The 72,089-nt window shown below is 35.4% G+C and overlaps 2 protein-coding genes and 9 non-coding genes across 11 annotated transcripts; 2 read left to right on the forward strand and 9 right to left on the reverse strand.

Annotated features, from left to right (window-relative positions):
* Nucleotides 1-1,824: 1,824 nt before the first annotated feature.
* Nucleotides 1,825-1,897, reverse strand: TRNAV-UAC (transfer RNA valine (anticodon UAC)). Its single transcript has one exon. It is a non-coding gene; the product is annotated as a tRNA-Val (tRNA).
* A 3,814-nt stretch (nt 1,898-5,711) lies between these two features.
* TRNAV-UAC (transfer RNA valine (anticodon UAC)) lies at nt 5,712-5,784 on the reverse strand. The gene has a single exon. It is a non-coding gene; the product is annotated as a tRNA-Val (tRNA).
* Nucleotides 5,785-11,795: 6,011 nt separating this feature from the next.
* Nucleotides 11,796-11,868, reverse strand: TRNAV-UAC (transfer RNA valine (anticodon UAC)). Its single transcript has one exon. It is a non-coding gene; the product is annotated as a tRNA-Val (tRNA).
* A 180-nt stretch (nt 11,869-12,048) lies between these two features.
* Nucleotides 12,049-12,121, reverse strand: TRNAV-UAC (transfer RNA valine (anticodon UAC)). Its single transcript has one exon. It is a non-coding gene; the product is annotated as a tRNA-Val (tRNA).
* A 188-nt stretch (nt 12,122-12,309) lies between these two features.
* Nucleotides 12,310-12,382, reverse strand: TRNAV-UAC (transfer RNA valine (anticodon UAC)). Its single transcript has one exon. It is a non-coding gene; the product is annotated as a tRNA-Val (tRNA).
* A 355-nt stretch (nt 12,383-12,737) lies between these two features.
* On the reverse strand, nt 12,738-12,810 carry TRNAV-UAC (transfer RNA valine (anticodon UAC)). The gene has a single exon. It is a non-coding gene; the product is annotated as a tRNA-Val (tRNA).
* A 673-nt stretch (nt 12,811-13,483) lies between these two features.
* TRNAV-UAC (transfer RNA valine (anticodon UAC)) lies at nt 13,484-13,556 on the reverse strand. The gene has a single exon. It is a non-coding gene; the product is annotated as a tRNA-Val (tRNA).
* Nucleotides 13,557-13,720: 164 nt separating this feature from the next.
* Nucleotides 13,721-13,802, forward strand: TRNAL-AAG (transfer RNA leucine (anticodon AAG)). Its single transcript has one exon. It is a non-coding gene; the product is annotated as a tRNA-Leu (tRNA).
* A 12,108-nt stretch (nt 13,803-25,910) lies between these two features.
* Nucleotides 25,911-25,992, forward strand: TRNAL-AAG (transfer RNA leucine (anticodon AAG)). Its single transcript has one exon. It is a non-coding gene; the product is annotated as a tRNA-Leu (tRNA).
* Nucleotides 25,993-38,288: 12,296 nt separating this feature from the next.
* LOC141386806 (uncharacterized) lies at nt 38,289-38,849 on the reverse strand. The gene is made up of 3 exons (XM_073955716.1): nt 38,835-38,849; nt 38,437-38,738; nt 38,289-38,349 (listed from the first exon to the last, which is right to left on the reverse strand). Exons 1-3 carry the CDS (start codon nt 38,847-38,849, stop codon nt 38,289-38,291), a joined length of 378 nt encoding a protein of 125 aa, XP_073811817.1.
* A 6,134-nt stretch (nt 38,850-44,983) lies between these two features.
* Nucleotides 44,984-47,929, reverse strand: LOC141386807 (uncharacterized). The gene is made up of 3 exons (XM_073955717.1): nt 47,891-47,929; nt 45,132-45,433; nt 44,984-45,044 (listed from the first exon to the last, which is right to left on the reverse strand). Exons 1-3 carry the CDS (start codon nt 47,927-47,929, stop codon nt 44,984-44,986), a joined length of 402 nt encoding a protein of 133 aa, XP_073811818.1.
* Between the last annotated feature and the right edge of the window lie 24,160 nt (nt 47,930-72,089).

A 72,089-nucleotide genomic window follows, 5' to 3' on the forward strand; every position in this document is an offset into this window, starting at 1 on the left:
AAACGTCGTATATAAAATAAAATGCAACGGGGACTCGTCCAACATATGCCCTCAGGTATATGTTGGCACAACAAAAAATAAGCTGAAGACTACAATAAGTGGTCACAAGTCGGACCAGAAGAATAAAGGCAAACCACCAGAACAAAAAACTGCCCTTGCAGCACACTGTGCAACCACAGGATACACGCCTAATTTTAAAGACGTTGAAATATTAGCACAGGAAAGAAACTATAAACGAAGATATATGCTAGAGATGCTTCACATCATAAATGTGCCAGTGGAAAATCGTATAAACTACAAAATGGATACGGAACACTGTGCACAAATTTATAGGAATGCAATAGGAAACATAAAAAAGCTTTAGTTTAGTTGTAAAATACTCGTGCATAATACAAGATGTGCATATTTGACAGTCACTAAGAAAACAAAATGTAATTATTGTTAAAAACATTTTTGTTTAATATTTATAAAATAATTGTTAATTGTTTCTTTTAAAGTCAATTTCCCTGATGATGACCTTCGGAGAGGGTCGAAATATTGGAATAATAAAACCAAAATAAAAAAAAACAAAATCTTATTGTTTTTCTTTCTGACCTAAAGCCAAACAAAATCAAAAGTTAATAAAGTCCAAAGGTCAACAATAATTCAACCAAAATTATTATAAAATGTTTTATAAAATCCTCTCTTTCGTTATAGGCTCAAGACCCCAGTATGTTTGCACGAATTCCGTTTCAGACAATTTGTAGTTGATTTAGCCATGTCCGTCCGTCTATCTGGCTGGCTGGGGCGCACTGTAACTCTCGAACCGAACTACAGATTACGTTCAAATTTCGGGTATCGTAATATTTTGTTAAAACTTATACTAAGTTCGAAGATAGACCATATCGGTTCACTCCTTCCGGTACCTCACCTAAAAGAGTTCAAAAATGTTCGCTAAAATGGTCATATCTTTGCATATGGTACATAAGATAACCCTCGAAGGGTTATTTTTGGTCCAAGCGTTGTACATCGTATTATTTCTTACGGACTCGGTTTATGTCCGAAAATTTACAACATTGGACCACTCTTTCGGGTACCTCCCACACAAAGTGTGGAAACAGTGCAGTTTAATGACTTGTCTGGGATAATTTTTAAATTTTTGGCAACACCCTAGTTACGACGTTACAATTTTTGTCCCTGAGAAATTCGGCCAAAAACTAAAAAAAGACCTATAGACGACAGAAGTATTTTATTTACGTCTTTTTTATGTCCGATGCTGAGGGTATATCTCTGTCGGTACAGCTGACTAATACTTTCTTACATCTTCACATGCTCCCAAATTTTCGGGCTTATATATTTATATGCTTCTTTCAACACTGAAATTATTATTAGTTCTGTCCAAATGTGCATGAAAATAGCAAACATTGAACTAGGCTATGCCTTTAAAAGCAAAGTCGTAGAAGTCCCAAAAAAATCCAAAAAAAAATGTACGAGAATGATTTTTATGAATTTTCTTCTTAAAATCTACCATTCTGGAGATATCAACTGATTTTTATGCTGATTCCGAGAATGTATTAATCTATTGGGGACGGACCTGGTTATTTGATCCGAAAGTCAGGATACAAAAACCGATTTGGACCCGGTTCTTCTGACCTGATTACTACGAAGTGGGTATCATTTCAAATCTAATGGGAATACCTAACACATGTTGTGGTTTTTTAACGGTTTCGCCTGAATGTGGCATATTTCTCAAAATACGCAATGGGAATTTTTAGGAGAATAATCTCACGCAACCTCCAACACCATCATTAACCTCAATTATTTAGCAAATAAAAAAACATTAACTGGTTCCATCCAGGATCGAACTGGAGACCTTCTGCGTGTAAAGCAGACGTGATAACCGCTACACTATGGAACCACATGGCAACTCTGTTTCCATATAAAAATTTGAACTCCATTTTTTATACCATTCTTGTTATTGCTATGCGAGATGTGCGAAACTTTGTCTTGACAAAAATTCGAACATTCCAAGGCCTGAAAATAACTTCGTAATAACTTCTACCTTTATATACGACACCACCCTATTACATCCATTAGCACAAAAACTTCAAAGCCCTGAGCTTCAGGTAAATACACCATTTATAATTTGTTTTGTACATGTAGGAATGTGTTTGCGAAGAGGGCTGTATCAAACCGTGAACCTATGCTGACAATTCTGTATAGGAATATTGTAAACTTAAAACCTGAAAAATAACAAAAAGGGACCCATGGAACTGCATCATGGGGGCTAAGTCAAGACGTAGACCGTTATAATCCAATGTCAATACCAAATATCCAAAGAGTAATAGAAACTACTGAATCAATTTATATGGTTCTATATTACATAGTGCGAGCTTTATATTGATTTCCACAGGCAGACGGACGGACAAGCATCGTTATATAAACATAGTATTTTATTTGGATCAAGAATATATGGGGATTTCTGAGTGAAATCGGTTACTTGTTCGAAATTAGGTTTTTGCTTTCCATTATTTTTGCTGTGCTGCTCATCAGCAAACCATTTCAGTATATGTATTTTCAGATTTTTTGTTTGTTTTTTGACTAACGGTTCCAGAGATATACACAGAAAAAACAAATTCATTCAATTTATGAGTAGTGTTCAAAATTTGTTTCCAATGTTCAGATTTTTATATTGTATGAACCTAATTCATAAAACAATAAATACTGGTTTCTTTTTTGAATGAAGCATAAACATGGGATATATGTATGTATGTCTATTCTCTTTTGAAAAATATGAACCAATTAATTCATTTCAAAATAATCTTCTTTAAAGCAAGAAAAGGTTACTTATATTCAAAACTCTGTTTATATTTTTTATAAATTTATTTTTTCTATACAAGTATTGTCTTTATATTTTATTTTGAAATTAGTTTCTTTTGTTTGTTTTGTTTATTGTTGAAGATTCAATCTCATTTCGATTGCTTGAGTGGAGTATTCCCCCATTGGCTCAACTTCATTTATTACCCTCTATTACAGAGAGTAATGTTTTTCAACACGAACTGACAGTGTTGCAAAATTTTACTGATCGCTACCAATATCATGATTTCATCCCGGCTAAGGGAACTATCAATTGGCTTCTCAGTTTTTGAAATGATGCCTTTTTAGTGAAAAACCGAACTCTTTAAGTGTCTAGTATTCCCAAATGAATGAGAATCACACTCACTTTTCGGCTTTTCCAAAGAACCACCAAAATCAAAATATTCTGCAACATGTCAGCACGTATCAATTAAGAATTCGTCGAATTCTGTGAGTTGAAAATGACATCACCACAGTTGCCTGTGAGGTTGTTATTGGAATTTTGTTTTTAACAAAGCTCCATTTGCCCGTGCCTCGGCTGTTTTTTGTTTGTTTTGTTTATTGTTGAAGATTCAATCTCATTTCGATTGCTTGAGTGTAGTATTCCCCCATTGGCTCAACTTCATTTATTATCCTCTGTTACAGAAGTTGAGCCAATGGGGCAATACTCCACTCAAGCAATCGAAATGAGATTGAATCTTCAACAATAAACAAAACAAACAAAAAACAGCCGAGGCACGGGCAAATGGAGCTTTGTTAAAAACAAAATTCCAATTACAACCTCACAGGTAACTGTGGTGATGTTATTTTCAACTCACAGAATTCGACGAATTCTTAGTTGATACGTGCTGACATGTTGCAGAATATTTTGATTTTGGTGTTTCTTTGGAAAAGCTGAAAAGTGAGTGTGATTCTCATTCATTTGGGAATACTAGACACTTAAAGAGTTCGGTTTTTGCCCGTGCCTCGGCTGTTTTTTGTTTGTTTTGTTTATTGTTGAAGATTCAATCTCATTTCGATTGCTTGAGTGGAGTATTCCCCCATTGGCTCAACTTCATTTATTACCCTCTGTTACAGAAGTTGAGCCAATGGGGGAATACTCCACTCCAATCGAAATGAGATTGAATCTTCAACAATAAACAAAACAAACAAAAAACAGCCGAGGCACGGGCAAATGGAGCTTTGTTAAAAACAAAATTCCAATTACAACCTCACAGGTAACTGTGGTGATGTTATTTTCAACTCACAGAATTCGACGAATTCTTAGTTGATACGTGCTGACATGTTGCAGAATATTTTGATTTTGGTGTTTCTTTGGAAAAGCTGAAAAGTGAGTGTGATTCTCATTCATTTGGGAATACTAGACACTTAAAGAGTTCGGTTTTTCACTAAAAAGGCATCATTTCAAAAACTGAGAAGCCAATTGATAATTCCCTTCGCCGGGATGAAATCATGATATTGGTAGCGATCAGTAAAAGTTTACAACACTGTTCGGTTCGTTTTGAAAAACATTACTCTCTGTAGTAGAGGGTAATAAATGAAGTTGAGCCAATGGGGGAATACTCCACTCAAGCAATCGAAATTAGTTTCTTTTATAAATATAATTAATTAATTTTGAAATTATTGTTCTTTAAACGTTTCTCTTCTACTTCATTTTTCCTAATGAATTATGTATCTTGTAAGTCAGAACAATGTAAACCATATGTACATGCATACATATTCAGTCCATCAGCATTACATTGAGTTATTAGATGTCGCATTTATATTAAAGAAATTCAAAAATTGTAACGGGTGGTTAAATTGTAAGGGCCGATGTTGATTTTGAATAAAACACAAACTATTTAGGAAATTATTGTAATTTTATTTTATTATGATATATTGGTATTACTCAATTATGTATGGAACAAAATATCGGCCAAATTGGCGCCGCGACCACGGCGGCACACCTCCATCCGATGGTCCAAATTTTCGATGACCCTGAGGCATAATGGAGATTCTATGCCGTTAATGTGCCGATTCACATAACCCTCGAAGGGTTATTTTTGGTCCAAGCGTTGTACATCGTATTATTTCTTACGGACTCGGTTTATGTCCGAAAATTTACAACATTGGACCACTCTTTCGGGTACCTCCCACACAAAGTGTGGAAACAGTGCAGTTTAATGACTTGTCTGGGATAATTTTTAAATTTTTGGCAACACCCTAGTTACGACGTTACAATTTTTGTCCCTGAGAAATTCGGCCAAAAACTAAAAAAAGACCTATAGACGACAGAAGTATTTTATTTACGTCTTTTTTATGTCCGATGCTGAGGGTATATCTCTGTCGGTACAGCTGACTAATACTTTCTTACATCTTCACATGCTCCCAAATTTTCGGGCTTATATATTTATATGCTTCTTTCAACACTGAAATTATTATTAGTTCTGTCCAAATGTGCATGAAAATAGCAAACATTGAACTAGGCTATGCCTTTAAAAGCAAAGTCGTAGAAGTCCCAAAAAAATCCAAAAAAAATGTACGAGAATGATTTTTATGAATTTTCTTCTTAAAATCTACCATTCTGAAGATATCAACTGATTTTTATGCTGATTCCGAGAATGTATTAATCTATTGGGGACGGACCTGGTTATTTGATCCGAAAGTCAGGATACAAAAACCGATTTGGACCCGGTTCTTCTGACCTGATTACTACGAAGTGGGTATCATTTCAAATCTAATGGGAATACCTAACACATGTTGTGGTTTTTTAACGGTTTCGCCTGAATGTGGCATATTTCTCAAAATACGCAATGGGAATTTTTAGGAGAATAATCTCACGCAACCTCCAACACCATCATTAACCTCAATTATTTAGCAAATAAAAAAACATTAACTGGTTCCATCCAGGATCGAACTGGAGACCTTCTGCGTGTAAAGCAGACGTGATAACCGCTACACTATGGAACCACATGGCAACTCTGTTTCCATATAAAAATTTGAACTCCATTTTTTATACCATTCTTGTTATTGCTATGCGAGATGTGCGAAACTTTGTCTTGACAAAAATTCGAACATTCCAAGGCCTGAAAATAACTTCGTAATAACTTCTACCTTTATATACGACACCACCCTATTACATCCATTAGCACAAAAACTTCAAAGCCCTGAGCTTCAGGTAAATACACCATTTATAATTTGTTTTGTACATGTAGGAATGTGTTTGCGAAGAGGGCTGTATCAAACCGTGAACCTATGCTGACAATTCTGTATAGGAATATTGTAAACCTAAAACCTGAAAAATAACAAAAAGGGACCCATGGAACTGCATCATGGGGGCTAAGTCAAGACGTAGACCGTTATAATCCAATGTCAATACCAAATATCCAAAGAGTAATAGAAACTACTGAATCAATTTATATGGTTCTATATTACATAGTGCGAGCTTTATATTGATTTCCACAGGCAGACGGACGGACAAGCATCGTTATATAAACATAGTATTTTATTTGGATCAAGAATATATGGGGATTTCTGAGTGAAATCGGTTACTTGTTCGAAATTAGGTTTTTGCTTTCCATTATTTTTGCTGTGCTGCTCATCAGCAAACCATTTCAGTATATGTATTTTCAGATTTTTTGTTTGTTTTTTGACTAACGGTTCCAGAGATATACACAGAAAAAACAAATTCATTCAATTTATGAGTAGTGTTCAAAATTTGTTTCCAATGTTCAGATTTTTATATTGTATGAACCTAATTCATAAAACAATAAATACTGGTTTCTTTTTTGAATGAAGCATAAACATGGGATATATGTATGTATGTCTATTCTCTTTTGAAAAATATGAACCAATTAATTCATTTCAAAATAATCTTCTTTAAAGCAAGAAAAGGTTACTTATATTCAAAACTCTGTTTATATTTTTTATAAATTTATTTTTTCTATACAAGTATTGTCTTTATATTTTATTTTGAAATTAGTTTCTTTTGTTTGTTTTGTTTATTGTTGAAGATTCAATCTCATTTCGATTGCTTGAGTGGAGTATTCCCCCATTGGCTCAACTTCATTTATTACCCTCTATTACAGAGAGTAATGCTTTTCAACACGAACTGACAGTGTTGCAAAATTTTACTGATCGCTACCAATATCATGATTTCATCCCGGCTAAGGGAACTATCAATTGGCTTCTCAGTTTTTGAAATGATGCCTTTTTAGTGAAAAACCGAACTCTTTAAGTGTCTAGTATTCCCAAATGAATGAGAATCACACTCACTTTTCGGCTTTTCCAAAGAACCACCAAAATCAAAATATTCTGCAACATGTCAGCACGTATCAATTAAGAATTCGTCGAATTCTGTGAGTTGAAAATGACATCACCACAGTTGCCTGTGAGGTTGTTATTGGAATTTTGTTTTTAACAAAGCTCCATTTGCCCGTGCCTCGGCTGTTTTTTGTTTGTTTTGTTTATTGTTGAAGATTCAATCTCATTTCGATTGCTTGAGTGTAGTATTCCCCCATTGGCTCAACTTCATTTATTATCCTCTGTTACAGAAGTTGAGCCAATGGGGCAATACTCCACTCAAGCAATCGAAATGAGATTGAATCTTCAACAATAAACAAAACAAACAAAAAACAGCCGAGGCACGGGCAAATGGAGCTTTGTTAAAAACAAAATTCCAATTACAACCTCACAGGTAACTGTGGTGATGTTATTTTCAACTCACAGAATTCGACGAATTCTTAGTTGATACGTGCTGACATGTTGCAGAATATTTTGATTTTGGTGTTTCTTTGGAAAAGCTGAAAAGTGAGTGTGATTCTCATTCATTTGGGAATACTAGACACTTAAAGAGTTCGGTTTTTGCCCGTGCCTCGGCTGTTTTTTGTTTGTTTTGTTTATTGTTGAAGATTCAATCTCATTTCGATTGCTTGAGTGGAGTATTCCCCCATTGGCTCAACTTCATTTATTACCCTCTGTTACAGAAGTTGAGCTAATGGGGGAATACTCCACTCCAATCGAAATGAGATTGAATCTTCAACAATAAACAAAACAAACAAAAAACAGCCGAGGCACGGGCAAATGGAGCTTTGTTAAAAACAAAATTCCAATTACAACCTCACAGGTAACTGTGGTGATGTTATTTTCAACTCACAGAATTCGACGAATTCTTAGTTGATACGTGCTGACATGTTGCAGAATATTTTGATTTTGGTGTTTCTTTGGAAAAGCTGAAAAGTGAGTGTGATTCTCATTCATTTGGGAATACTAGACACTTAAAGAGTTCGGTTTTTCACTAAAAAGGCATCATTTCAAAAACTGAGAAGCCAATTGATAATTCCCTTCGCCGGGATGAAATCATGATATTGGTAGCGATCAGTAAAAGTTTACAACACTGTTCGGTTCGTTTTGAAAAACATTACTCTCTGTAGTAGAGGGTAATAAATGAAGTTGAGCCAATGGGGGAATACTCCACTCAAGCAATCGAAATTAGTTTCTTTTATAAATATAATTAATTAATTTTGAAATTATTGTTCTTTAAACGTTTCTCTTCTACTTCATTTTTCCTAATGAATTATGTATCTTGTAAGTCAGAACAATGTAAACCATATGTACATGCATACATATTCAGTCCATCAGCATTACATTGAGTTATTAGATGTCGCATTTATATTAAAGAAATTCAAAAATTGTAACGGGTGGTTAAATTGTAAGGGCCGATGTTGATTTTGAATAAAACACAAACTATTTAGGAAATTATTGTAATTTTATTTTATTATGATATATTGGTATTACTCAATTATGTATGGAACAAAATATCGGCCAAATTGGCGCCGCGACCACGGCGGCACACCTCCATCCGATGGTCCAAATTTTCGATGACCCTGAGGCATAATGGAGATTCTATGCCGTTAATGTGCCGATTCACGACGTTTGGAATGGTCAAAAGGCTTTAGTTCTTGAGCCAATTGCACCTTGTAAGTCTTTATGCATAATGTTCATCAACGACGAGCGTGAGAGGTGCAATTGTTGGGCACGACGACGAGTTGAGGTGGACGGCTCTTCAGCCACACTATCGCGAACAGCAGCAATATTTTCTGCAGTACGAGCTGTATGAGCATGCACTGGTGTTCTCACTTCTTCTACAGACCCGGTTTGCTCGATTTTTTTCACGATTTTTGCGATTGTACGCACATTTGGACGATCAAATTGACCAAAAAAATCACGAAGTGCACGATATGCATTTTGATTTGAACGCTCATTTTCATAATAAGTCTGGATAACTTTAACACGTTGTTGGATTGTGTATCTCTCCATGGTTCAAATTGAGTAAGTCTGAAATAGAGAAATGTCAAATAAAACTCGGAAAAAAACTTGGCGTTTAGGTGTGGTTCACATTCAACATCGGCCCTTACAATTTAACCACCCTTTATATGCGAAATAATGGCATTGATATAGTGAGCGTTTTCGGAACGAAATCTATACGTGTGGTTTGTTAGTGTGCGTGGCGGTTGTTTAGGCTATTGGTGCTCGCGTCTATACGCTACCGTAAATGCAAGATTCCCTTAAATGTTGTTAATCCAACAACACATCGATGTTTGTTGTATTTTTTTTTTTTTTTTTTTTTTTTTTGAATTAATTCATCTTAGAAAATTGTTAGAATTACAATTATATTTAAAAATTGTAAATCATCTAATGAAAACTCAAGAAAAACGAAAATATAAATTTATCTTAAATACAGTTGTGAGCACCCCTGGTTTAGGCTGTTGTGCTTTGTTGGCACGGAGTCAATGTGCGTGTAGATACGATGGAGGAGAGGAAGGACAAAAACAGTAGAAGCAAAACCACAACATCTTTATAGGCAAAGCACAAAAACCGGGTTTTGCAAAAAAAAAAAAAAAATAACGGTTAATGTAGGGGAAACTAAAAAATTTATTTTTGTATTTAAGAAAAGCATTCATACTTTGGCAAAAATAGTATTGTGTTACTGAATACAAAAAAAATTGTCCATTCACTTTAAAAGAGGTGCGTTCAAATTATGAACGGAATTAGTAAAAAATTCATACTTTTGTTTTTTTCTGTGTAGCGCCTTGAAAAAATCGAATTATGTAAAAACTATACGCAGAGAAACCCTCACAACTTCTTTAATATTGGACCAATTTGAACAAATCTTTTTTTGTATGTTTTGTTGTTTTATCAGCTATTTAATAAAAAATAGTGGGCTTGGATGCAATTTTCGCGTGTTAATACTTAAAACATTGATGCTCAAAATATTTTGCTCATTAGCCTCTCTGAGAGTGTCTTTACCCGCTTGCAATGAAAATTCCAATTGCTGTAATTTAAGTAGTCCAGAACTAGTTCTAAGCGGTACTAGTACACAAATGACCACTTAGTAATGCAAAGGGACCCAATTGACCCAACTAAACGACGAGACGTCAGTTGCGATTAATCACTCTTAAATTAAATCCACCTTTTTCTTCGTAAACGACGATTTGTACAAATAATTCACATTTGCATTTTCTTAATAAATTACAACAAAACGGCCAAAAGTGAATTTAATAATTTACATATAAATGCAGCATGCAATAACAGAAGCTAGTGCTGATGGACTGAACATATTTGTAACTATTATTCATATTGTTCTGCTATAAAAAAGGAATACGAAGGAAATATACAATTTGCCATCTTCCCCTCTCTGTCCGCTACCAATGAAAATTCCAATTGTCAGAATTAGTTCAGAAATAATTCTAGGCCGAACTAGTACCAAATCGTCACAAAGTAATGCAAAGGGAACCAATTGTCCCCTTTTTATCCCCAAGTAAACGACGAGGCGTCAGTTGCGACTATTTGCTCTTATATTAAATCCACCACTTTTTTGAACAACAACAGAAGAGAGAAATGATAAACATACTGGTATATGTCCCCATGTTAAAGTTTACAGTTTATTGCACTGTGAGGGGTCTAAAGTGGAGCTACTTACTGTAACCCTAAGAATCGAAGAGTTACTGATGCCGAACTAGTTCATCTTGCCAGCGGGTTTCCTTTGCAAAACCACGACAGATGAGAAGAAAGCGTACGTACATATGTTGTTGTTGCAGTCACTTTAACGTATATGGGTGATCTTGGCTGATTTAAATCAATTTTGAATAATGATTCATGGATTTTGTTGAAATGATTTGTATTAAACTTCGATTTGTTATTGTTGAAGATTCAATCATGTGATTTCTTAAGTCTGGAGTATTCCCACATTGGCTTAACTTCATCATTATTTTCTTTACAGAGAGTAAAGTTTACAAAACGCACTGACATTGGTAGCGATCAGTAAATTTTGCCAATGGGGGAATACTCCAGGCAATCATGTGAGAAAACAGCGAAGGCAACAATAACAAAACAAACATTTTATAAAAATGAAATACAAAATTACTTTTTGAACATTTGTCTAGTTGTTCAATTTAGGATTTATCTTAAACATCTTAAAAATTGCGTCATTGTGCGATTTTTTGATTGCTAATCCAATTATTTAATACAAAATAGTTTAATATAAAAAATTAGGAAAATCGAAGAGTACAATCATTATTAAAAATTGATTTTAAATATTAAATGGAAAAAATTGCATCAAAGCCCACCGTGCAAAATATTCCTGAATAGCAATAAAACAATTTAAATTGTTTCAAATTGGACCAATATTAAAGAAGTTATGAGTATTTCTTTGCATATCGTTTTTACAGAATTCGACTTTTTCAAGGCGCGTTAGTAAAAAAAAAATCTGAAAATATACTGATATGTTTTGCTGACGAGCAGCATCAACTTAGCAAAAAATAATGGAAATCAAAAAACTCATTTCGAAAAAGTATCCGATTTCAGTCAGAAATCCCCATATGTTTCTACTTTATAGGGTCTCCAACGAATATTTCGATATGTTACAAACTTCTTGACATAGTATACTCTCCATGTTATGGTGAAGGGTATAAAAAGTCAACTGGTTCCATCCAGGATCGAACTGGAGACCTTCTGCGTGTAAAGCAGACGTGATAACCGCTACACTATGGAACCACGTGGCAACCCTGTTCTCAGTGACTTTAAAAAAGAGAAGACTTTGTGATAGGAAAAAATGAGTCTAAATCAATATATTCAAAGGCAAAAGAAAAATATGGAGTTCCACCCACTAGTCAGACTCAAAGTATCCAAATACCATAGATATCTGATATTCATCAAATAAAAATGGTGTATCCTTGGTTCCATCCAGGATCGAACTGGAGACCTTCTGCGTGTAAAGCAGACGTGATAACCGCTACACTATGGAACCACTTGGCAACTCTGCTTTGAAACTATAGTATGTTCATATGCTTACTGTAAAATATACATATGTAAATGTCGTAACATTGTACATCCAAATCCAGATTTGTCTTTTTTTCTTTCTTTACTATATGAAGCCGTAGGATATGAATCTCTTAAAATGTTCCTTTATTCAGTTTTGCAATAAAAAATTGCAATTGGTTCCATCCAGGATCGAACTGGAGACCTTCTGCGTGTAAAGCAGACGTGATAACCGCTACACTATGGAACCACTTGGCAACTCTGTTTTGAAACTATAATATGTTTATATGGTCACGGTCCACACTAGCGTGAATTTCATTAAAAAATTTCATGAAATTAGGTGTTCTTAAATCGAATTCCCCACTATAGCAATTTTATGATTTTACTCTATTATGGAGGTCAATCTAGAGACGCATAATTTCATGCAATTTTTTAAATGAAATCATTCTAGTGTGGACCGGGACATGCCTATTGTAAAATACACAATAAAATTTCGTAACATTGTACATTCAAATCTAGATTTAAGCCAATTTATTTCTTTATTTACCATATGAAGCCGTAGGATATGAATTTCCTTATTCAGTTTTGCAATAAAAAATTTCACTTGGTTCCATCCAGGATCGAACTGGAGACCTTCTGCGTGTAAAGCAGACGTGATAACCGCTACACTATGGAACCACATAACGGTACATGTACGCAATGGACGCTGAAACCAGGTTTCAACAAAGAAACTACTTGAGGAAAATCAGGCTTACGTTTTTCTTTGCAGACTTTCCCTCGCTTAAAAAGCTTAAATCCGCGGTCATACAATGATAGGTCTTGAAAAATGGAATTGACATTTGAAGTGACATTTGCAGCATTTAAGTAAGAGTAGACGGCGCTTATCTTCCTCACTGGGTTTTAAAAACTCTGAAGCCGATAGCCTGTGTTGCTAGTGCTTTATTACTATAATTTTATTATAATTTGTTATTATAATAAATATTTTAAATAAATAAATAAAAACTCATGAACATGTACATCTGTATGTATGTACCAGTAGGTGTTTAAATAATTGTCATCTAAATAGAGGACTGAACAGATTTTATTTTACTGGTTGTGTTCATCACTAATTTGAGCTTTTATAAATATTTATATAAACCACCTAAAGAACCAAAACACGTTTGTCATATCAGCAACTTAATTTCGCAAAAACTAACTGCATTTGGCCATTATTTCTGCTGCTTTCTAATTTGGGAAACAACTTACTCTTGTATACCCAACACAATTCACTTTCATCACACGCAATTCTAACTCCAAGTTTAAAATTCATTATAACTCCTAGTAAAATTTGATCGTATAAGTTTTACAAAAATGGTTCCATCCAGGATCGAACTGGAGACCTTCTGCGTGTAAAGCAGACGTGATAACCGCTACACTATGGAACCCCACAGGCTATAATAACGCTATCAAACATTTTCTCTTATTGTACACAAACACACATAGTAGTAAGCAAAAAGCTTTATAACCAACAAAATCATTCATTGCTACTTGTTGTGCTACGTGCTTGCTGTGTGGCTTTTAAAACTCATTTGACATCGCTGTGAACATCGGTAGCGTGGCCGAGCGGTCTAAGGCGCTGGTTTAAGGCACCAGTCTCTTCGGAGGCGTGGGTTCGAATCCCACCGCTGCCAAGTAGTTCTTTTATTTTTTTTTTAATTTAAATAATTGTATATGATTATTATAAAAAATCTAAAACAATATACGAGTGTTTAAAGTTATATACATATATATAAATATTTGTATAGAGATGATAATTTTGTAATAAGAATAAACTTGAGATAAACAAAGATACCCTGTAGGAAGTGTGGGGTCATGTGTTGACATGTCGCCACTTTGTCTACTAATATTGATACCTTTACCTTAATAAGAAGAAGCATTGTGTATATTGACCGATGATAGCCCACCGAAGCATCTTTTTTTTAATTTTCTTAATTTTTTGTCGTAAAATAATTTTTGCGGTTGGTGAAAAAAGTGTTTTTGTAAAAATCAATAAAATATCGTGAAAACTTAAAGCATATAATTTCAATAACAAGTATGAGCAAAAGAAAATATAAAAGACATGTGAAAATTAAACAATTCTATAGCACGAATTCTGAGGCGACTAACAACATTTGTGGTGAAATTTCGACAATTAGACATTATGTGGAACCTTTAGAGAAGATTGTGGAGCCTGATGTATATATTGTCCCGTCTCGCTGGAAATACTGAATGCAACTAAACATAATAATGAATTACAATGTTGAAGAATTATTTGGCAAAAATCTATTGTGAGATTTTGCCAATGTTATACAGCTGTAATAGGCAAGCAAATTTAAGGACATATTTTTTATTTATGTTTATTTATACATGTTTATTCTTTCCAATTCCTAGATGTTATATCAACATTCAGCGAATCGCCTGATAAAACGTTAAGTGCAACAGAAGAAGAACTATTTGAAGCAGACAAGTCATTGGTGCGACTTGGCCAAGAAAATAAAACGAAAACGTTTTTTATTATTTATATGTTAAAATGTTTAAGCAGCCTTGAAAACATTGTCTTTATTTACTAATTTTTACTTATGTGGAATCTTTGGCTTAGCCATTTAAAAACATAAAAATACTGTAATACGCAATTTGTACATTTTTAGCATTTTCAATATTATTAGTTTTATTCTTTAATGAAATATAGTATTTAAACAAATGTGTAGCTTCATATCCTTATTAAACGTACTATATAGCTGTTTTATCTATGAAAAGTTCCAAATAAGCTAAAAAATTTAGTATTGAAATCACTACCTCCAATGTCTATACTGACTCACTACCTCCATTGTCTATACTGACTTACTACCTCCAATGTCTATACTGACTTACTACCTCCAATGTCTATACTGACTTACTACCTCCAATGTCTATACTGACTCACTACCTCCAATGTCAACACATGGTTCCTCAGGAACTACTGACTTACTATTGACATACTAGTTCCATTGTCAGTACTGACTTTCGAATGACACGTTCATACAAAATGTCTATAGGAAATTACATTAGTTGTCTACAGTTTGTCAGTAGTACTGTTGACAATGCCAGTAGTAAGTCAGTATAGATTCACTATTGACATTTCCTACAGGGTACCTTACGATTTTAGGTGTTTATTTTTCTAATTTTGTAATTAGGATTCTGATTGGACAGGAAACTTGTTATTAAAACTTGTCGACATATCGTCGGTGTCATGCTTAAGTGTTCCATACGCCATTTGCCTGATTCGAGAAAAACTCAAGTTAATGTTTGAGTCCATACAGGCTAGATGTGGTGCAAAAATCCAATTCTTTAAGAGCTCCGTTCTATTTAACTAAACTCAAAGAATATATCAGGAGTTTATTTTAGTCAGATATCTGTTATAGTCTAGAAGTTATGGCCAATTTTCATAAATGCAAAAGTTGTTGATTTGTTCCATAGGATCTTTTTTCCATGTTTTTGGCAATTTGTGTTACATGGAACACATTATATCACATTTGAACAGACAAACTTTTGATCAATTGTGTTCCACCTCCGTTATGAGAAGTGCTGCTCTGAGCTGAAAAATCAGGGGCTTAAATGAAACAGTTGCAGTAGAAAATAAATGCTTTGGGGACCATTGTAATATGTTCCCTTTAAATTTATTTAAGGAGTGAACTTCCCCACTTGTTACCTTCGAATAATATAATTTGTATTACCTTATTTTTATTGTCTTATTTCATCGTTTGATTAGAATTAGTAAGTATATGATCGATCCATACGATTACAAAATTACCGAAAGTAGCTAAAAATTATTAGGAGTTTTCTTGGAAAAATTCATTAAAATTGGGTTTTAGGTCTGTACGACTGGGGTTAACTCCTTAATGCAAAATAAACAAATTTGGAGGCTTTAAAATAAAGATAAATTAAATGATAATGTTAAGAAGGCTATATATCTGATAAACAAATTTAATAATCGTTCTCTAAACTAATGGTAGTGGCTATGGAATTGTATTTTTATTCATTTTCTGACATTTTTATTATCTTACATATCATTTATTAAGCGGGAGGCGTTAATCTTAAGCAAAAATAAATTTTAGTTTCATATAACAATACAACATTTAAAAATATTTATATTTAAAAACTATTCTTCTCCAGTTTTTAAACCTACAGTTTGTTCCATACGCCAAATTGTTCGTAACTTGAAAAAATTGGCCAATTTTTTGATCCAAACGCCATCATTTTTCATGAGGAACAATTTGTTTTTGTCTTTTTTGTTACATACGCCAAACGGTATGGATATGGAACAAAAAAGTTCAAAGTTATTTTGTTCCATACGCCAGGCTTTATTGATATGTAGACAGCGGAATCCTATGCAAATGCATATATGGTTAGGATGGTCGTAGAGAAAATCTGATTAGACAGAAACTCGTTTCATTACAAAATAAAACAAATTAGGCCCAGAAATTTTTGCATATTTTGCATATTCTGCATATCGTGCATATTTTGACATATTTGTACATATCTGCATAAAATGAGCATATGCAAAACCATATGCAAAAATATATTCAAGGATTTGTGGTCTAAATATCCCACCGAAATGGCTGAAATTTGGTAGTAAGTCTTCGTTAGGGGTATGCAACTTTACAACTGAAATCTGTCCGCATAGGTCCACGTCTTCAAATAGCCTCCATAGAACGGTACCTACCGATATTCGGTATAGGTCCACGTTTTCATATAGCCCCCATAGAATTTTACCTCCCGATTTTCGGTATTTTGAAGGTTGTGGCCTCAATATCCCACAGAAATGACTGAAATTTGGCATTTTGTCTTCGATGTGGGTATAAAAATTTCCACATGAAATTTGTCGGTATAGGTCCACGTCTTCATATAGCCCCCATAGAACGGTACCTCCCGATTTTCGGTATTTTAAAGGTTGTGGCCTCAATATCCCTCCGAAATGGCTGAAATTTGGTATTAAGTCTTCCTTGGGGGTAAAAAACTTTCCACCTAAAATTTGTCGGTTTTAGTTCAGGCCTTGATATAGCCCCCATAGGCGATACCTCCCGATTTTCGCTTTTTTGAAGGTTGTGGTTGTGGTTATACATTTCTATATTTTATTGACTTGTCTGAAGAGAATTTTAAACAGAAAAATTTTACACACAAACATTTTTGTACCTATTATTGAAATATTTGTTGCATAATTTTGCATATGTCATATGTTTCGATTGCAATGTAATCAGAAGCCAAAAATATGCCCAGTCCCAAAATTTGACATAAATCTGACCAAAAATAGGGGTTGCATAACATTCCGCTGTCTATTGATATGGAACAAAAAAAAAAAAAAACAGATTTTTTGCGTCGAATGTGGATATGGAACATATTGACATTTGAGTATCTCGAAAACTATAAGAGATAGTAGAAAACCGTCTAGAAATTCGGAAAGAGCAGGGTTCAAAACCTTGAAAGGTACCTTTTACTCAAAATGTCAAAAATGGCGTATGGAACACTTAAGCATGATACCGACGATATCGCTTATTTACTCAAAGAGTGACACATCTCAAAAAATTCAGTTTCGAGAAATTTGATTTCCCAGCATAAAAAGATTATTACACAAAAACTAATATAACTGCTTGAACCATATTTTACAAAGAGCTGCCCAGTTCTTAATTTCTGTGCAAGATCACTCATGATTTGATGAGTTTTAGTGCTTCATAAATTCAAAAATTTTTTTTTGATTTCTTCCAAACTCGTCGTAAAAGTGGAAGTCGTAGAAAAAATAGAAATTGCTAACTCAGAAAACGCATTTTCTGAGTTATGCCACTCTTTGAGTAAATAAGCGATATGTATGTATGTATGTATATCGACCTTTTGTAGAAAATTATGTTGAAACTGAGGTATGGGGTATTGTAACTCGCATTTCGGTAAAATAAACTGTTTTAGCCCGATTCACCGATGGGTTTCTTAAAATAATAATTTGAGCGAAAGCTATGGTCGTATTAATGTAAAAAATAGGAAAAAAGCGTTGAAGGAAACGAGTTTTTTGTGTAAATTTCCATTGTGTAAATTTGCATTGTGGACGATTTTAGACAGCATTAATGTTTAAAAAATGTTGAAATAAGTAATGAAACATCAAGAAAAATTAAATAATAATTTTCCCTTAAATTTCCCTCTCTCTCGATTTTGCTCAGCCCTGCTTTACAACACAATGTAGAACTTAATGCTAAAAGAAGATGTTAAAGAATACACTTCAGAGATGAGGTTTCTAATGTATGATGTTTTAATATAACCACTGTATATAACTCAAACGGACGCTGACATTTTGAAGACTGAACAAGTAAAAAAGCATTAAGTTCGGCCGGGCCGAACTTTTCATACCCTCCACCATAAAATATTCATTCCTGTCCCCAACTTTAAGTAAAATGTCAGATAATGTACATAAAATGCTTCATTCGGGAGGCCCTTTTTTATGGTGCCTATATCTAACTGTTGACAATTTTTGGTGGGCTAGAAATTGGGAGGTACTGTTATATAGGGGTTATAATAAAACATGGGCCTATGTTGACAGTTTTTGAAGGGAGCCTTTAATGTCAAATAACTCCTAATTCGGTTAAAAATTGCAGCTAGAATCCTCAAAATACCGAATATTGGTACATAACATGGGAACTTCAAATATCATTAACAGCTATTTCGGAGATATGTGGGCTATACGAAAATATGAACTTAAATGAACAATTTTTGTTGCAGAATTTCTGTTGACTTTTAAATTTCAAATTACAGAAAGTTCGTCCAAAAAATAAAGCTAAGGTACGGAAAATCGGGAGGTTTGTTTTGGGGCTATATAAAAACATGGACCTACGTCCGGTTAAACATTTTAAGTAAAATTCTCAAAGTATCCGGGAAGTATCGTTATATTGAGGCTATGTTGAAAATTGTTGATGCAGATGCGTGGTGACCACTACAACCTTCAAATGTCAAATTACAGTTAGTTCTGTTAAAAATTGTAGCTAAAATTGCCAAATTACTGAAAATAGGGAGGTACCGTTACATGCGAGCTATATCCGAACATGGACCTATGTTGACAATTTTTGATGGAGATGTGTTGTGACCACTAAGAACTTCAAATGTCAAATTACTGCTAGTTCGGTTTAATATTGTAGCTAAAATCATAAAATTACTGAACATCGGGAGGTACTGTTATATGGGGGCTTTCTTGACAATTTTTGGTGGAGAGGTGTGGTGACCACTAAGAATTTCAAATGTCAAATGTTCAAATTACAGATAATTCGGTTAAAACTTGTTGGTAAAATTTTCAAAATACCTGAAATCGGGCGGTAACGTTATATGGGGGCTATTAAAAAAACAATGTCCACTAGTTATATAAGTTTATTGACATTTAAGAACCCTAAATGCCAATTGATAGCTAAATCGGTCTGAAAATGTAGATAAAAACGTCAAAATGCCGTAAATCGGGGGTACCGTTATATGGGGCCTATACCAAAACGTGGACCTAGGTCCACAACTTTAGTTATATAAGTTTAGTTACACCTAAGAACCCTAAATGTCAAATTATAGCTAAATCGGTCTGAAAATGTAGATAAAAACGTCAAAATACCGTAAATCGGGGGGTACCGTTATATGGGGGCTATACCAAAACGTGGACCTATGTCCACAACTTTTGTTATATAAGTTTATTGACATTTATGAACCCTAAATGTCAAATTATAGCTACATCGGTCTGAAAATGTAGCTAAAAACGTCAAAATACCGTAAATCGGGGGTTACCGTTATATGGGGGCTATACCAAAACGTGGACCTATGTCCAAAATTTTTGTTATATAAGTTTATTGACACTTAAGAACCCTAAATGTCAAATTATAGCTAAATCGGTCTGAAAATGTAGCTACAAACGTCAAAATACCGCAAATAGGGGGGTACCGTTATATGGGGGCTATACCAAAACGTGGACCTATGTCCACAAGTATTGTTAAATAAGTTTAATGACACTTAAGAACCCTAAATGTCAAAATATAGCTAAGTCGGTCTGAAAATGTAGCTAAAACCGTCAAAATACCGTAAATCGGGGGGTACCGTTATATGGGGGCTATACCAAAACGTGGACCTATGCCCACAACTTTTGTTATATAAGTTTATTGACATTTAAAAACCCTAAATGTCAAATTATAGCTACATCGGTCTGAAAATGTAGCTAAAAACGTCAAAATACCGCAAATCGGGGGTACCGTTATATGGGGGTTATACCAAAACGCAGACCTATGTCCACAACTTCTAATATATAAGTTTATTAACACTTAAGAACCCTAAATGTCAAATTATAGCTACATCGGTCTGATAATGTAGCTAAAAACGTCAAAATACGGTATATCGGGGGTACCGTTATCTGGGGGCTATACCAAAACGTGGACCTATGTCCACAACCTGTGTTATATGTTTATTGATACTTAAGAACCCTAAATGTCAAATTATAGAAAATCGGTCTAAAAATTTAGGTAATAACGTCAAAATACCGTAAATGGGGGGGGGGGGGGGGTACCGTTATATGGGGGCTATACCAAAACGTGGAACTATGTCCACAACTTGTGTTATATATGTTTATTGACACTTAAGAACCCTAAATGTCAAATTATAGCCATATCGGTCTGAAAATGTAGCTAAAACCGTCAAAATACCGTAAATCGGGGGGTACCGTTATATGGGGGCTATACCAAAACGTGGACCTATGTCCACAACTTCTAATATATAAGTTTATCAACACTTAAGAACCCTAAATGTTAAATTATAGCTACATCGGTCTGATAATGTAGCTAAAAACGTCAAAATATCGTATATCGGGGTGTACCGTTATATGGGGGCTATACCAAAACGTGGACCTATGTCCACAACTTTTGTTATATAAGTTTTTTGATACTTAAGAACCCTAAATGTCAAATTATAGCTAAATCGGTTTAAACATGTAGCTAAAAACGTCAAAATACCGCAAATCAGGGGGTACCGTTATATGGGGGCTATACCAAAACGTGGACCTATGTCTACAACTTTTGTTTTATAAGTTTATTGACATTTAAGAACCCTAAATGTCAAATTATAGCTACATCGGTCTGAAAATGTAGGTAAAAACGTGAAAATACCGCAAATCGGGGGGTACCGTTATATGGGGGCTATACCAAAACGTGGACCTATGTCCACAACTTCTAATATATAAGCTTATCAACACTTAAGAACCCTAAATGTTAAATTATAGCTACATCGGTCTGATAATGTAGCTAAAAACGTCAAAATACCGTGTATCGGGGGGTACCGTTATATGGGGGCTATACCAAAACGTGGACCTATGTCCACAACTTTTGTTATATAAGTTTTTTGATACATTAGAACCCTAAATGTCAAATTATAGCTAAATCGGTCTAAAAATGTAGCTAAAAACGTCAAAATACCGCAAATCGGGGGTTACCGTTATATGGGGGCTATACCAAAACGTGGACCTATGTCAACAAGTTTTGTTATATATGTTTATTGACACTTAAGAACCCTAAATGTCAAATTATAGCCAAATCGGTCTGAAAATGTAGCTAAAAACGTCAAAATACCGTAAATCGGGGGTACCGTTATATGGGGGTTATACCAAAACGCAGACCAATGTCCACAACTTCTAATATATAAGTTTATTAACACTTAAGAACCCTAAATGTCAAATTATAGCTACATCGGTCTGATAATGTAGCTAAAAACGTCAAAATACGGTATATCGGGGGTACCGTTATATGGGGGCTATACCAAAACGTGGACCTATGTCCACAACTTGTGTTATATGTTTATTGATACTTAAGAACCCTAAATGTCAAATTATAGCTAAATCGGTCTAAAAATTTAGCTAATAACGTCAAAATACCGCAAATGGGGGGGGGGGGGTACCGTTATATGGGGGCTATACCAAAACGTGGTCCTATGTCCACAACTTGTGTTATATATGTTTATTGACACTTAAGAACCCTAAATGTCAAATTATAGCCATATCGGTCTGAAAATGTAGCTAAAACCGTCAAAATACCGTAAATCGGGGGGTACCGTTATATGGGGGCTATACCAAAACGTGGACCTATGTCCACAACTTGTAATATATAAGTTTATCAACACTTAAGAACCCTAAATATATGGGGGCTATACCAAAACGTGGACCTATGTCCACACCTTTTGTTATATAAGTTTATTGACATTTAAGAACCCTAAATGTCAAATTATAGCTACATCGGTCTGATAATGTAGCTAAAAACGTCAAAATACCGTATATCGGGGGGTACCGTTATATGGGGGCTATACCAAAACGTGGACCTATGTCCACAACTTCTAATATATAAGTTTATCAACACTTAAGAACCCTAAATGTTAAATTATAGCTACATCGGTCTGATAATGTAGCTAAAAACGTCAAAATACCGTATATCGGGGGGTACCGTTATATGGGGGCTATACCAAAACGTGGACCTATGTCCACAACTTGTAATATATAAGTTTATCAACACTTAAGAACCCTAAATATATGGGGGCTATACCAAAACGTGGACCTATGTCCACACCTTTTGTTATATAAGTTTATTGACATTTAAGAACCCTAAATGTCAAATTATAGCTACATCGGTCTGAAAATGTAGCTAAAAACGTGAAAATACCGCAAATCGGGGGGTACCGTTATATGGGGGCTATACCAAAACGTGGACCTATGTCCACAACTTCTAATATATAAGTTTATCAACACTTAAGAACCCTAAATGTTAAATTATAGCTACATCGGTCTGATAATGTAGCTAAAAACGTCAAAATACCGTATATCGGGGGGTACCGTTATATGGGGGCTATACCAAAACGTGGACCTATGTCCACAACTTTTGTTATATAAGTTTTTTGATACATAAGAACCCTAAATGTCAAATTATAGCTAAATCGGTCTAAAAATGTAGCTAAAAACGTCAAAATACCGCAAATCGGGGGGTACCGTTATATGGGGGCTATACCAAAACGTGGACCTATGTCCACAAGTTTAGTTAGATATGTTTATTGACACTTAAGAACCCTAAATGTCAAATTATAGCCAAATCGATCTGAAAATGTAGCTAAAAACGTCAAAATACCGTAAATCGGGGGGTACCGTTATATGGGGGCTATACCAAAACGTGGACCGATATAGCCCATCATCGATCTTGACCTGCCTGCAAACAAAAGACGCATTTTCCCAAAATTTCAGCGTCCTATCTCTATTTTTGTGGATGCTAGAGTGATTACCACAGACGGACGGACGGACGGAAGGACGTGCTCAGATCGACTTAGAATTTTACCCTGATCAAGAATATATATACTTTATAGGGTCGCTAATGAGTATTTCAATGCGTTACAAACGGAAAAACAAACTTAATATACCCTCCATACTATGGTGGAGGGTATAAAAATAGGGTTTTTGTATTTTTGCTCTAATCGGGACGCGCAGCCGGATTTCTCTAAAAACTTATTATGTGATTGTAGTACTCGTAATTTCGCATTTTTTAATGTATAACTTGCGCGTGTAACCTTCAAAGGATCACGGCAATCTGCTCTCAAAGTCGAATTTTTTGTACGTAAATTTTTCTAAAAAACCTGTTTTTTAATTCGAAATTTACAAATGCCATTCGATTTCCGTGGAAACCCGCATAAATTTAGTTTTTTTACGTTCTGAATCTAACGAGCCATTGCGCATCTAAATCCATCCACTGAATCGACGGAAATCATATCCCTCAAATTTCGAAAATTTATTCGCGTTTTGAATGTTTCATTCCTAATTAGATATATAGAGCGAAACGCCTGTTTACAATGCACGAAAACAGATATTTAAAAACGTTCGCGTATCCGGAGATATAATAGATTTTTTTCTAAAAACTGAGTGGCATAGAATGAAGTATTCTTTAATGGTGACCATTGAACACGGATGCGCATGAAATGCAAATGTATGTATATATTTTATGTTGTTTAGGCGGCATTTCATATCATACTTTGTACAAAACATATTTCAACAATGTTCACACAGGCTGTTAATTCCCATATTTTAGATTTCAATGAATTGTTGATATATTTATCAAATTGTCGTTGAAAAATATGCTAGAAATAAAGCAATAGACACATTTTACAACAATAGAATGTTCTTAAAAGTTGTGTACTACTTTCCAGCGAATATATTTCTCAAAGATAACGCAAAGAAAATTTAGCGATTTAGGAGATATGGTGCGAAATATATACAAATTATGGAATTTTTATATATATTATTAAATTTGAGGCAATAAATGCAGTTATTCGAGTTCATTATTCCTCCAAGTATGTTGCTCTTGTTCTTATCTACAAATTTGCGGCGTATGTCATGGACAAATTCGTATTGGTTTGCTTTAAAAAGTCAATATTTAACCATGTTTAGATAGGGCCATAAAATCCAAACCCGATCTAACAATCCAAAACCCAAAGAGGGTTTTTGCCTATATGGTCTGTAATCGATGTATCTACATTTATAAAACGTCGATAGTGTGACTGTAATTATTTTGATTCTAGGTACATATAAAAGCCAGGGTGACGAATAAATCTAGTATGTGTATGTATTTAGCTGTCGAAAAAGCGACGAATTCCTTTTACTTGTTTTTATTCCATTTCCACTTTATTTATTTCTATCTTTTCACGTAAAACATGTTTTTCACCTTATTGTCTTAAGTTTCAACAAAATTATATTTTCCACACAGAGATAATAATAACTCATTTCATAATTAAATTAATTCACAACTACAAAAAATATTTTCATGAACAAAGAAGAACAAAATTATGTGTTGTTCTCTCTTATTTCCCTGTTAATTAATTAATTTTATGCACTATACCTTAAGTGGATTATCCTTTTGCTTGTTAAAGGAAGGTGTGTGTGTGACAACATCCTTACTCAACCACCCAAGCATAACAAGGAAATAGTGGATTTTTTTTAATTTTTTCTCATCACGTTTCACTTTTCCTACAATAAAGCGAATGAGTGGAGTGTATATGGCGAACATGAACAAACGCAAGGACATGAAAAATTGGTTACATAGAAATAAAAATGAGAGAAAAAACTTTTCAATGAAAAAGGACATTCATACGTGAGATTTCACCAGAAAAGGTGGCAAAAACAATGTAAAGTATTTGAAAAAGTTTCGTTTCGCTTTTCAGAGAAAAGTTCATTATAAAATTTCTGTCGAGGACAAAAGTCCTCGAAACAAGTTTAGAAATGGTGGATATTTTGCTGTTGCTTTGAAAAAGGACACTGGCTATTTTGGCAAATTATATAATTGACAATTGTTAGAAGTGTTTTTTGGAAATTGTGAAGTTTCTAAAACGTGATCTGTCATAAAAAGGAAAGTACACATTAAAAAAATATTCGTATGTGGTGCAGCGTATTTCACAAAATGTTTGGAATGTGAAACACAATTTCTTGAAGAAAATTTGTCAAAACTTCAAAATCATTTAAAAAAGGTGCACTGAAAATGTATAAAATAAATATACTTAAGTCGACTTTGGAGTACTAGAAGAAAATTTACACACATATTTTAAGGCCCAATTGAAACTAATAGAAAACAATAAAAAATGAACAAAAAACTATTGGCACCAATTAAATCATCGCTATTTTTATAAAAACATCATTGGCATGCACACACCACAAATGCACTCATTATTATTTTTTATTTTAAAATTGGCAACCCTGTCCGCATAACGGTAGCGTGGCCGAGCGGTCTAAGGCGCTGGTTTAAGGCACCAGTCTCTTCGGAGGCGTGGGTTCGAATCCCACCGCTGCCAAGTTGTATTTTTTATTTTTTCTCAATTTATTTTTTTTAATTTTTTTACAATTTATAACAATAAAAGTTTCCCTGCTCTAAAACTAGCATACATAACTCCGTGTAATCATTTTATAATATAACTTACTCAAGTTTACCCCAGAAAAAAAGAACTTACTTAAAAAATCTAAAAAACTTTTAGTTTTTGTAAAGTAGAGAAAAAAGGGAACGTACATTAAATAACTTTTTGGGTGGCATGGAAAAATTTGGCGATTTGCATATTTGCGCTGCTGCATTAGTACATCAACCATGTGCATTGTGCCATTGTTGTTTGTTCCCATTCAACATTTACCTCGTCAGCATTTCTAAAAATATTCATCCATCTACATAAACTTGTTGGCAACACAACAATATCATTATGAGTTTTTTAAGATTGGAAATGCTTTGCTTGAAGGTATACAAGAAGGTATTCTCCTACAAAACTCATCATAAGATTCGAAAGTTTTTGGGTAATTTTTCTTTCTTTTTTATAAGAAAATCTAATAAATAAAGTAAACTTTACATTTCATTTGGTTTATTTGGCTGGGAATGCATGCAATGAAACTTTTGAAAAAGAAAACATTAATTTTACTTATAAACTTTAAAAATGTGAGGGGACGCTGTGTCAGATTATATTCATTTTGCATCATTTCAATTCATATCTCTCATATCTCTATGTGAAAAATACACCAACCTTCTAAAATGTTGGGATAATTCCTAAATGAAGATTATTTTACAATGTGGCAACACATGTGTCGTAAAAATTTTACGACAAAGTATTGCATACTTTTTGGCTGACATTATAAATTGAAGACGAAATTTCGCTGCATTTTTGCTGGTGCGGACGCAAAAAGCAGTGTTCGGAAACAAACAGTACCTTATCATAAGGTACCGTACATGTTACACAAACACTAAAATATGTATAAAGTTTATGTACGCGTACACAAACTTTAAAAATCCATTTTAGCGTTTATGTACATGTACCCAACGAGAATCAAAAAGTTCGTCAAACACACATATTTGGTCGCAACCACCATCGTAATGTAACAACCACGTACCCAACCGAAATGGTTGCGTACAGAAGCGCGTACATTAAAAAACCACGTAGTGTACACCATAATGTACCTTTAGAAAGGAAGTGGTGGTAGGGTACACTTACATTTGTTTGGTTAATAAATAAATACAAATAAAATATAATTAAATATGACATTATTTAAATGTCATAGATACATATTCAAGAATTGAGTAATGCCTAAGAAAAACGCTGCTATCTAATTTCTTGACAATTTGTAAAAGGGTTGCTATGGGTGATAGAGGTATATTTTTGACGATTTGAACTTTAAGGGTACGAAGAGTATTAAAATTCTTCCATTTGTATTGTGAAAACAAGTAGAACCATAATTACAAAATATTCTTAAAAATATTCCAATTGGTAATTATTTAGTTATTTTAAATATTTTTTAGCAACTTTAAAACAAACAGTTGGAAATAATTTATTTTGAGTTTGATACTAATACACTAATATAATAAAATATCTTGTCGTTTTATGATTTCAGAATAAAAATAAATTCTAAATCACTATACGAATTACTTTTTTGTGTTTTTTCAAATTATGAATTGCCGTTGATGTACTCAAGGACTGATACCTAGCGATGAATTCAACATCCGTTCTTTGGGTCTGCTCTGTTTTTACAGTTTATTGTATAGGTATAGTTTAAAATCAGAAAATAATCGAAAAGTAGGTAGAAGCAAGGCACATTTATAGAAGGTAGAAGTGACAATCAGTTGTATTTTTACTTTTTTTTTGTAAATTATGGTTTCAAAATGTAATAGGTTCTACTCATGAAATTTGAAACTTCGAAATTTGCTACCATAAAAAATTCTTTCCGTCCTTAACGTGTAATAAAATGACTACGACAGTTCTGAATGCTTTATATATCAGCAAAAAAGTCTAAAATCGTCTTTTCCATTTCAAAAAATCAAAAAAAATTTTTGATACTACATCAATGATTTTTGGTACATAGATTAAGAAAAAAATCGTCATTCCAAATCTGTTTTCGTTACCAACTTTGATCGTTGCGCGCAAAAGATATGACCGTTTTAATTATGCTAATTAGAAAAAATTAAAAAAAAAATCGCGGCTTAATATAGTAAGCTGTTATATCCAATTATCGCTAACTGAATTCGTACCCTTTGCGATGATGCAAAAATGAATTTGAAAAGTCTCAATGGATTCGCGAAAAATTAAATTTGTTAAATAATTTCACATATTTACAAACATATTTTTGAAACAATAGCGCTTATACTTACAAAAAATATATATAAAAAAATTATAGCAGCATCCAAACATTGTGAGGAATAAAATGAAACCTAAGTCGTGAAGTTTGGAGCTACAGTATTCATGTTATTTGCAAAAATACAAAGAAAATATGACGAAAAAAAATAAAAACCATGTTATTCTAATTTAATTTAATTTATGGTTTTATAGGAAAGGTTGAAGAAAAAATGTTTGAGTTCTTCTTCATTTTCGTCCAAATTTCACGCCATAATGAAGATATTCCGTTGCAACAAATTTTTCGCTAATTTGCAAATATTTTTAGAAGATTTTAAGATATTAAATCAGAAGAAATACCAATTGTGGCATAACATTAAAATAATCATTTACATTTTATGCGCATCCGATTTTGATGATAACCTATAAAAAATACATCATTTGATGTCGTTTCATTGCGATCCATCAAGAACCGTGGATGTAGCATCGTACTTAATTTTTAGAAAAAATCAATTGTATCTCCGGATTAGCGATAGTTTTGAAATACATGTTTTCGCACATTTTAAACAGGCATATAGCTCTATTTATATCAGTAAAAATTACACTTCCAAAACGCGTTTCAATGCGCGCAATTTTCAAAAACATTTTTTGCAGATTTTCGAAATTTGAGGGGTATCATATCCGCCGATCTAGTGGACGGATTTGGAAGCATCATGGCTTATTAGATTCAGAACGTAAAAAAACTAAGTTCACGCGGGTTTCACGGACAATTAAATGGCAGTTGCAAATTTTGAATCAAAAAAACAGGTCTTTTATAAAAATTTACGCACAAAAATTTCGACTTTAAGCTGAGATTGTTGTGAACCTTTGAAGGCTACACGCCCGAGTTATACATCAAAAAATGCGTAATCGAGTACTACAATCTCATAAACAGTTTTTAAACGAGTACAGTTGCGAGTCCCGATTAAATTAAAAAAAAAAAACAATTTTTCAGTTTTCAAAATGTCAGCATCCGTTTGAGATTGATGCAGTGGTTATATTAAAAAATCATACATTAGAAACTTCATCTCTCAAGTGTATTCTTTAACTTCTTCTTTGAACATTATACTCTACATTGTATTGTAAAGCCACTAATTGACCACAGCTTCCGCTCAAATTATAATTTTAAGAAATCCATCGGTGAATCGTGCTAAAACAGTTCATTTTACCTAAATGCGTTCAAAAGTTATGATATATTACAACAATTCGCGAGCTAAAATACCCCATACCTCAGTTTCAACATAAGTAAATTTTCTACAAAAAGGCCGATATATACATTTTGGTTCAAATTTGTTCTATCATAAAGGATTTTCAAAATATATTTATGTTATTCCTAAGAAAATTTTTAGAGCGACCCTATTATTCAATATTTTCTTTTACATTTAATGTTCAAAAACAACAATAATAGCTGTGTCTGGTTACCCTAAAATTTGTAACAATTTGTACCAATTGTTGCTGGAAGTCGTCTGTTAACACAAAAAACCAGCAAAAGAGAGCGATTCGAGAGAGACATTTTGACAGTTCTTTCACTGAGAGCTTACAAATTCTTGCTGGACAAATTTCTTCTAGCAAGCACTTGCAAGCTCTTCTTCCTCCTGAAAACAATCAATCAGCTATTTTTAGTTATTTGTGGAAATAGCATAGTCTAATTGTATTGTTTTATGGAGAACAAATTTGTAAAGTGGAAAAATACTTTTTTGTTTCATTTTGTTTTTATTTTTAATAAAATACAACGTGTTTGCTTCCTTTGTTGGCGGACAAATTGTTCTGTTTTGGCAAGTCAGCTGATTGCTTGCTGGTTTTTGCTGGGAAGGTGTCTGTTTACTTTTTACAATTTTCTAGCAAAAGAGAATAAAAACCCCTTACTCTCTGAGAAAGTTCTTGCTGGACAATTCTTGCTGGGAAAGTAACCAGACAGACTTAATGTTAGCAGTCGTTGTAATTCATGCATCTACCACATATAAATGTGCCTTGGGTGAATATATTTGTATAAGTAACAATTCCCACTAAAACTATAAAGTACCTGATCGTTTTTATCTGAAATCATAAGAGGAAACTCCATCAACCAGCAGACCGCATGCAATCAAATCTTTTTGGAACTCTCGGAAAACCATCATCAACGAGATTGCTAATATTGTACAGGCAATACCGTCAACCCAAGTAAGCGTGGAACGTTTATTTTCTGATATGAAGTACATTTTATCTGATCAGCGTAACCGTATGTCAGCAATAAATCTTGAACATATTGATGTATGTTCAATAGGGATTTCAATTATGAAAGTTGAGCTTTCTCCTGTCAAATTCTAAATTCTTTAGTATTTTATATAATCTGTTACATATGTTTTCACATAAGAAACTTTTATATATTCGTTAAGTGTTTATAAAATAAATAAATATTTTCATATTTACTGGTTAAATATAGATGTAGCTACTTTTGTATTTTATTTATACGATATTCACTTTTATTTTTATGGTTGTATTTTTCCTCATACCATTCATATTTAATATTTCTTTATAATCACCAACCTCTATTTGTTTTTAGGGTACATAATGATGTACGCTATGTGGTTTTTTAATGTACACGCAACCTTTACGTACGTTACCCAACCGAAATGTGGAAGCGAGGTTGTTACTTTACAATGGTGGTTGCGTAGTCCCGGTCCACACTAGCCTGAATTCCATTAAAAAATTTCATGAAATTAGGTGTTCTTAAATCGAATTCCCCACTACAGCAATATTATGATTTTACTCTACTATGGAAGTCGATCTAGAGACGCATAATTTCATGCAATTTTTTCAATGAAATCACTCTAGTGTGGACCGGGACGTACCAAACATTTTTTAAAGTTTGTGTAAATGCACGGTACCTTGTCGTAGTGTATTTTTTCATGCTAGGTACGGTACAAAACGTTATTGTACGGTACCTTAATGCATATTTTCGAACGCTTTCGAAGCTCAGAATATCTTCTTTAATATTGACACTTTTGTTGAAATGCTTTCAACCAAAGCTGAGATATTCGTCATTACAATTCAAATCAAAATAATCGAATAATGATTGTATTACCGGATATTGCCATATATCCGATATTTGACCACCTACGTTTCATCATTGTAAAGGGCATCTTTTCTTCTTCCATTGACGGGCTTTCTTTTTGGAATACTCCTACTAGAAGCGGAGATATTGACATAAGAATAAAACGTTGAATTTTTTATTCATAAGTTTTTCCCCATTCCACTCCTGAATATTATCCGACCATCACCAAATTCAATAGGTTTCTTCATCTCTTGGACCCCCATTCACCACTAAAATTTCGTGACGATCTGATCAAAAGTGCAGCCTGAAGCGTGATTACAAATTGATGCATTACCGACTATTGCGATATCTCTGTTGTTTGATCACCTATGCCAACCTACTTTGCGTCATTGTAAAGGTGGAATTTTCTACTTTCATAGCCAGGCTTTGCTTTTGGATGGGGACCTTCCAAAGATGTGATATTCGTTATAACAATTAAAATCGCAAACATGAAAATTTGGGTTGGATTAGCGACTATTGCGACATATCAATTATTTGACCACCTACGAAAACTTACTTTACATCTTTGTAAAGGTTTTCTACTTTCATTGTCAGATTTTGCTTTTGGTATACCACTTATAGAAGCGGAGATATTCGCTTTGTAATAAGATATTGACTTTTCCTCCAAATAAGTTTTTCTCATTCAGACCCCAGAATATTATTCGACCATATCCAAAATCAATAGGCTTTTTCCCCTCCGGGACCTCATCACCAACCAAAATTTGGTGACGATCCGATCAAAATTGCGACCTGTAGTGTGATTACAAGGTTTAGATGGACAGACGGGTACACACATAGACAGTTCAGCTCAGCTCGTCGAGACATTCATTTAATAGTCTACGACCATTATTTCGATGCGTTACAAACGATATTTTTGCGCGAAATACTTGAACGATTAATAAAAGTTGTAAAGAATTGAATTTTCCATCCCTGGATTCCAACCATTCTTGTTTTAGTGTAATTGAACATAATTTGTCATGTAATGGCACATACTTTAAGGATTAAAGTGTTACCAACCATCATATTATGTGTGGACGGTGTGGAATGAAATTTTAAGCGAATATTTAAACCATTGTAATGATCGTAAAATTGGTTGTGGTCTTTGATCTAATTGTCTTTTGAAATATACTGAATGGAACGCATGGTCTGAGCTATTGTGATTGGCAATTGGTGTGTTCGTTTATAATAGGGAAAAAAACTGGGTAAAATAGGGAAAAAGCGGGGTTCGTGAAATGGAAACAGCGGGGTTCGTGAAATGGCTGACACTCATTTTGACAAAGTATTCCAGTCATGTACAAATGTGTACAAGTTCAGTTACTTCTTGTAATCGGCTAAGGTCTTTTACATTGTACTGTAGAGTAAACGAACAACATCCAGTAACAATTTGTACAAATTTTGAGTAAACGAACACACATAATGTCAGTGGAAACTATTTCTTCGAAATACATACATGCAGTGCTGCTCAAAAAATTTGAAAGGAAATTCTTAATTTTTCATATAAGCGAAAAATTTAGAACATATGCCAACTTGATCTAAAGTTGGACGAAATATTAAAAGGGGCAAATGCCCGCATTTACTGGCTTCTTTTACATAATTATATAGGCCTAGCCAACCATTATTTCCACCACCGTTTAGTACAATGATGACATCACTATCAGATAATACATTCTTGTTGAAATAGCGATAGCGGATGTTGTTAAAAATAGGACACCTTCCTATAAAATGTTATGTATTATCTAACTCATGAAGATTACATATGGAACAGAGATTTAATTGTCCTGATCTATAAGTGTTAGAATTTAATCCAAGCAGCCCAGATCTCGCCTTCATTATACTCGTTATTTGAGTTTGGTTATGCCTGTTGTTGCAATATGATGCTCCCATCCCTGGATTAAGGTATTTGTAGATTCGATGTTCACTTTCGCGCGACATTTGAATATTCCGGTAATAGTTGTTATTTTTAATTTCAAATATTAATTTCTGGCAAGTGTTAAAAAATTGTTCCTTGGACATAGTAACATTTTGATGTTCAATATTGTAACAATTCAATCTTTATACCATGAAATATTATGTTCAATTATTTTCTTTGCAAGAATATGAGGAAGTCTGTTAGAGTCATAATGAAAAAGCACTTTTGCCACATATTTAAAATGAAGGGTATATGGTAAATAACAAAAATGTTTTGCAATCGATGAATCCGAGTTTCACCCTATCAAAATTCGCGAACTGTTAACATATTCTTTAAAGTATGACTACAATTCTTCAAAATGAAGTGTTTTAGGAGGGATCCCATAATGTCGACCATAAAATTAATTTTTGTGGAAGCTGTGTTGGCATCAATGTAGAAAAATGAGTAAAAATGGTAAAGCCAACAAGTTTTTTTATGTTCCCATACGATTTCTGGCTTAACCTTACATTTGCTAGACCTATCCCCAAAGAAAGAATTACAGAATACTCCATGGGCAACAAGATTGTAGTGTATGATTTTTCAATATATCCACTGCATCCACCTAAAATTGATGCTGACACTTTGAAGCCGGAATTTCGGGGTTTTTTGAATTTTTTTAATAATCCGGACGCGCAAGAAGATAGTATTCCAAACTCTTAACACGATTATAGAACTCGTGATTTTACGTCGTTTGATGCATATCTCATGAGTGTGCTCCTTACAGCATCCTAGTAATTGGAGTCGAAAGGCCAAAATTTGATGCGTGAATATTCTTACAAAACATATTTTTTGCGTCTAAAATTTACAACTGTCATTCCATTTCCTTTGAAACCCGCGTGAATTAAGTTTTTTTACACGACGGTTCTAATGAAGCTTTCCGCGATCGTATCCATCTACTAAAACCGCGGATATAGATACCTTGAAAATCGGAAAATCAGCAAAAATATATTTTGACAAATCCGCGTACTAAATCGCGATTTTCTTTAAAATTTTATACATAAATGGAATCCTTTACTGGCGATTATAATATTTGCGAAAACGCGTGTCATAAAAGAAAATAGATACGCGAGTAATATGGGTCTTTCACAAAAAATTGAATGTGGAGGCACATCCGCGGTTCTTGAAGAATCTAATTAAAATTGGTATATTTTGACGTATTTTTGATAGGCGCTGATGAAACCGGATGCGCATTAAAATCGTATGCACATTGCGCGACATTTACCAACTTTAAGGTTTTTTGCAGTGTATAATGCAACTGGCGGCACAGAATGGACCCTGAGTGAAACATCGAAATATGCATAAATTTTGAAAGAGATTGATTCGCTTTATCCAAAAACGGATGCGCATCAACCGACTTTAACTAATTCGCGAATAACGGGCTTTTTAATTTTAATATTAATTGAATGATTGTAATTTCAATATTACTCTTAATTTCCTACCCTTATAAGTTATCACAGTAATCAGTTAAACTCTCGCGATGGTAAACCATATTTTTTGATGAAGTTTTAACAGTATACATTCATTATTCTATGGGATTTTAGCAAAATAGTTGGAGAACTCCAAAATATTTTTTTCTAATTTTTAGAATCAAACCAAAAAAATATTTGCATCAATATTTTCCAACAATAAGCTTTTCTCTTTTGTTGTTGCTATAATATGCAATTTATGTACCCAATCTCTATAAATTTGGTATCATATTTTTCTACGCATTGTCTAGATTCCGCATATATTCTTTAATTTATTTTTTGAGGGTTTGTACGGATTCTGGGACAGGATAATTTGGATGTACTTCAAAATTTTTTTATTATTTGCTGATTTTCCGCGAAAATAATAATAAATTTAATAACTATTTAAACATCTACGAATAGATATGGAATGCTGTTAACGATTTATGCATACATTTTCTCATAACAACAAAAAATATATTTTTAAATATTTTTTCTTTATATGAGAATAAAAACCGCTATAAATTTTGCGCGCATTGGCCAATTTCGTGAACGCGAGCAGATTTGAAACCGGATTTTTTTCCTTTACCTCTGTACCAAAAATCGTAGACGTGCTCGCAAAAAAATTTTTTAATTTTTTTCAAATGGAATTGTAAAGGAATTTTGTTATTCGCCATATGTATAAATGTATCCTGGTTCATACCCGGTCTCTAAAGTTAAAATATAGTTGGGGGTGTTACTTGGCAACTTTAGAATACGTTTGATAAAGTATCTGAATAACTTTTCAATATCCTCAAAGTAGTGATTCCCCCACACTTGAGATCCATAACTTTGTATAGAGCGGCATACCGCCAGAAACATTTTCAACTTCGCGTCCAAAGATATGTTCGGTTTTCCTATGAAACTCTTCCATGTAGCATTTAATCAAGCTTTTGCTGCTTCATTTTTCTTTATTATGTATTCGCAATATATATCAAGAAAATACAGTCGAAATCGCTTATAACGTCGTCGTTTATAACGTCATATCGCTTATAACGACGAAATCCTTAAGTCCCGAATTTCTGCTCTTTATATTTCACACAAATGAATATCGCTTATAACGTTATCGTTTATAACGTCATATCGGTTGTAACGTCGGTTTTTTGTGAAATATTTGAATTTTGCTACCGGTTATAACGTCGAACCATACGAAGAAGAAAAATGTCTTTCAATATTTTGTTGTACGAAAATTTTTTCAAGCCGAAACAACTACAAAATATCAAGCATATGTATAAGATGTTCGAAGACGGGGTTGGACAACTGAATTACTACTCGCATGTGGGCGGGTTCAAGTCAATTAAGCTAGAATTTTTGCCACTCAATGTCTTATCTGTTTTACAACCCATGGACCATGGTGTCGGCAAATATCCACTATCCTGGTAAGAATAGAAAAGGATCAAAGTACGAAATTAAATGTGTTGAATGTCGTGTTATTGTTAGATGAAGTGTCAGAGGCGTGTTTAGCTGTATAAACTCTTCAAAAAGTTATTTACTCAGAAGATGTTACAAGCCAAGAATGTGTTTTGGAAACCCTTTCAAAACTCTGATTTGAGATACATTTAAAACTTATGTTGGAATTCAAAAGCTCAAACTAGAATAACAGACTGTTTTAAATAGAACCATATCCTATATTTACGTAATATATCTGCTGAAGAATGAATTTAATATCGTTATTTTTTAATATTTTGTTTTTAAGTATAATGTCTACTAATGTATGCAGAATGAAAAAGGAAAAATTGAATTGAATTTTATTTATTTACTTAATAAAGCAATGTATTTCTAGCCAAAAGTTACTATACATAATATAATTTCACCTATTTTATAAATATCGTTTATAACGACTATCGCTTATAGCGTTCGATTTTGGTCGGTCCCTTGACCGACGTTATAAGCGATTTCGACTGTATATACATCAAGTTTCCCAACAAAACATCCAAATATTTTCTGAATGCATTTGTTTTGTTCTTTCTTCGAGTTGATGCATGAAAGTAACATGAAATTTAGTTCTAGACGAAAGGTGTTAAAAGAAGAAATATTCTAAACAAAATTTCAATTCCTAGAACAAACTAGATATCTAAGTAAAATACTTTGTTAATAAAATGACCTTACATAATTAGATATTATAGGTAGAAATTATTTGTTAAACTTTTAGACTCTTAATTAAAATTTATTCCATACTGAGTCAAAACCTCCTAAAGTACCTCACTTTTTGGGGTTTGTGCCAAAAGAAGAAATGTTCCAAATCAAATTTCATTATGAGTCTTTGGACAAAAGAAATTTGTAGCTATAATATTTAACATATCCAGATGCTTTCGCTTTTTATATATGATTTAGGACCATAGTCTACCGTTTTTATTCACATTTTCGTTATCTGCGGTCACAAAATATATTTTATTGAAGTTTTTTCATAATATATATATATATATATTTATATATATATATATATATATATATATATATATATATATATATATATATATATATATATATATAATGGGTATATTAATAATCCCGAAGGACAGATCCGCGCGAGTCGAATTTCCGAGTTATGATGTGATGAAGTTTCTGCTGAAGACCTTGTAAGGCATCTGAAATTAGCGTTATATCTTTGTTAACTATTGTTTTAGCTTATTTATGAGATGACATGTCTTCATTTAAATCGAATGAGGATCATTTTCGTAGAGCATTTCGACCTTCTAACTCGCTTCCTTCGATGTCCTTTTCGTCTCTTATTTTAAGAACCGATATAAAAATATCACAGGATGACGTTTTTCATCTTCGAAATGTTCTGCAATAATGTCACTCAGAACATTTTAGGAACGACTCTCATTGACAACTAATCGATTTTGTCGCGTTTCCAATGTCATTTTTGACATTTACCCGGTTTTGTTCAGAAAAAGACTATACTTTGTTTTTTGTATATTCGTTATTTATTGGTTGTTTGAATTTACAGAATATACAAAAACAAAAAACATAGTTTTTTCTGAGCCAAAACAGTGTAAATGTCAATGAAAACGCGACAAAATCGATTAGTTGTCATTGAGAGTCGTACCTAAAATTTTCTGAGCGACATATGTTCATTATTATTATACTTTCAAATATGTTGGACAATAAGTATACCAATGTAGTTAAATAATTCTTTGTAATACTTCCTCCAAATACTTTACATATTTCTAGAAAAATGTAAAACAGTTTAAAATTGTACTCAAATATTTAAAAAAAATGTGTAACATAAGCTAATATTCAATGGGAACGAAAATCATTTCGGGGCTATGTCGGTGTCAATGACAATGAACAAATTCACCCACTGGACAAAATGTGACCAAACACTCCCTAAATCGTGACATCCATCCATGTGCATATTACAGATTTCAAATATTCAATTTTTTACGATTTTTTATTAATCGGAAACAATAACATTTTCATTTTTCTTTAAATAACAAAAAAATAGCAAACTAAGTTCTTAGGCGCGGTGCTTGTAGACAACACGACGAACAGTCTTGTAACGGTAACCCTCTTCAGAGCTTTCAGCAGCTGGAGGAATATAAGTGTTTGTGGGCTCTTCAACATAAACGGGAGCAACTGGTGCAGGAGGAATGTAGGTGTTTTTGGGTTGTTGTACTTGAACGGGGGCTACAGGAGCTACTGGGGCAGGGGGAATGTAATCAATTTTGGGTTCTGAAACTTGGACGGGGGCAACTGGGGCAGGTGGAATATAGGTGTTCTTGGGTTGTTGTACTTGAACGGGGGCTACAGGAGCTACTGGGGCAGGTGGAATATAGGTGTTCGTGGGTTGTTGTACATTAACGGGGGCAACAGGAGCAACTGGAGCTGGATGGGGATAGTTGTAACCCAATTCAGAAACATCGGCGTAGGCACAAGCCACAAAAGCTAAGGCGACAATGATGAATTTCTGCAAAAAGGATAGTGGAATACTTATTTTCTTAGTTTATTTCGTTTTTTATTTTTTGAGATAAAGTTCAATCTGTTCTATATTCTTTTTGGGAACTTCGAAACTTACCATATTGCTTTTTGGTTAGTTGACACTTGATGCTTTGCAAAAGAGTGAGAAGTTTTTGATGCTTAATCTTGTCTATCAATGGCTTTTTATTTCAATTTGTTAAAATTTTCTTTAGCTCTGTTCTGTTTGATCGACACAAAGAAGCATCTCCCCAATATCAATGACCTAAAAACTAGTTTTTTTCACGATTGAACTGTTGTCAGCGCTAGCTCTTGGGGTCATGAGGTTCTCATTTGCATAATTTTTTTCTACCATTGTAAATTCTCCATAACAAGCTATTTTTGTTGTTATATTTAGTTTCAAATGTTAGTTTGTAGATGACTTCCGTTTTTTCTCTGCAACCAGTTTATGCGCTTTTGTTATGAGTGTGAAAAGTTAATTAGGTATTTTATGGCTCTGCTCTGGCAGTTCAAATTATTAATGGTAACAAAGTGTGTATGACGTTTGCTATGCTTTTCTTGTTGTTGTTGTTGTTGTTTTTCTTAACCATTTGTTTTTAGGCATAAACGTTTTTTGATTTGGAACTGCCGATTGTTTTCGACCGGTTTGTTTTTAATTCGTTATGTTCTAAACTAAATGCAAAAGTTCTAGATTATTATGATTATGTTCTTTGATCTGCAAAATAAAATTTTACGTTGAATGGCAAAATATTTACAGGCTCATAATTAAATAAAAATCAAAAATATTCTATAATTTGACAAAAAATCGTATTCGTTGGTATTAGCACTCATCCATCAATCATACCCAGTAAAATGTTACGTGACGAAAAATGTCATCGGCTCGAGTGATTTGTGTTTAGGCGAATCACACATTCTTTTCACCAATTCATCGAAAACTTATCGAATCGAATTTCCACTCGTTTTTGCCTTGGCAACTGGCGTTCTTTTGCTGCAATCGATGAGGTGGTCTCCAAGTACGGTATTCATCTTATGCATGTGTAACTCCATCAGAGTGAATGTTACCCAAGCCTGCCTAATAGGCTCGTTGATCTAGAGGTTCCCGTTTGTACCTTTGGACATAATTTTCTAGATCGTGAAGATCTCGTCTGACGTGCCTGGGTGGGGGAAGCCTTTGCACAGCATTGTGCCTGGGATGCCCACGGCGATAACACCCAAGCAAGTCTACAACGACACCATCTTGTTGTGCTGATGCACCGGTAAAATCTTCGCCTCGTCATGAAAATGACTACTGGTGTCACGAGGAGGCAACCTGTTGCAGTTCTCAGGTTGGCATACTGGCAGGTTTAAATATTCATTCACTACGTAGCGCTAATATTTGCATACCACACTGACGTTGCATAGGTTACCACAGAATGACCTATTGCTTTGTAAGAGGTTAACAAGGTTTCTTTGTCAGCACTCTAAGTACTGCTGGTAAGCGATTTGAGGATCTTGTTCCTTATCGCAAATAGCTGTGGCTTGCGCGGACGACTTAAACATGCTATCGAACATTACACCCAAAATTTGGCGGTAGTTAGTGGTCGGAATCAGTGCACCATCGACTACTATTTTCAGTGAAAGCCTCATTTCAGGCTTCCAAGTGGTGAACAGTGTGACAGTAGATTTCTGTAGTTCACTAGGTCAGCTATGTAGACATTTAACCTGTCATCGACGATAGGACCCGACATCAAAATCGTACTATCATATGCATACATTACGATCTCTATGTCATCTGGATGTGGGTGAAATTTCCGAAAGGACTTCTTGTTTCTGAATTCCATTAACGACTGGCGTCCGACTTATTCAACGTTTCAAACACGGTTGGCATGGTTGGCCGTATCGAAGGTCTTCGTAGGTCAAGATCTAACATTACTGTTCTGTCGTACGGCCTGTTCTGCTTCAGTCCTCTACTGATATATGGCGTGTAATGCTGTTGTAGTACTATGCATTCGGCTGGTAGGGCTCTTCTTATACGGCGTAGCACACTCTTCGCTCTATCACTCTCGGGTTGCTCTATAAACTGCCGGTTATAAAACATGCGCACCTCTTTGGGTCAGTTACTTTCATGCCGTTAAAAGAAACAACCATTCTATAATACTTCTTTCCCCGATTGGAGAGTGATTTAATCGTCCCCCGACAATTTACTTAATCCTATACCCATATTGTATTGCTTCAGGTGCTCTAGCTACATTGTTCGCTTATTCTCACCTACTAGCCTGATGACTTCAAAAGTAAGTTCCCTAACTCTTGCGGTTTCAGGAAAGCTATCACGCTGAGTTGCTAGTCACATCGTCTATGCTGGGAAATTTAGTTAAATTTTGGGTATTCAAAAGACAGGAATGTAGCGAGTGGCTGCAGTTGGGAATATGTCTCGGATAATTCTCTAAGCTGCTCGAGGATCTGAAGCAGTGATTAGAAAATTCCATGCATCAAAAAAAAAAAAAATAAATAAAAAATAAGTGGTCACAGGCTATGAAATCGGGTGGTCTGTTCGAGACGATGATAGGAGGGCCGTCTTCCTATCAACGTCTGCATGAGCGTCTTCGTTCACCGTTCAAAATGTAGAGCTCTAATATTTCTGATCATTGCCTAGAACGGAGTGGCAAAGCTCATGTTAAGCATGGAGTTCCCCTAGCACCCGATGATTATTGTTCTAAAACAACTAATATCAGGTAAATAAGGCAGGGCACAACTGTTCATTGGCGGTATGTACACATTGAGCTTTGTTTCCTGATACCATTATATTTCTCCGACTCAAAAAATCTACAACTTCGCTGATTTTGTTGCGGAGACTGTTGCAATTAAATTTTAGGAAGTATCACATCGAAAAAATGTTCGTAGACCTATACTTCTATATACCATAATGACTCGACGAGCTAAGTCGATCTAGCTATGTGTGTCCCTCCGTCCATCCGTCTGTCCATCTAAATCTTGTAATCATGCAACAGATTGCAATTTTGATCGGATCGTCACCAAATTTTTGGTGATGGTGCGGATCCCGTAGGGGAAGAAGCCTATTGAGTTTGTTGATGGTCGGATAATATTCGAGTATCTCCCCTTCTATAAGGGGTATACCAAACCTGATAATGAAAGTGGGAAATATCACCTTTACAACGATGTAAAGTACGTTGTCGTAGGTGGTTAAACAACGGAGATATTGCAATAGTCGCCAATCCAACACAACTTTTCATTTTTGCGATTTAGATTGTAATTACGGATATCAGGGGTGCGATTAGACCTTCCAAAAGTAAAGTCTGATTATGAAAGTAGAAAGTCTCACCTTTACAATAATGCAAAGAAGGTTGGCTAGGTGGTTAAGCAAAGAAGATATCGCAATAGTCGGTAATATATCCCATTTTTCATTTTTTTGTAATCACGCTACAGATTGCAATTTAGATCGGCTCGTCACGAAATCTTGGTGGTTAAAGAGGGTCCCAGAGAGGAAGAATCCTATTTGCGTTATGCGAATACCTCTGTTTCTAGTAGGGGTATTCCAAAAGGAAAGCCCGTCCAGGAAAGAAGAAAAGATCACCTTTACACTGATGCAAAGTAGGTTGGCGTAGGTCAAACGACGGAGGTATTGCAACAGTCTGTAATGCATCCCATTTGTATACCCTCCACCATAAATGTAACACATCGAAATATTCATCGGCGATCCTATAAGGTATATATATTCTTGATCAGGGGAAAATTCTAAGTCGATATAATCATGTCCGTCTATCCGTCCATTTGTTGAAATCAAGATATAGCTAGCAATTTTTAAGATAGGGCTTTATAATTTGGTATAGAAGTTTCTCCTACTCCTAGGATGTTTGGTATTGCAAATGGGCTATATCGGTCCACGTTTTGATATAGCCCTCTTAAGACCTCAGTAGTCATGGCTTCACTTCCTTTATGCTAATAACACTGTACAGCACAAAAAATAATTACAAGATAATTCGGCCACATTATGAAAGAGGACCGAAAAAAAGAAAACACGTGTATCGGCGTTTTGAAAGTTCACGTCGGGAACTAACCTAAATAGGCGTGGCAAGTTCCGCCCATTTCTACTGGTTTTGAACTATTCGACATCAGATTCCTTAGAATCCTTGCATTTTAGGTATAAAGTGTCTTTGCCAATATTACTGACAACAATGCGGGGTATCTTTTTATGAAAAAAATTAACCCTCATGCGAGTCACTAAAGGGGTCTTTTTTGTCCCTTTTTCAAAAACGTTTAAAAACTCCTTTAAAATGTGGTCATATCAGATCAAAATATTCTACAAAAATATTTGTCATAAAATTTTACTATAGGTCCCCGAATACACCAAAACTCTAAATCGTACATAAACGCCAGGAATCTGCCAAAAGTAAAATCACGTTTGTACTTTATCTCAGTTTATTAAGTTTTGTCCCACAAAACTGCATTCTAGATAGAAGACGTCAAAGACAAAAATAATCTCCATCAAATTTCAATATAAGTCGCCGAATAAATGAAATATGTATTCGCAATATATATCAAGAAAATATATACATCAAATTTGCCAACAAAACATCCAAATATTTTTTGAATACATTTGTTTTGTTCTTTCTTCGAGTTGATGCATGAAAGTAACATGAAATTTAGTTGTAGACGAAAGGTGTTAAAAGAAGAAATATTCTACACAAAATTTCATTGTATGTCCTAGAACAAACTAGATGTCTAAGTAAAATACTTTGTTAATAAAATGACGTTACAAAATTATAGGTAGAAATTATTTGTTAAACTTTTAGACTATTAATTAAAATTTATTCCATACTAAGTCAAAATCTCCTAAAACACATCACTTTTTGGGGGTTGTGCCAAAAGAAGAAATGTTCCAAATCAAATTTCATTATGAGTCTTTGGACAAAAGAAATTTGTAGCTATAATATTTAACATCTCCAGAAGCTTTCACTTTTTATATATGATTTAGGACCATAGTCTACCGTTTTTATTCACATTTCGTTATATGCGGTCACAAAATATATTTTATTGTAGTTTTTAGATAATATATATATATATATATATATATATATATATATATATATATATATATATATATAATGAGTATATTAAGAATCCCGAAGGACAGATCCGCGCGAGTCGAATTTCCGAGTTATGATGTGATGAAGTTTCTGCTGAAGACCCTGTAGGCATCTGAAATTAGCGTTATATCTTTGTTAACTATTGTTTTAGCTTATTTATGAGATGACATGTCTTCATTCAAATCGAATGAGGATCATTTCGTAGAGCATTTCGACCTTCTAACTCGCTTCCTTCGATGTCCTTTTCGTCCCTTATTTTAAGAACCGCTATAAAAATATCACAGGATTACGTTTTTCAGCTTCGAAATGTTCTGCAATAATGTCACTCAGAACATTTTAGGAACGACTCTCATTGACAACTAATCGATTTTGTCGCGTTTCCATGGTCTTTTTTGACATTTACCCGGTTTTGTTCAGAAAAAGACTATATTTTGTTTTTTGTATATTCTTTATTTGTTGGTTGTTCGAATTTACAGAATATACAAAAACAAAAAACATAGTTTTTTCTGAGCCAAAACAGTGTAAATGTCAATGAAAACGCGACGGTTTTGTCGCGTTTCCATGGTCATTTTTGACATTTACCCGGTTTTGTTCAGAAAAAGACTATACTTTGTTTTTTGTATATTCGTTATTTATTGGTTGTTCGAATTTACAGAATATACAAAATCAAAAAACATAGTTTTTGCTGAGCCAAAACAGTGTAAATGTCAATGAAAACGCGACAAAATCGACAAAGTTGTCATTGAGAGTCGTACCTAAAATTTTCTGTTCATTATTATTATACTTTCAAATATGTTGGACAATAAGTATACCAATGTAGTTAAATAATTCTTTGTAATACTTCCTCCAAATATTTTACATAGTTCTAGAAAAATGTAAAACAGATTAAAATTGTACTCAAATATTAAAAAAATGTGTAACATAAGCTAATATCCAATGGGAACGAAAATCATTTCGGGGCTACGTCGGTGTCAATGACAATGAACAAATTCACCCACTGGACAAAATGTGACCAAACACTCCCTAAATCGTGACATCCATCCATGTGCATATTACAGATTTCAAATAGTCAATTTTTTACGATTTTTTATTAATCGGAAACAATAACATTTTCATTTTTCTTTAAATAACAAAAAAATAGCAAACTAAGTTCTTAGGCGCGGTGCTTGTAGACAACACGACGAACAGTCTTGTAACGGTAACCCTCTTCAGAGCTTACAGCAGCTGGAGGAATATAAGTGTTTGTGGGTTCTTCAACATGAACAGGAGCAACTGGGGCAGGGGGAATGTAGGTGTTTGTGGGTTGTTGTACTTGAACGGGGGCTACAGGAGCTACTGGGGCAGGGGGAATGTAGTCGATTTTGGGTTCTGAAACTTGGACGGGAGCAACTGGGGCAGGTGGAATATAGGTGTTCTTGGGTTGTTGTACTTGAACGGGGGCTACAGGAGCTACTGGGGCAGGTGGAATATAGGTGGTCTTGGGTTGTTGTACATTAACGGGGGCAACAGGAGCAACTGGAGCTGGATGGGGATAGTTGTAACCCAATTCAGAAACATCGGCGTAGGCACAAGCCACAAAAGCCAAGGCGACAATGATGAATTTCTGCAAAAAGGATAGTGGAATACTTTTTTTGTTAGTTTATTTTTTTTTTTTATTTTTTGAGATAAAGTTCAATCTGTTCTATATTCTTTTTGGGAACTTCGAAACTTACCATATTGCTTTTTTGTTAGTTGACACTTGATGCTTTGCAAAAGAGTGAGAAGTTTTTGATGCTAAATCTCGTCTATCAATGGCTATTTATTTCAATTTGTTAAAATTTTCTTTAGCTCTGTTCTGTTTGATCGACACAAAGAAGCATCTCCCCAATATCAATGACCTTAAAACAAGTTTTTTTTCACGATTGAACTGTAGTCAGCGCTAGCTCTTGGGGTCATAAGGTCCTCATTTGCATATTTTTTCTACCATTGTAAATTCTCCATAACAAGCTATTTTTGTTGTTATTTTTAGTTTCAAATGTTAGTTTGTAGATGACTTCCGTTTTTTCTCTACCTTTACTCCGTAACCAGTTTATGCGCTTTTGTTATGGGTGTGAAAAGTTAATTAGGTATTTTATGGCTCTGCTCTGGGAGTTCAAATTATTAATGGTAACAAAGTGTGTATGACGTTTGCTATGCTTTTCTTGTTGTTTTTTTTAACCATTTGTTTTTAGGCATAAACGTTTTTTTGTTGATCGTCATTATTAGTTGATCACTAATGATTTGGAACTGCCGATTGTTTTCGACCGGTTTGTTTTTAATTCGTTATGTTCTAAACTAAATGCAAAAGTTCTAGATTATTATGATTATGTTCTTTGATCTGCAAAATACAATTTTACGTTGAATGGCAAAATATTTACAGGCTCATAATTAAATAAAATCAAAAATATTCTATAATTTGGCAAAAATTCGTATTCGTTGGTATTAGCACTCATCCGTCAATCATACCCAGTAAAATGGCGAATCACACATTCTTTTCACCAATTCATCGAAAACTTATCGAATCGAATTTCCAGTCGTTTTGGCCTTGGCAACTGGCGTTCTTCTGCTGCAATGGATGAGGTGGTCTCCAAGTACGGTATTCATCTTATGCATGTGTAACTCCATCAGAGTGAATGTTACCCAAGCCTGCCTAATATGCTCGTCGATCTAGAGGTTCCCGTTTGTACCTTTGGACATATCTTTCTAGATCGTGAAGATCTCGTCTGACGTGCCTGGGTGGGGGAAGCCTTTCCACAGCATTGTGCCTGGGATGCCCATGGCGATAACACCCAAGCAAGTCTACAACGACACCATCTTGTTGTGCTGATGCACCGGTAAAATCTTCGCCTCCTCATGAAAATGACTACTGGTGTCACGAGGAGGCAACCTGTTGCAGTTCTCAGGGCGGCATGCTGGCAGGTTTAAATATTCTTCCACTACGTAGCGTTAATATTTGCATACCACTCTGACGTTACATATGTAGGTTACACAGAATGGCCTATTGCTTTGTAAGAGGTTAACAAGGTTTCTTTGTCAGCACTCTAAGTACTGCTGGTCAGCGATTTAAGGATCTTGTTCCTTCTTCAGATCTTATCGCAAATAGATGTGGCTTGCGCGAACGACTTAAACATGCTATCGAACATTACAACCAACATTTGGTGGTAGTTAGTGGTCGGAATCAGTGCACCATCGATTACTATTTTCAGTGGAAGCCTCATTTCAGGTGTCCAAGTGGTGAACAGTGTGACAGTAGATTTCTGTAGTTCACAAGGTCAGCTATGTAGACATTTAACCTATCCATGGGTGTAGCTGCCCACCATAGAGCCTTCAAAAAAGTTTTGGAAATTTATTATGTGATACAAAAGTTGAAAAAAATGAAGGTGTTCTTATATACTATTTTTTTATTTTATAACGGCAAATTGGCGACTAATATCTTTCGAATAAGATATATTTTCTTAAAAGCGGTTAACAAATGGATTGGTTATAGTGGTTGAAGTGTAAAAAACGCATTAAAAACAGGAAAATGCTATTCCCCGTGCTCAAGGCTGCTTAGAAGATACCAAACGGTATAATTTATTTCTTCTTTTATAATGTTTAATTTATTAAACAAAAATGGAAAAACCAATGAATTCGGTTGAAAAATTGATGAGATATGCAATTTTTATACCCGCTACCATAGTATGGAGGGTATATTAGTTTGTTTTTCCGTTTGTAACGCCTTAAATCCATATTTTTGATCAGGATAAAATTCTGAGTCCATATAGTCATGACAGTCAGTCGGTCGAAACCAAGATACAGCTTTAAATTTTTAAGATAGAGCTTTATAATTTGGTATAGGAGTTTCCTTATATCGGTCAAACTTAGTTTTTGTTCGAAGAGGACCATATCGGCCCACCTCTTTATTATTTGTGATGTCAAAATGTGTTGTACCACTTTTAAATAGGTATTTTGGTTTAATAATTGAAAACGGTTTTATTCAAGAACGCATAGGTGAAATTCTTTAGGGTATGTTTGGACAATCTATGTCTCGTCAAAATATTACGATGTGCAAAGCATGGACCAGAGTTGTGGTGCGAGTCATTTTAGCGAAAAGGTAGGTAGCTGAAGGAGTGGACCGATATGGTTTATCTTCGAACTTAAACTAAGTTTGGACAAAATATTTCGAAGGCAAAATTTTTGATCGAATCGGTTGATTCGTTCGAGAGTTGTTGTGCGTCCAGCCAGCCAGACGGAAGTTCATGGCTAAAACGACTCCAAATTGTCTGAAACAGATTTCGTTCAAACTTAATTGGGGTCTAAAATAATTATGTCGATAAGGCACATTTTGATCGTATGAAAGTGTATATAACCTCGTTAGCCTAAAGGCTAAGGGTATAAAAATGCCATGTTCGTAATTTGGAGCGGGCTATTGTCTATAATTCGGTGGATACATTTTTTAACCACCTGAAACTTAGAATGCCAAATTTCAGCAAATTTACGTCGTAAATGTGGGTAAAAACATCCAAATACCTTAACCCTAAATTCAAAATTAAAGCAACTATAGCTGTCGATAATATCTTGAAAATAACTGAAATCATCTCACGGTGGGCTTTAACTAATTTTAAATGAAAGGTATTTACAACCGGGAAGTTTTTGCGGATTTTGAAAAATAAAAAAAAAAAACAAAGAAATCGCCAGTGGGATTTTCAAATAAATCGAGGTCAAAGTTCACATTTTTACGGTTTTTTAAGGTTTTTACGATTATGCTTGGAAACCGTAAGTCCTATCGTAAACGGACACAAGAAAATGCTATAGCAGTGAAATTTCTCTACAAGATTGGCCGTAACGGTTTTACCGTTTTTGAGATATAGAAATTCAAATTTGGACAATGCACTGATTATATCGCCTATATAAAACAATGTCAAGTACGGTGGCCCTTAACTAACATTGAATGAAAAGCGCTTACCCCTGGGAAGTTTTTGCAGATTCTAAAACAGCAATGTTCATTGATGAGAAAAATCCAAAAACAAGAAAAAATCGCTTTTAATAAATTGCGGTCAAAGTTCACAATTTTAGGTTTATCTTAGGTTTTCAGGATTTTGCTTGGAATCAGCAAGTCCTACCGAAATGGCACAAAAGAAAATGTTGTAGCAGTGAAAGACCTCTATAAAATTTTCTTTAGTCCCATTTCGATAGGATTTGCCGCTTCCAAACAAAATCCTGAAAACCTAAGATAAACCTAAAATTGTGAACTTTGACCCTCTGGCGATTTTTTGTTTTTTTTTTTCTTATCTATAAACATTGTAGTTTCAAAATCCGCAAAAACTTCCCAGGTGTAATTAAGAAATTACTATACTCGAACAACAAGAGGATGTGCTTCCAATGTCATCAGCTGTATATTTCGCTTGTTTCGGAATATATTCTCTAAAATGGTGTGAACCATAACTCTCGAAAGGAGCAATCGATTTGGTCTAAAATTTGCCTTATTATTAAAATTTTATAAAAGTGTAGTTTGAGGATTCGTCAGGGATCTATTTGATTTTTTCAGAAGGGACCGTGAACCTTTTACATCGATAAATTTTTTCCGGATTAATAATTGTGGACATATGTCCACGTTTTGGTATAGCCCTTAAACAGCGATGTCGCCCAATTTCAAGTATTGTACAAAATGTTAGCTGACCGGATTTGGTTAGGTGATGGCTAATTGGTTTACGCAGTGGTCAAGAAAATTACGCAGTGGCGCACCCTCTTCGGCTGGGAGGGCTCTTCTTATACGCCGTAGCACACTCTTCGCCCTACCACTCTCGGGGTGCTCTATAACATGCGCACCTCTTTGGGTCAATTACTTTCATGCCGTTAAAAGTAACAGCCATTCTATAATCCTTCTTTCCCGGATTGGAGAGTGATTTAATCGTCCCCCACAATTTATTTAATCCTATACCCATATTGTATTGCTTCAGGTGCTCTAGCTACATTGTCCGCTTATTCTCACCTACTAGCCTGATGACTTCAAAAGTAAGTTCCTTAACTCTTGCGGTTTCAGGAAAGCTATCACGCTCAGTTGCTAGTCACGTCGTCTATGCTGGGAAATTTAGTTAAATTTTGGGTATTCAAAAGACAGGAATGTAGCGAGTGGCTGCAGTTGTGAATATGTCTCGGAAAATTCTCTAAGCTGCTCGAGGATCTGAAGCAGTGATTAGAAAATTCTCTGAACCCTTGCCTAAAAAAAAAACAAACAAATAAAAAAAAAACAAATAAATAAAAATAAAAATAAAAAAAATCAGTGGTCACAGGCTATGAAGTCGGGTGGTCTGTTCGAGACGATGATAGGAGGGCCGCCTAACTACCATCGTCTGTAGCCGAGCGAAATGACGTTTATATAGAACACGTCATTTATCATACCGAGTGCCACAATTGTGGTGTCTGGCGAGCTGTGAAAATCTCTTCTTATCTTCGTAGGAGCATCTTCGTTCACCGTTCAAAATGTAGAGCTATAATATTTCTGGTCATTGCCTGGACGGAGTGCCAAAGCTCATGTTTAGCATTGAGTTCCCCTAGCACCGGATGATTATTGTTCTCCAAAGAAAAAACTAATATCAGGCAAATAACACAGGACACAACTATTCAATGGCTGTATGTACACATTATGCACCTCTAGCTCGGCAGTCCCTCACTTCACTGCTATCCCCATACATTCCGTGTATGGGTTACTAGAGACAATCTCAAGGCAGATACGTCGGTATTGGACAGATTGGTGATTTTGGAAAGCCAATTCTTTCTCCTCCTCTTCTTGTAGGATACTTTCGCAAAACGACGTAACCATAGCAAAATTGCAAGTTTCAGTGGTGGTGAGCGTTGTTTCTTGGACCGCTTAGACTATGATATTTCTCCACCTCAAAAAATCTACAACTTAGCTGATTTTTTTGCGGAGACGTTTGCAATTAAATTTCAGGAAGTTGGTTCTGGACAAAAAGTTTGTAACACATCGAAATAATGTTCGTAGACCTATTCTTCTACGAGTATATACCAAAATGAATGACTCGACGAGCTGATTCGATCTGACTATGTGTGTCCCTCCGTCCATCCGTCTGTCCATCTTAATTTTGTAATCACACAACAGATCGCAATTTTGATCGGATCGTCACTAAATTTTGGGTGATGATGCGGATTCCGTAGGGGAAGAAGCCTATTGATTTTGTTGATAATATTCTGGGTTTGGAATGGGCAAACAACTTATTTTTACAAAAATTTTACGTCCTGACCTGACAACGAAAGTAGAAAATGTCACCTTTACAACGATGTAAAGTGGGTTGTCGTATGTAGTCTAACAACGGAGATATTGCAATAGTCGCCAATCCAACCCAACTTTTCATTTTTGCGATTTAAATTGTAATGACGGATATCAGAGCTGCGATTGGACCTTCCAAAAGTAAAGTCTGATTATGAAAGTAGAAAGTCTGACCCTTACAATAATGCAAAGAATCGCAATAATCGGTAATATATCCCATTTTTCCATTTTTTTGTAATCACGCTACAGATTGCAATTTAGATCGGATCGTCACGAAACTTTGGGGGTTAATGGGGGTCCCAGAGAGGAAGAAGCCTATTGAGTTTGGTGATGGTCGAATAACAATCATGGGTCGGAATGGGCAAAAAACGTATGTGGAGAAATTTCAACGTTTTATTCTTATGCGAATATCTTCGCTTCTTGTAGGGGTATACCAAAAGGAAAGCCCGTCAATGGAAGAAGAAAATATCATCTTTACATTGATGCAAAATAGGTTGACGTATGTCAAACAACGGAGGTATTGCAACAGACTGTAACGCATCCCATTTTTATACCCTCCACCATAATTGTAACACATCGAAATATTCATAGGAAACCCTATAAGGTATTATAAAATTCTAAGTCGATATAACCATGTCCGTCTGTTCGTCCGTCTGTCCCTCTGTTGAAATCAAGATACAGCTCGCACTTTTTAAGATAGAGCTTTGTAATTTGGTATAGAAGTTTCTATTACCCCTAGGATGTTTTGATTTTGTAAATGGGCTATACCGGTCCACGTTTTGATATAGCCCCCATAGAACGGTACTACCCGATTTTCGGTATTTTGAAGGTTTTAGCTTCATTATCACACCGAAATGGCTGAAGTTTGGTACTTAGTCTTAGGTCCACGCCTTCATATAGCCCCCATAGAACGGTACATCCCAGTTTTCGGTATTTTGAAGGTTGTGGCCTCAATATTCCTCCGAAATGGCTGAAATTTGGTATTTAGTCTTCGTTCGGGGTGCAAAACTTTCCACCTGAAATTTGTAGGCATAGGTTTACGCCTTCATATTGCCCCCATAGTCTTCGTTGGTGGTATAAAGCTTTCCGCCCGAAATTTCTCCGTGCAGATCCACGGTACCCAAGTTCGGCCGGGCCAAATTTAACGTCTTCCTTACTTGTCTATCTTTTGATTTGAATTGTAATGATGTATATTCCAGCACCGACGTAGCCAGAGCGGCACTGGTTTTTTTATATTTTGGTTCGCCCTAAAAAATGTTTACCAGTACAAAGGTTACGCATAGGGTAGTGGTGTAGGGTATCACAAAGTCGGCCCTGTCCCGACTATAGCCTTTGCTTACTTTTTGTGTTCATTCAAAAGAAGACCGTGTGTTCCTCAAAGAAAACCGTATTATCTTCTCGAAGGAGACTTTTTTCATTCATTCTTCATTTGCAAGACCTCCTGTAGGCCTACTCTGTAACTTTTAACAACTTTCGATATTGTTTAAATTTCTTTTGTTTTTGTAACAACAATAAAACAAACAAAAAAAAAATGTTGTAAAGTAAGCAATGAGTAAAGTTGTTAAAAAGTTACAGAATAGGCCCCCTGGTCTCTGATATGAAGACCTTGTGTCTCCTTAAAAAAGAGCAAGTGGTCTTCTAAAAAAAGGTCTATGAAATTACTACAGGAAAATCTCCGTAAGAATGTCATTTAATAGAAGACTACAAGGTATTTTTATGGAAGAGCAAAAAATATTCTTAAATAAGTCTGCAATTTCTTCTTACAGAAACATTTCGTCTTCCTTAAGAAATTTCACAAGGAGTTCTTATAGAAGACAACCATATTTTCTTATGGAATATATTCCTATAAGTTGATCACAAAATCTTCTTATAGACGACTTCAAGGTCTTTGCATAGAACTAGATCTACAAGATCTTCAGAAGGAAGACCATAGTTGTCTTCCTTTAGAAATCCACAAGAACTTCCTATAAATGAAGACAATGTCTTCCTAGAGAAGACTACAATTTCATCATAAATAAGACTACAATTCTTTCTTACAGAAACATTTCGGTCTTCTACACCATTTTCAACTGTAATTCAGAAAATAGCAGTTGTAATTCAGAAATTCCATTTGAAATTCAGATATTTTATTTGTAATTCAGAATTTCCATTTCAAATTCAGATATTTTATTTGTAATTCAGAAATTCTATTTGAAATTCAGATATTGTATTTATAATTCAGATATTCCATTTGAAGTTCATATATTTTATTTGTAATTCAGAATTCAAATGATATATTCTGAATTTGAAATGGAATATCTGAATTTCAAATGGAATTTCTGAATTTCAAATGGAATTTCTGAATTAAAAATAAAATATCAGAATTTCAAATGGAATTTCTGAATTACAACTGCTATTTTCTGAATTTCAGTTGAAAATGGCGTAGAAAAAAAACTTACAGTCTTATATATCAAAGTCTTGTAGAGGAGCTGTATGCCTCATTATAGTGGGATTACTCATTAGCCATTTTAGTTAATGCTACCAGTGTGATTAGATTTTTGGACCATTATCTCAGAAATTTTGGGTTTGTCCCCGAAGAAATTTTGCAGCCGTAATTTCAAGATGGTCCAAGACATGTGATTTAACTGAACTTTTGGGGAAATATTACGATCTGCACAGTAAGGAGCAAATTGGTTGATCCGTTACAGAGTTACCGGGCACAGAATTTTTGTGGCTTAGGTATCCGAATGAGTGGAGCGATAAAGTTAATGCGGAGAGAAAGACAATGTGTAACGTCAGTCACAAACATATAGAGTCTCAGAATGTCCGTAAACCTGAGCAGTAACGTATTGAAATGTTAAACGTCCAAGAACCAATTAATGCACTTTATCTGTGTCACATCCGAATACATTCATATTGAGTTTTTATTAGGTATAAAGCCTTATCCATAAACCGTCAACTATGTAGTCCACCATCGACTATAAAAAACTCTAAACTTTTGAATATTAATTTTTAAAGATTTTTATTAATCGGCAACAATAACATTTTCAATAACAAACTATCAAACTAAATTCTTAGGCGCGGTACTTGTAGACAACACGACGAACAGTCTTGTAACGATAACCATCTTGGGTTAAAACGTCAGCAACTGGGGCAGGGGGAATATAGGTGTTTTTGGGTTCTTCAACATGAACGGGAGCAACTGGTGCAGGGGGAATGTAGGTGTTTTTGGGTGTTTCAACATGATTGGGAGCTACAGGTGCAGGTGGAATATAGGTGTTCGTGGGCTCTTCAACATGAACGGGAGCAACAGGGGCAACTGGAGCTGGGGGAATGTATTTGTTCTTGGGTTGTTCTACGTGAGGGGGGACAACAGGTGCAACTGGAGCTGGTTGAGGATAGTTATAACCCAATTCAGAAACATCGGCGTAGGCAGAAGCCACAAAAGCCAAGGCGACAATGATGAATTTCTACAAAAAGGATAATAAAATATTTAGTTTATTAAAAAACTTTAATCATTTTTATTGAAATTTTGTTTAATATCAGTTTCTTTAGTTCATTTCTCCCTTTTTTTAAATAACTTTTTTTGTGGGAACTTTAAAACTTACCATTTTTGTTTGTTTGGTAGTTGATGCTGTGCAAAAGATTGATAAGTTTTTGATACCTAATCTTGTCTTGCAACGGCTATTTATTTCAATTTGCTAAACATTTTCTTCAGCTCAGTTTGTTTGATCTATTCATTCATAGTTCTTGGGATCCTCATTTGCATATTTTTGCTATCTTTGTAAATTCTCCACAAAAACATTTAATTTGTTGTATTCTTAGTTTTAAATGTTATTTTGAAGACGACTTCCGTTTTGTTTTCTGCCTTTGAGCCAAGTTGATGGGCTTTAGTTATGAAAAATTAAAGTTGAAACACAATGTAACTGCTGCTCTATACAGATTGTTTAGCCTGCCTGTGTTGAAATGTTTAGTTAAATGGAAAACGTCTTGCTAAACACAATCAGCCGACTAGGGAAGCCGCTCAGTTTTTTGGCTTCAAATGAATCTTTTTGGCAGTTATTAGTAACTGTGGTTGTTATAAACTTAGGGTTCTAGTTAATATTTTTCTTAGAAATATGATTTTAGGCATATTATCTTATTATACTTATCATTCATTATGTTCATCATATTCTAGCTTATTAATGATGTAGAACGGTCGAATTTGCCTGACCGGTTTTCTATCAATTCGTTGTTTTGTTTTAATTAAAATAGGTATTGATCTGCATAGGTATTGATCTGCACAATACCCGATTTTCGGTATTTCGAAGGTTTTAGCGTCATTATCACACCGAAATGGTTGAAATTTGGTACTTAGTCTCCGTTGGTGGTACACAACTTTCCCCAAGAATTTTGTTGGTATTGGTCCACACCTTCATATAGCCCCCATTGAACGGTACCTCCCGTTATTCGGTATTTTGAAGGTTGTGGCCTTATTATCCCACCGAAATGGCTAAAATTTGGTGTGCAGTCTTCTTTGGGGACCTTCTAACTGAAATTTGTCGGTATAGGTCCACGCCTCCATATAGCCTCCATAAAACGGTACTTTCCCATTTTCGGTATTTTGAAGGTTGTGGCCACAACAACAAACCGAAGCGTATAACAAGTTCGTCTCGGCCGAACTTAACGCCATTCTTACTTGTTTCATCAGCATTTGAACCCATTCAAAGTAAGTCGTGAAAGATCCGATCTTTTCATCAGCATTTGAACCCATTCTATCGACGCAACAGAGATGAAGTTTGTGTTTTTTTTTCAACACTTATATATTTGCTTTTATTTACCTAAATACATATATTTAAAGCTATATAAGGTTTATTATTTACAATAGGCTTGATGTTGTCGGAGACCCCAAATCACGACCAAAGTTGTTAAAACTCTCGTCGTAATGTTGTCTTACATTTCCTGCATTTCAGACAAGTACAACTTCTAAACAATTGGTGTTGTACTTAGCTCGAAACGTCGTTCAGTCTCTACAATAAAAAATAAGTCGCAATCATCCCAATCGGTCTGGTATTGTAAAAGTTCTCTTGTCTGTTCTAAATCTGACATAGAATGAAATTAATCAAATCTCGCTTTTCGAAATTAATAACGCATAAATGATAATTTCCCGAAAAGGTCTCTCCTCTGCGTTCGTTACATTTTATTCTCTAGAGATCCCTAAAAGCAAGTTGATTTGTTAGGGGTCTACAAATCGACTTAGCGATATGTGTATATTTACATTACGCAATTTTCCTTGCGGCAATTGTCAGTTTGAAGGAGAGAGGGGTGAGGCATATGGTAACCCTTTGCCTCTCAACACACTCTCTAACCTATAAACTGGCAATTGCCTCAAGGAAAATTGCCTAATGTAAATATTGACTATCATTTCTACCGAAAATAAAGAGTAGAAGAGTGCAGTTGGAGTCCATGCACTGAACTGAACAAGATCTGAACTGGTGTTTGGAAGATAATAGAAAAAACATTTTGTAAGATGAAACAATATTAGTTGCGGAGAGCGGAGGAAGCGGTAGACGCTACTAGAAAAGGCGCCATTTGACATTTTCATTGGAATGTTTGACATTTTTTAGCATAAACGTACTCGGTATGATTTGACGTACAACCATGTTTACAGTGACAAAATGGAGTTTACATGTTAACATTTTCGTCCGATCACGGCAATAGTGCATCAATGAAATTAAATCTTTATATGGCGACGAAGTGCCATCCTATAGTACAGTGAAAAACTGGTTTACGAATTCAATCGTGGCCCACGCTCGCTCAAAGACAAAGGTCATGAAGTGTGTGAATGGATAATTCACGATCGTCATGTGGCACACCGTGGGATAGAAGCACCCTTTGGCATTTTTTCCACCAGCATACATTCTATATTGTGTGAACACCTGTCCATAAAAAGTTTGGGTCTCGTTGGATGCAGCACAGGACCACAACGAATAGCATAGGTATATATTTCCAAAGGATCTTCGGACAGAACCTAAACTGCATTAGGCTCAAATGTTGAACTTTTGTGGGGAGGACCGATTTAGTTTAATTTATAAAATGGACCGTATTTTAGAAATTAAACTAAATTTGGACAAAATATTAGGAGATCCAACGTTTGGAACAAATTGGTTGCCTCGTTCAAGATATATAGTGCATATCATTTAGTGAAATTTTATAAATATTGGAGGGAAGTACTGGAAGTTGTGTTGTATTGTCCATCTTCCAATTGGAACTAAGTTTGGAAAAAATATGACAAAGGCCACATCTTGGAGCACATCGGTTGACCTTTTCGAGAGTTATCGTGCTCTCTATCCACTACATATGGTGCCATAGGGGTTTTTACACCTTTCGGGATGTTTTCTCAATAAGTATGGAATTATCCCTGGAAAAAACTTTTACCGTCGTAATGAAGGCAGCGAATGCAAGTTGCTTCAACAACAAGTAAAAAAGTATCAGTCGGCTTTGCCGACAGAGATATACCCTCAGCCTGTGTATACTGAAACAATTTTATCCCAAAACAGGTATGTTTTAAAAATGTTGGGCGTTTGATTAAACCGGCAAAAATTTTGATTAGGATTAAAGATCAAAAGTTTTGCGGAGGAGATACTAAAAGGAATGGATCGACATTGACCGTTATGGAAGTGGATCTCCAGCCACAACATATGGGGGTTTTTACACTCTTCGGGCTGTTTGCTCAAGAAGTATGGACTTGTCCCTAAAAAAACTTTTACTATCGTAATTGAAGCAGCGAATGCAAGTTGCTTCAACAAAAATCAAAGTGATTCGATATCAGGTTTTATAGTGAACTTATCCGAAATTTTGTGTGGGAGGTAAGGGATGGAGACAAATATAGTCCGAATTTGAACCTGATTTATATCTGGTAGATATATTAGGATGTGTAAAGTATAGACCAATTCGGTCACTCCCTTCAAGAGTTACCGTACGAAAAATTTTTCCGAACATTTTTGAACCTTTTTTGTGCGCTCCAGCCAGCCAGACAGACGGACGGACATTGCTCATTCGACTCCAAGTTGTCTGAAACACATTTCGTCCAAACACACTTAGGGTCTAAAACAATTATTTCGATGACGCACATTTTGCCCGTATGAAAGTGTATATCCCCTCGTTAGCATAAATGCTGAGGGTATAAAAATCAAAGTGATTTGAGAGGAGATACCCGAAGGATTGGACAAGTATAATCAATATCCGAACCTGATCTTTATCTGGTAGATATATTAGGATGTGTAAAGTATGGACCAAATCGGTCACTCCCTTCAAAAGTTATTAGGCGCACAATTTTTCCAAACATTTTTGAACTCTGGTGAGGGAGGTACCTGAAGGAGTGGACTGATATGGCTTATATTCGAACTTAAACTATGTTTGGACAAAATATTACGAAAGTCAAATATAAGACCGAATCGGTTGAGCCGTTCGAGAGTTATCGTGCGCTCCAACCAGTCAGGCAAACGGACGGATATGGCTAAATCAACTCCAAATTGTCCGAAACGGATTTCGTAAATTATCGTAAATGCTGAGGGTATAAAAACAAGTGAAAAAGAATCAGTCGGCTTTGCCCACAAAGATATACCCTCAGCCCTTATCTATGGACGATATTGAATCGAACCAAAATTCTTTCTCCAATAATAATGTGTAAGGGGGGTCTCAGATATTGTGGCCCTTTTGGGTGTATGAACTAAAGCCGACAAGGAATGGATCGACATACTTCATAAATGGAGGATCTTATTTTAGAACTTATTTCAATCGGTCACCATCAGCGTTCGAAAACTTACATTAAGGTACCGTACAATAACGTTTTGTAGCGTACCTAGCATGAAAAGTTACACTACGATAAGGTACCGTACATGTACACAAACTTTAAAAAAAATTTTAGCGTTTGTGTACATGTACCCAACGAAAATCGTAGCGTACATGTTTGGTACGCAACCACCATTGTAAAGTAACAACCACGTACCCAACCGAAATGGTTGGGTACGTACGTTATAAATGTTGCGTGTACATTAAAAAACCACGTAGCGTACATCATTATGTACCCTAAAAAACAAATAGAGGTTGCGTACACCTGAGTGATGTTTATGAAGAGGTTGCGTACACCTGAGTGATGTTTATAAAGAAATACTAAATATGAATGGCATGAGGAAAAATACAACCATAAAAAAGAGTGAATATCGTATAAATAAAATACAAAAGTATATACATATATTTATATTTAACCATTAAATATGAAAACCATTTATTTATTTTATAAAAATTTAACGAATATATAAAAGATTAACATGTGAAAACATATGTAACAGATTATATAAAATACTAAAGAAAATTGAATTTAACACGAGAAAGCTCAACTTTCATAATTGAAATCCCCATTGACTTTAACCATTAATATATGTTCAACATTTGTTGCTGACATGCGGTTGCGCTGATCAGATAATATGTATTTCATAGCAGAAAATAAGAGTTCCACACTTAATTGGGTTGACGGTACAATATTATCAATCTCACTGATGATGGTTTTCTGAGAGTACCAAAATGCTATTATATTTTCATTTAGTGGCAATCTTGATTGCCGCACATAAGTGGCAAAATCAGCTTCTAAATTGTGTAAATTAGATGAACTCGGAATTTCTGTGGCAGGATCTATCATTTGCAGATAATCGGAAAAAGATTTGGCTGCATGTGGTCTGCTCGGTGATGGAGTTTCCTCTAATATTGGGTGGCTTGTATTGTGTTCTGAAACATAAACGATGATTGATATAAATAAATATGCATTGTTTTGGTTTACTTTAGACAACTTAGCTGCTGTTGACTTCATGCGTTTATATAACGATAGTATGTAGCTCTTCGCCCTTTGTTTTTGTTCGTAAGTTATGCATACTTTGATTCGTGGATCAAAGAACACAGCTACGTTAAACAGTTAATTTTCTAAAAGTTTATCCTTTCTTATCTTCAAGGACTCCTTGAGAAGGGTTTTCATGTTGCTATCCGGTAAAGCGTCAATTTAAAATGTTATATCCATAACAATAATATATAGTTCAATATAGCACAACTGTTCGCTTTGTAACTTAATAGGTTTATATAGTCCCAAGAATTCAGTTGCGAAAGACCATTCATCAGATTCAAGAAATAAATCAGGATAATCTTTGCTTAGTGTTTTTATAATATCCTTCATTTCCAGGATTCTTTCAATCATTTTATATGTTGAATTCCAACGTGTTGCACAATCATTGATAGGTTTTTTGTAGAGTTCACTTCTTAGAAAATTTAAAATCATTTTACTTCTAAGTTTTTTTTTACCACGAGTCGTATCTTATCGACATTGTCTTTTATTGCCGACTGTTTCAGAACATCGTTTACACACAGTTGGAGAGTGTGAGCACCACAAAGAATGCTAGTAATTGTGTTCGATGAGATGTTAAAATCAATTGATTCAATAGCTATTCGGCAATCGATATAATCTTCATCTTCTTCGAAATCCACGGCATCATTATCTATCGACAATTGCATTTCAGAGTTCAGGATTCGTACAGTTCTGAGCATATTTGATCCGTTGTCGGTTGTAATCGTTAAAATATTACGTAAATCAACATCATATTCCTTTAGAACATCCAATATAACTGTTTTTAAATATTCAGAAGTGTGACTTGATCTAAGTTCCTTTATAGCCAACGTTTTAAGAACGATTTTACCATGTTTAATGTATTGAACAGCATACTTAAGTCCAGCCTTGTTGCGACATCCATCTTAAGGGAAAATAATATCCCTTTTAAGATAGTTTGAGATTTCCGTTTTAATATTTTTTGAGAAAGCTTTAAATCGTTCCATTACGTTATGTTCATTTACCGTTATCCCGAGTACACTTAAAACAGGTTCTATAAGAACTTTGAAGGTTTTATCTTCGTCCATATGTAAAGGACATCCATTTTTTGTAAACAGTTCCACCAATGCTGTTTCAATGTTTTTTGGATTCACATTTTTTTAATAATACTTTGATGTCACTTTTTTTTCTTTTACGTTTTCCCGCTTTTGATCAATATAGTTCGCATACAAATCTGCGGAATGCCAATTTAAAACATTGTTGACGAAATTTTGTAAATTACAAACTGTTTTATTTGATTCGTTTGTACTGAATATATCACGAAGAACAATATTTTTTGCTCTTGGCATTTTTATAATTATTCTCACTTAACGTTTAAAAATGAAATAAATAACATTTGCGGGGTTCTTTTGCATATATAGGTTGCAAAAAATGAATTTTCTTAAAAAAAATGAATTACCTGCAACTATTCCAAAGGGGTTTCGCGAAATTTTCCATAAATTATACAATAAGACTACGAGTGTAACAAACTCAGAAACTAGATCATTCATGTGGTAATGGTTATAATTTATTACAATACACAAGGAAGGTAAAAACCAATATTGTGGTTTACAATTTTTATTATGTCAAAAAGAAGGGACAGGTACTTCTTGTGCGGGGAATAATATTTCAACCTAATTCTGACTTTCTAACTTATTAAAACCAAAATTCCGATAATTCTACCTGTAAACAAACTTATAGCAGACCCAAAGAACAGATGTTGCCTTCACAGCTAGGTACCAGTCCTTGGTTACCTCAAAGGCAATTCATAATTAGGAAAAACACAAAAAAGCAAAAAGTAATTCTTATTGTGGTGTAGCATTTCTTTTTGTAAGATGATGTTGATACTGAAAACAATTTACTTGAAACTGTTCTTCGATGCTTTCTTGACAGTGCTAAAATTTGAAAATGAACCACCTGTTTTCACAATACAAATGATACGATTTTTAATAATAAAAAACTCCTCCATAAAGAACAGCCCTATAGTAACCCTTTTGAAAAATGTCAAGATTTTAGATATTCGTTGAGAGCGTTTTGTTAAAGCATTCCTAATTTCTTGCATAAGTATTTATGACATTTAAATAATGACATTTATAGTCCTAATTAATTGAAAATACATATTAATTTATATTTACTTGTATTTCATTTGTATATATTCCACAAAATTAAAGTTAATATTTTTAATACCTTATTAACCAAACAAATGTAAGTGTACCCTACCAACACTTTCTTTCTAAAGGTACATTATGATGTACTCTACGTGGTTTTTTAATGTACGCGCTGATGTACGCAACCTTTTTGGTTGGGTACGTAGTTGTTACATTACGATGGAGGTTGCGTACCTAACATGTGTGTTTGACGAACTTTTCGAATCTCGTTGAGTACACGTACACAAACACTAAAATGGATTTTTAATGTTTGTGTACGTGTACATTAACTTTATAATTTTTTTTAGTGTTTGTGTACATGTACGGTACCTTATGATAAGGTACTGTTTGTTTCCGAACACTGGTCACCATATAACTTAGAGGCTTTGGATCAGTATGTAAAAAACGCATGGACTTGCCCTCGAAAAACATAATATCGCTGTAAACAGGACCACAAGGCGTAGCGTCGGCATATTCTTCCAAATGATCTTCGAACAGATCCTGAACTGCACTTAAACAAAAATGTCGAACTTTTGTTGGAGAGGTACCCTAAAGGGGAAGACCTATATGGACCATTTTCGAAGTTAAACTACAATTGGATAAAATATTACCAATGTCAGATTTTGGACCGAATCAGCTGATCCGTACGAGATTTATCGTACGCTGCACATCGCACCATAGGGTTTTTACACCTTTCGGGCCATATTCTCAGAAAGTAGGACTAGCCCCTGAAAAAAATTGTACCGTCGTGATGAGGGCGGCGAATTAAATTTGCTACAACAAAAATCAAATCGATTTGTGAGCAGCTCTTAGGCTGCACTTTTCCGAAATTTTGTGGGGGAGGTACCCGAAGTAGTTAACCCATAACAAATTTCAGCCATTTCGGATTAATATTGAGGCCAAAACTATCAAAATACCGGAAATCTGGAGGTACCGTTCTATGGGGGCTATATCAAAACGTGGACCGATATAACCCATTTACAATACCAAACATCCTAGAGTATACCAAATTATCTTAAAAATTGCTATCTGTATCTTGATTTCAACGGACAGACGGGCATGGTTATATCGACTTAGAATTTTACCCTGATCAGTGCAATACTAAATTTTGACGATGGTAGACATACTACGCTAGGTTTAAGTTTGTTATTATTATTTACACATCAGGAAACATCATTGAAGATGGAATTTAATTAATTCCGAAATATTGGAGAAAAAATAAAGACCACATTAAGACCTCTAGCTCGAAACAAGAACTTTCATTTAATAACTGATCAAGAAAATATATACTTTATAGGGTCTCCGATGAATATTTCAATATTATGGTGGAGCGTATAATAATAGAATTGGGTGGGTTTTTTGCATTAGTCCATCTGAGAAAATCTTTCCTTTTGGTAAAGAACTGAAGATTAGATGTTTAAAATGTGTTCTATTAAAAGTTGCACTCCTATAAAATAAAGGCTATTAATATTAAATATTTTTTTCCAGAAATGCTTATTTTTCAACTTATTTTTTAACGACTGCAAACATAAATTTTTGGTCAATAAATGCATACATACATATACTTATTTTATTATTTAAAAAGAGAAATTGGGAAAAGTCCCTTGCAGGCGACTGCAAGGGACTTTTCCCAATTTCTCTTTTTATTTTGTAAAAAAAATGCTGACATTTATTTACTGATTTCAACCAAACCAGCAAAAACCAAAAAATTTTACATTTCAAACAATAAGACAAGAAGAAGTCTTTAATTTTGTTTGTTTGCGACAACGAATATTTTCATACCAACTTTGAGTACTCGCTTCGAAACAGCGCGATATCGAATCACATAATTAGGCCCCTGGAAACAATGCTGCAGCTTGCAGCGTTGCGATGGTTACAACGATCGTACAAGAAGCTGAAGAAAAGGACTTGTCTTCCTTATACACTAAGCCTACCTATCTTGCTTGATCTTGACTTTAGTAACCTTTAGTAGGTGTGGGACAGCCGGCGTAGAGGCGCTTAATGTATTGATACCACCGATGAAGAGTCCCCTAGCACTCTTCAATGTTCATCATAAGCTTTGGTATTCCGTCCTATGTGATGACCAGAAGGGTACAGCACTGACCGAGCAATTTGATAGCTCGATATTTAGCACAGTAAACGAAGACGTTCCTGCGAGTATAAGAGGATACTGACACAGACATCACCATTGTGGCACCCGTTCTGATGAATGACGTGTCCTGGCACCACCTAATTTCTCTTGCCCAGACCAACTCCCTAGCATCGTCTGCTTTAACAGACCACCCGACTTCATAACTCCTGACACGGTGCTCTTGAACCAAATTTAAATGGAAGGTGCTTACACCTGGGAAGTTTTTGTGGATTCTGAAACTACTATGTTCATAGATGAGAAAAATAAAAAAAACAAAACACAAAAAAAAATCGCCGGAGCGAAATAAATCGCGAATCAAGTTGACATTTTTAAGGGGTTTTTAGGTTTTCACGATTTTGCTGGAAAATGGAACTGAAGAAAATGTTGTAGCAGTGGTTTTACTACTTTTGAGATATAGAGGTTCAGATCAAACTTTCAGATTTTTTTCTTAGGTCTTCAGGATTTAGCTTGAAAAGAGCAAATCCTTTCGAAATGGGACTAAAGAATATGCTGTAGCCATGAAAATTCGCTACAAGTGTGGCTCAGGGACGAAGATTTCAGGAAGGGAAGAAGATTTTATCACTTCATCTTCACAAAAAGATGCTGTCACCCTGCTTGGGTGATACCGTCGTGGGCATCCCTGCCACAATCTTGTGGACAGGCTTTGCCTACTCAGGCACATCATGAGAGGTCTTCATGATCAAAAGAGAGATGTCTAAATGTACAAGCAAGAACCTCTAAATCAACAAGTCTGACAGAATGGCTTGGATATCATTCACACTAATGCAGTTTCGAAGGCAGTATAAAGATGCAATGTGAATGCCGTACTCTTAAATCGTCCCCATCTAACGCCTCAAGTCGCATTGGGCAAGAATTGATAGCGCGATAACCAAGACATGTCTTACTTGTAGATTGAGACCGCACAACACGCTGCTTTTTTTATTGTCCAGCTAACCCCACTCACCTGTCTCCTGATTCTTTATGGACGCAGCCAATCCAGGTTACATAGTTTTTATATCTGGATACAGGGGAACCAGAACCTGATAATTGAAAACGATATACGAATAAATATACGATATACAAATAGTAAACGGTATACGAACGATCATATTTGCGTTGTTACAGAAAATACAGTATAACTTTTTTCTTAGAGGACAAGTCCATAGATGAACGTCTCAATTTCTAACCGAAGATCCAACTGATACGGAAACTGTGATTGTAGAGTTGAATTTGGCCGAAATATAATTTCAAATAACTCAATAATATCCGTTCTCGGAAGACGTCATGTAATTATCAGAAAATCTATGAATTTATCAGTAGTCCTAAGAACTTCGTGTGTGGCTGTGTCTGTCGAGTGGCCTTTAAGTTAAGCATTTGGACGAGAAGATATGTTTATTCGTTCTTCTGCTTCATCTGGCTCTGGGTCAATCTCCAGTTCCAGAAACGTGGCTGCTTCGATGGGATGTAACCACAGATCCACTGGAGTAAATTGTATAGGTTTGGCGGCGTAGTTGAAAGCTGCTAGATGGGGGATATGCTCCAAGGACCGCATTAAAACTATAGATTCTTAAGGTATCTGTAACTGCGTCCGTATGAATGCCATTCAAACCCTCGTGTTATTCAAGCATCATTTTTTTCCGAAAGGGTCTATAGGAGTACCCTTTCAAAAAGGGTCTATAGGAGTACCCTTTCTTTCAAAAAGGGTCTATAGAAGTACCATTTCTTTTAGGAAGGGTCTATAAAAGTAACCTTTCTCTAATAAAAGGTCTATAGAAGTACCCTTTCCTTCAGGAAGGAACCTCGTTGGCCACATATAACGCCATAGGTCGGTCTGTGGTAAGCTATGCGGCGCCAGTTTGGTCCACGAATCTAAATGACACGCGATGGGAAAATTCTAACTTGTCAGAATGCTGCGCTGAGAATAGCATCAGGGTGCCTCCTCATGACTCCAGTGGACAATCTAGGTGAGGAGGCAACGATTCTTCCACTACATCGGTACAATCATATGCTTTCGTTACAGTACCTGCTCGGATATTACCGCGTGAGCCATCCCAATCACCATATGATGGATAGGCCCCGCCCATTCAGGCAGATCAAGGAGAATCTTCCTAATCTAGTAGAAGAGTTCCAGCGTTACAAAAAGATCTGTTGTGCCTTTTGAGCGTTTTCAGCAGAAATTATGAAATGTTTATTGGTTTGAAATCTTTAACATTCTCGTGACTTTACCTCTACAAAATTTACTTATCTCCAACTCATTGTTACGTAGTTAAGTGGTAGACATCTATGTATGTGCACTGCCTATATGTTTTTGGGGCAGCAAAGAGACACTAGGTGCATCCAATAGCGATTCTAAAGCAACAGTTGAAATATAAAGTTGATAGGTAAAGTTGCCGTCAATATCCAGGCGGTCATGGCGAAACAAAACAGGCGAGTTACATTTAACTAGACAAAAACGAATAAAAGGAGGTACAGTTCGGTGCATTCGGCTGATTAAGGCTGTAGAGTTAAGTGTGATTTGGCTGAAGTGAGCCTTAATAAGCAGAGCAAAAGTCTTTAGGTCTTAGTGGTGATTAGACCGCAAGCAGGCCAACTGAGGTTCTGTACTACGCCATTATATTGTACGAGAATCTAGTTGACAGAATATTCAGTTAAGCCTAATACTTATGCCAATACTTATGAAAGTACATCATTCCTTTTCCATCTCCAAAACTAAAATAAACTGTATTTTTCACCAACCAAAAGAATGTAAACCAAAAATCTTTTGAGACTTGGCGATTTGATCATCACACAGCGAAACGTGCCTCTCATTACACACTCGGTAAATGGAATAACAAACTTATTTTGTTTTAAACTATTTGGAAATAATTTTCGTTTCATTTTGGGGAATGTAAACTGGGTAATCACGGAGAACAACAGAAGATTTTCAAATGAGATTTCGACTTTTTTATGTTTATTAAAAAGTTTTTTCTTCTTGCTTTTCATTTTTTTCTGTTGCGTGTCTTGGTCTACTTTTTGCGTATTTCGCGGCTTTTCAGTTCGTTCGTTGTTTTTTTTTTTCAATGACTTGAATTTTTATGATGGGATTTACACTTGGCATTACCTTACAGGTTGGAAAGGTGGGTAGAAGTAACAATGAAATAAAATACAATAACAAATAAATGTTGAATGGAGACAAGGTGAAGTGGGGGAGGATGGAATGGTTGTTTGTTATTCGCCCATTGAAAACGTAATGGTGTACACTGTAACAAGGATGAGCGTGATTTTCATATTTTAATTTCATTTCAAATGGAACCCCAGAGAATTACAATAAGAAAGACAACTCAAACAATAATAAGACATGAATACGGGAGTATATGGAACGGAATTGAATGCCTTTTGTTTTTTTTTTTTTTTCTTTCAACAAAGAGAAGGATAGCGTTTTTCTTGTAGGAGGACAAATAAGAAAACTTCATGTAAGCCAGGCTAAGAAGTTGTTTTTTCCATTATGACCATTAATTAACCATTATGTATAAGATTTTGGTGGCCAGGCCCGATTTCACACGGCGATATAGAGAGCCTTAAATCTGCCAACCAACAAAATGATGTTAATACGCCGGTTAAAGTGTCAATTTTACTTAACGCTACAACAAATATTTAACTGTCAAGATATTGGGTAACCTGAGGTACTTGCATCTCTATCGTAAGTCTTCAAGTAACCAGGGTGAACACTGAACCAAGGGTCTCTGAGTGGAGTGGCTGTTTTTCTAACAGCATATGATAAAGGGGTTTTAATTACTCAAGAGTTGAAGGTGTATCTGCATAAACGCGGTAGCGTAGCCCCATAAAAAAGCCTAATGGTGCCAAATCGCATGATCTTGGTGGGCAGCTGATATCGCCACGACGAGAAAATACTCGGCCAGGAAATGTCTCTTGCAATAAAGTCATATTCGCCGAGTGAAAAAGGTGCTTCATCGCTGAAGAAAATTTGTTAAAAATAAAGAAAAATCAATCAAAACAACTAAAAAAGTATCATTCGGCTTTGTCGACAGAGATATACCCTCAGCCTGTGCGAATTGAAACACTTCTTTCCCCAAAACAAAAACTTATGTATTTAGGGGGTTTTCAAAATTGTGGGCGTATAAACTTGCTGATAAAAATATGAATTTGGATTAAAGCTCAAAAGTTTTGCGGGGAGGTTCCTAAAGTAATGGACCGACATAATCCATTTTGGAAATGAGTCTTATTTTGGGAGTCATTCCTCTCGATAGATATGGCGCCCGCCAGACATTTCAGTCGGTCACCATATAATTTAGGGCTTTTGGACCATTATATCCGGAAACATGGATTTGTCGAAACTGAGCCACTAGCAGTACCATCGGCAAAAATTCCCAAAGGATTCTTGGACAGACTGTTTTAAATAGGGCCCACTTTTGAGCACTTTTCCGAAATTTTGTGTGGAGGTACCCGCAGGAGTCGACATGTACTGTCCATATTCCGACCAGGTCTATGTCTCGTAAAAATATTACGATGTGGAAAGTATGGACCAAATCGGTTACTGCATTCGAGAGTTATCGTATGCACCATTTAAGCGAAATCTCTTCTTTTCGCACTGTCACTCCAAGAGTGCTCGATAAACTGTCGATTGAAATAACTTGCGCACTTCTTCGGATCAGTCAGTGTAACGACACGAACTGTCGAAGATGAACAGCTGATTGACAGAATAACTAATCACACAAGAATTCGGTGGGCGATCAACAGTTTCCCGCCTTATAAATCACCGGGACCGGATGGTATAATACCGGTAATGCTACAGAATGTGGCTGAGCCGGCGCTATCAATCCTGGTAGAAATTGTCAAGGCTTGTTTATTGTTATCGTACATACCTGGTCTGTGGAAGGAAGTTAAGGTGACCTACATCCCCAAAGCGGGGAAGCCAAGTCATACTCTTCCAAAAGTCTACAGACCAATTAGTAGTTCTTCCTTTCTCTTAAAAACATTATAAAGGTTACTGGATCTTGAAATTAGAACACAATTAAACCCCATTAACACACTGCAAATCACAACATGCCTACACTAAAGGCAAAGCAGTGGAGAGCGCCTTGCATGAGGTGATCAAGCATGTTGAGAAACATATGGAAAATTCAGGCTTCACGTGAAGGCTTTCAATAACGTGAAGCTTGAATCAACCCACAATGCTCTCCATCCTTGTGGAATGGATTGATGAGATGCTAAAGAGTAGAATCATCAACTCATGCATAGGAGAGAGTTCCGTGAGGAAATATGTTAACAGAGGCACTCCGCAGGGAAGAGTTCTGTCACCCCTGCTATGGCTTCTGGTAATAAATGAAATACTTGTGTGCTTCGACAGGCTGAAAATCAAGGTGGTTGCTTATGCTGATGACGTGGTTGTGTGGGTCCTGCCAACCCAGTCTGAGCTCATGCAAAGAGCCTTAGTACAACTTGCAAACTGGGCCCTGAACAACGGTCTGGGAGTAAACCCGGAAAAAACAGAGCTTGTACTATTCACTAAGAAACGCAAAATTCCCAATTTCGAGCCTCCCGTCCTGGACGGGGTGGCCCTGGAACTTTCTACGGAAGCTAAATACCTCGGCACTATTCTGGACCATCGCTTGTCATGTCAATGTAGAGGAGCGAACGAAGAAAGGACTCATGACACTCTATTCCTGTAAGAACTCCATTGGGAAAAGCTGATTGACAGAATAACTAATCACACAAGAATTCGGTGGGCGATCAACAGTTTCCCGCCTTATAAATCACCGGGACCGGATGGTATAATACCGGTAATGCTACAGAATGTGGCTGAGCCGGCGCTATCAATCCTGGTAGAAATTGTCAAGGCTTGTTTATTGTTATCGTACATACCTGGTCTCATCATACACTGGCTGTATGGAACCGTGGTCCTGCCCATACTTACCTATGGTGGACTGGCCTGTTGGCAAGCTCTTGGAAACAAAGCGTTAATTTCCAAATTATCAAGTGTACAAAGAACCGCGTCAATGCTGATTACCGGATCGATTAAAAGCACTCCTCAAGCTGCTTTAAACGTCATCCTGGATCTCTGGATATCCTAATCCAGTTTTAGGCCGCCAGAACTGCTTTAAGACTCCGGGAGTCAGGGTTTTGGCGTGGTTCACACTTTGGACACTCGAATATCCTAAAACTAATTGACAGTCGACTTGAGTTAGGTGACAATGGTTGCGTAAACGATTATATGCCTACCTCATTCAAGTTTGACGCCTTAACTGTTATCTTCCCAAGCAGAAACGCATGGGCTGAGTGCACATCTCCTCTGGACGGTCTGGCAATTTACACAGACTGGTCCAAGATGGAAGAAGGTACTGGCGCTTGCGGCTACTGCGAGAATCCACTAATTAAAAACTCATATAAGCTTGACGATAATTGTAGTGTTTTTCAGGCGGAGATTCTTGCTATCAGGAAAGCAGCTGAATTGGCGAAAGGGCTTGAAGACAGTTTTACAGGACCGGTGACTATATATGTCTATAGTCAAGCGGACTTAAGGCTCTCAAGTCATGTACCATAAATTCAAGAGCTATTCTTGATTGTAGGAGAGCTCTGCAGGATATAAACGATATCGTAAAGCTATGTTGGGTTCTGGGTCACAGCAACATCATGGGAAACGAGGTAGCAGATGAACTGGCTCGAGGTGGCTCTAGGTCTATCGACTTATCAGTTGATGAAACCGTCCGGCCACCGATGTGCCAGTACATCGGCAAACTTCGAGAGATCTTCAATGAGAAAGCACATCAAAGATGGCTATTGGAACCTGGTTGTAGGGTATCCAAGACAATTTGGTCTGTGGTTTCTCCTCGAAGAACGGCTTCCCTATTCTCACTTGATAAGTTAGGGATGAAAATCGCGGTGGGACTTATAACAGGTCACTGCAGAGTGAGGTCCCTAACTTCAAAATGGGACGACAGTGGCATTGACTACTGCAGACTATGAGAAGATGCGGAGGAGATAGAGACTGTCGAACATCTGCTTTGTAGGTGCCCCATATTGCAAACAAGGAGATATCGTACACTAGGCAGATATGAGATAGACACTCTGACCTTGCTGTCTAACATAGATCCCATCGTCCTACTCAACTTTGGCAGACATCTAGCATGGCTTGGCAACGGTCCTTAACAACCCTTAATAATCAGACCCTTTTCACTTTTACAGACAATTCCTTGGCGTCAATCTTCATCCCTCATCTCATCAAGCTGCATCAACACTCTATCATCTCCTTCGTCTTAAATCATCTCAACAACACACCTCCATAATCGTTTAATAGCCTACACAGGATGAACACAATGGACCAACGGTCTCCGAGTGAAGCAGTCACCTATTCTAATAGAGGGCTGCGCACCCTTAAACCTAACCTAACGTCACCAAAGGTGACTGAGGTTCTATCTTCCTTCTTTCCAGGTTTCGAGAATGATTTAACCGTTGAACTAATGTTGCAACTCTTCAGATGATTTAACCACTTGTTCCGCTTATGCTCACCGATCAGCCTGTTAACCAAGCCAAGTCATTACTTGGCTTTATAAAACGCTGGTCTAAGGAATTTGACGATCCATACGTGACCAAACGCTTATTCACTAGCCTTGTCCGACCAACATTGGAATACGGTTGTGTTCTTTGGAGTCCTTTTTACAAATGTTATTCTGATAAGATAGAATCAGTACAAGTTCAATTTCTTTTATTTGCTCTTAGAGGCTTAGGGTGGAGCACAAGTGAATCTCTTCCACCATATGAAAACCGTCTAAAGTTAATTGACCTTCCAACGTTGGAAAAAAGACGTTTAATGCTCAGATCTATATTCAT

This window comes from Musca autumnalis, unplaced genomic scaffold, assembly GCF_047663935.1.
Source record: "Musca autumnalis isolate F117 unplaced genomic scaffold, ASM4766393v1 scaffold_5, whole genome shotgun sequence".
NCBI classification, from domain to species: domain Eukaryota; kingdom Metazoa; phylum Arthropoda; class Insecta; order Diptera; family Muscidae; genus Musca; species Musca autumnalis.

Bases quoted from the DNA above. Each gene is read 5' to 3' on its own strand.
- LOC141386806 (XM_073955716.1), bottom strand. The intron at 38,350-38,436 runs CAAAAACACCTA...AGCTGCTGAAAG, and splicing joins CCCGTTCAAGTACAACAACC to CTCTGAAGAGGGTTACCGTT.
- LOC141386807 (XM_073955717.1), bottom strand. From the start codon at position 47,929: ATGACTCGCACCACAACTCTGGTCCATGCTTTGCACATC. The intron at 45,434-47,890 runs GTAATATTTTGA...TCCTTTTTGCAG, and splicing joins TGGTCCATGCTTTGCACATC to AAATTCATCATTGTCGCCTT. The intron at 45,045-45,131 runs CACAAACACCTA...AGCTGCTGTAAG, and splicing joins CCCGTTCAAGTACAACAACC to CTCTGAAGAGGGTTACCGTT.